At 41.0% G+C, this 60948-nt stretch overlaps 4 protein-coding genes across 4 annotated transcripts in view; 2 read left to right on the top strand and 2 right to left on the bottom strand.

Moving 5' to 3' along the window:
* Nucleotides 1-6338: 6338 nt before the first annotated feature.
* Nucleotides 6339-8426, bottom strand: mcl1b (MCL1 apoptosis regulator, BCL2 family member b). Its single transcript, XM_040030628.1, has 3 exons — nt 7823-8426; nt 7346-7596; nt 6339-7222 (listed from the first exon to the last, which is right to left on the bottom strand). The coding sequence occupies exons 1-3, from the start codon at nt 8271-8273 to the stop codon at nt 7106-7108; spliced, it is 819 nt and encodes a 272-aa protein (XP_039886562.1). The 5' UTR covers nt 8274-8426; the 3' UTR covers nt 6339-7105.
* Nucleotides 8427-9408: 982 nt separating this feature from the next.
* Nucleotides 9409-17206, bottom strand: ensab (endosulfine alpha b). Its single transcript, XM_040030630.1, has 3 exons — nt 17033-17206; nt 14342-14464; nt 9409-13032 (listed from the first exon to the last, which is right to left on the bottom strand). Exons 1-3 carry the CDS (start codon nt 17087-17089, stop codon nt 12862-12864), a joined length of 351 nt encoding a protein of 116 aa, XP_039886564.1. The 5' UTR covers nt 17090-17206; the 3' UTR covers nt 9409-12861.
* Nucleotides 17207-17364: 158 nt separating this feature from the next.
* On the top strand, nt 17365-28457 carry hormad1 (HORMA domain containing 1). Its single transcript, XM_040031046.1, has 16 exons — nt 17365-17880; nt 17982-18016; nt 22275-22419; nt 22529-22592; nt 23290-23326; nt 23474-23494; nt 23692-23718; nt 24032-24099; nt 24576-24727; nt 25494-25651; nt 25817-25867; nt 26317-26378; nt 26429-26444; nt 26617-26667; nt 27406-27489; nt 28343-28457. Exons 2-16 carry the CDS (start codon nt 17984-17986, stop codon nt 28430-28432), a joined length of 1059 nt encoding a protein of 352 aa, XP_039886980.1. The 5' UTR covers nt 17365-17880; nt 17982-17983; the 3' UTR covers nt 28433-28457.
* Nucleotides 28458-51359: 22902 nt separating this feature from the next.
* The window catches only part of onecutl (one cut domain, family member, like), a 10300-nt gene continuing 711 nt past the window's right edge, over nt 51360-60948 (top strand). The window contains exons 1-3 of the mRNA XM_040030627.1: nt 51360-52301; nt 52745-54122; nt 60391-60948. The exon at nt 60391-60948 is cut by the window's right edge and continues 711 nt beyond it. Coding sequence (XP_039886561.1) covers nt 53078-54122; nt 60391-60701 — 1356 coding nt within the window. The 5' untranslated portion in view covers nt 51360-52301; nt 52745-53077 and the 3' untranslated portion in view covers nt 60702-60948. The remainder of the gene's footprint in view (nt 52302-52744; nt 54123-60390) is intronic.

Genomic DNA, 60948 nt, shown 5'->3' with positions numbered 1-60948 from the left:
TTTTTTCCACTCACAGGCAAAGCGTGTTTGCTAGCGCTCTCCTTAGAAAATAAGTTTTTACCGTTTCTTCCCGGAGTAAACGCCACTGTTTTATTCAGAAAAAAACCAAACACCGGTTTTACGTGGCCTATCAACACAAATTAACAACTGGTATACAGTTTGAAGTTCGCACTTTCATCCCAAGTTGAAATGGAGACTCTTGGTCCGTCGACCCCAGAGGGTTAATTAGAAAGCCTAAGTTGGCTAGCTATGTATCGGGCTAATGTTTAGAGCTTTCACTTGAGTAAATTAACTCATATCACTGCTGAGTAATGTTAGCTAAGTGCACAGCATATTCCATAACAGCGCTGCCATACTGCATCACACTCAGTGTATTCCAATCATTTCTCCAGCGAGATTGATAGCAAAATAATAATCATAATTTTAAAAAAAATAAAAAATAAAAAATAAATAAATATAGCATGTGTAACGTACGCCTACTGGAAAATTATTTACTAGGACTCACCTATCATGCGACTGGAGAGCGCAAACTCCGCCATTATCGTTTTCTGACGACACTCATCACAACAGCAACCTACAGGTATGTTAGCGCACTCATCCCTGACTGGCCGAGGGAGGGGCGGGGTCACACGTTGAAACAGACACAAGGCAGCCAGGCGGGGAAAATTTGCTTTTACATTTTGCGACTCATTTTATATCTATCTGATAGGAAAACTATTAAATCAGATAGTTGTTTGTGGTGAATGAAATACAGCTACACTTTCAAGCACCACATCTGAAATTCAAGCACTTTTCATACCTTGAAAAGACAACATTAACAACAACATTTTCAAGGATTTCAAGCACCCGTACGAACCCTGAAAGAAACCTGTATGAGCCGATAAAGTTAGATGTTCAGTGCTGTTCCCAAAGCAAGTTGTAAGATGTTTAATTTAAATGCTACTTAATATTACTAACAACGAAAACTGACACTAAGAGCTGTTACAATTTGAAAAGTCGATGCATATCTTATTGCTAGCAAATAGTGAAGTTGGGTAATACCAAATGCTTTTGTTACATTCTGGAAAATCAGACAACTAATCAGGTTAATTGACAATAGGTTAGCAATGTGATTGGGTATTGGATAGTCAATCGTCAGAAGCACTTTGCTGAAGAAATTATAAGAAAGCTTGATTACAGTATTAGAGTTGAGGCTGTGCTGAAGAATGAAGATGGTCAGATGTTGACTTTCAAGTTTGTTAGAGTTGTACAAATTCTGTTTTAGGCTTACATACTGCATTTTCATGTAAATTTCAGTCAATCACACCCCATTTCCCTAGCAAAATATAAAGAGGGCTGGCACAAAACATGTGCCCAGTATTGTGTATAAACAAGATCTAGGATCACTGGTGCCTTCTCTGGGCCTGAACTCATTTAAGATGGCATTAATGAAGTGGAAAACTATCTCAGTTTTGTTAACAGCATCTTAACGAGCAGAGAGACAAGGGACAATGTGTTCTGTTTAGAAGCTAGCATCAAATAATAGCATCCATAATGATGGGGCACTAGTACACATTGCACAAGCAACTTAAACATCTTAATGCTGAGTAGCACATACAGGATTTAAGAGGAATGCATACTGCAATCTTCCTTACATCTTGTTCAAGGAAGGCCTTACTTATTTCAGCAAGATGTTCTACATCTACATGTTACAACAGCTTTGCTCCATAAGGTAATACCGTGTGGTTGCTAAACCGGCCTGCCTGTAGTCCAAACTTCTCACGCACTGGAAACATATGACCAAAGTAGGTGACACAAAATATTACTGTTGTGCAAGTGACATCCAATATAAAGCAAGAATGGGAAAAGAAATACAAGAAATGGTCAGTTCACAAATGACTTTTGTCAAAAGAAGAAGTGATGCAACACGATGGGAAATGCTCACCTCCATGATTGGACTTTTGTTTTTAAAAAGTGCATATATTAAACAAACCACAGTAATTCAGATTAAACATTTTATATGATTACCAACCCTTTCTCCGACTTTTGCTACACTACATGTCACATGTCTAATTTTTCTGAGTAGTGTATGAAGAAATGAAGGATGGATAAGACTTTTGCACATTACTGTAGAAGTGACTCCAAATGTTAAGCAGTCTTCCAGCTTCTCCACAGCAGCTATCGTGGACATTTTTTCACAATGTTATGATGCTTATTGCTTACAAATGAAACCAAGAAAAACTAATAAAAATAATAATTATTATTATTATAAGACTTTGTGTGAATAGCCTTACAATAAGCTATCTTAAAGCAAACACTCACTAAAAGAGAAGAGTGCATTTATTTCTATGGAGAATCCTAAACTTGCTTGGCAACTTAATTTGGAAACAAATGCATCATTTTCCTGTAGTTTGCATATCTTTGCGTACTAGACAGTGGTAGGCCTTAGCTATTTATAACATCACAAACTAGACGCCTATATCAAAATTACAGAGAACCTAGGCAGAGAACTAAAACTGATCCTGAAGTGATCTAGTCTGCCAAACAATATAAAATTTACTAATTTAAATAAATGCCATTAATAAGACTACTATAATAAGTGTTTTTTGTTTTTGTTTTTTAAAGAAAAAGGTATGAACACAGTTTAAACGTACAGGGTGTCAAAAGAAAACTGAGGACTGCAGTAGAAACTGACAAGAGTCCAGCCTGTATGTCATAACTGCCAACACGGATAAGCCGATAATACTGCACTATGGTCATCAGTCAAGTCAAAGAATAAAGTTTCAGGAGGAGAGATGACTCCACTCAGGAAGGAACATGACACGTCACCCAGTGGATCCAATTTGATCTGAGATAAGTATCACCTCACCAAGAAGAGATTGATGTTCAAAGGTTCAGGCTGAGCCATTGACGAATGCAAACCACACAACCTCTGGTCTGCAATTATTATTTAAAAACAAACAGACTTCTATTTAAAGACATTGTTTTCTTTATCTACATCCCGAAATAGCCGCTTCCAACAACAATGCTAAAAAGGCTTTGGAAATGCATGGGAGCAAGACACTCATATCTATGAACAGTTCCTACCACAGAACACACAAGTATGATTAGACAGGAGAAAAATAGAATTTTAAAGCTGAAAACCCAAAGACAAACAATATGGCAATCTGACACAGCAGTAGATGGCTCATTTATATTTGAAGGCTTAATTAACAAAAAGCAACAATGGATGGAGAAATGCCAAATGGGAAGTCAGAATGAGTGGGACTTACTTCTGAACTGGAGTGGCTTTATTCTGTTTCCAGACCAGGTACACCGAATCAGCTAATTACTTAAGCTGAGCTTTACAATGGTGCATTCAGGAATACCTAGGAAGACTGAGATATTAGCCACAGGCAGGGGCTTTCACAGATTCTGATACATCCTTCAAGTTCTTTTTGTTGTTGTTGCAACTGTTGTATAGTATCTCCTCTAACAATACCACATTAAAAAAAAAAAAAAAAAAAAAAAAAAAAAGACTGCAGCCACGTTTCTACTTTCTGACACTCGAGGTGGCTGGTATCCACTGGGTGTAAGGTGAACTGAAGTCAACCATCTTATCATAAAAAGAAGAAAAAAAAAAAAAAAAAAAAAAAAAGATAGTGTGATGTAGTGAAGTCCAGTATCATGGAACCATTGTGGTGCAAAACAATCGCTAATGAACAGTCATATGAATAAAGTTGTTCATAAATTTGTCTGTAAATCTATAGAACTGTAATTTGTCCTTAAAGTTTTGCAATGTCATCTAAGTAGCACTGAGTTGCAATGTGGACTATATGACACAAAGTGGTTTCAATATTTTCATGGCAGGTTTCTTGCACAATGAGCACATAACAGTTCATATGTACTCTTTGCTTCTGTAAAAAATAATAATAAATGAAACAGACTGTTGACATCCATTTATAAGTAACTGAGCATGAATGAAAGGCTTGTGTGAGTTATAACAAGGACAGGTTTGTAGCTGCTTTTATCAGAGAGAATGTGCATGCACATGTCTGCTTTTTGCATAAATGGCATTCAACAGGCGTTTCTCTTCTGGGCAAACCAGTTATAGGTACAGATTCCAAAGAAACGTGGGACACTAGTGTCAGCAGAGATAAAGGCTGTGAACGGGCCCCAGCCACCAAAAGTAACAGAGTGAATGTTTAGCTTTAATGTCTGCAAAATGTAGTGTAGAAACTAGGATTTGATCTAGCACTAAATACAGGCAATTTACATTTTTATTTACATCAGTGTCCCGAGATATTTAGACTTGTTTAGCTCAAAGGAACTCCTGCCATTAAAGGAGAGCCTTCAGCTGATACTTTGCACAGTTATTTAAACAGGTTCTCTTCAAGTCAAGCACAGACTTAGTCAAAGGTTTAATTAAAGTTTCCTCTCAAACCTTAAAGTAAACAGTGCAAGCCTCTAATTCTGCACCAGTGAAGCAGCTCTGAACTCTTGTTCTGTCTCTTTGTGGCTAGTAGGGCATGCAAGCACTTAACTTTTTAATCTAACAAATTCTGCTCCCCTTTTACGCAGTGTTAAAGCAAACTGCGAAAACTGGGCCTATCTTTGTATCTCAGGGTCAGAGTTCTCAGAATTCTACAGTGTGCAGTGTCGTTAAAGATTAACTTCTGCGTCAGCTGACTTCTCAGAAACACTGCTTATTTTAAAATCAAGGGGCGGGCTGTTGCTATGAGGAAGTAGAACAACTTAACCAATACCATCTTTGCCAGGTCCTCAGGCTCATGTTTCAAAATTGCAAAAGAAACACTTGAGCAACTGAAATGGGTTGGACTTGAAACCAAAACTGTTTTCTGAAGTTTACTTTTGAATATCTCTGACGGGAGTTAAGGCAGACTGCCTTATCAGAGGCACTATAAAACAAAAACCTAATGAGCTGCAGACCAAAATCACTAGTTTTAAATGTCAAAGGGGGGTATACTGACTGATATCCAGAAGAGTTCTGCAGTCTGAGTAAAGACAGATTAGGCCCAACCATTTTATCTCTCTGCGTGGGTAGTTTCTGTGATGGTATGTGCAGACAAAGGTTTCTAAACCACTCCTCAAACTATCCCACGAAAGGAATTCAAGCTGATGTGTTGGAGTGAGCTTTTTCAGTTTACAGCTTCACTATTGTATCTGAACGTAACTAATGCAGCTGGAAAATTAAAAAGTTTAAGAAAAAACAGAAAAAGGTATATTGTGAGACTGTCACAGAATTCATCTTACAGCTTCCCTTTGCTGCAACTGACCACCTATCCCAGTGTATAAACCACAATGACTTTGAAATTTGCAAGCACAACACCCATTTCAGCAACAGTTTCATTTTCAGTTCAATACAAAATCTTTGTTTTTACATTTTTCTAAATTACTGGCATTTTCAGAATTGATTTGCCAATATGTAGTGACAGTGTGCTTCCCTCTTTTTGTGCACACCACTTTTGCTCTTTTATATCAGATCTTCCACTTCTTACCGATGGAAAACAGCTTTAGTCCTTCAGAAGGAGACACTCACACACACACTTCCTAGTTACCAGTCTCAAGGTTGTTTAAAGATTGTGTGCTTCACACTGCAGAGCTTTCTTTTCTGCATACCCAGTCCATTCGGGTATTGCGCAAACTTCTCTATGAAATTACCTCAGCCTTAATTCCCTATTGTCTACCAGTCTGTTCTTCACAGTTAACTACAGGGGTAACCTGGGTGGTAGATAACATTAGCCACAGGAGAAGACTAGGGTAGGCCTGCTGTGGATCATCACCATGGCGAGACACTCTCCATTTCTTCCTGAGACCTGAGTGAGTGTTTGTTCTGTAACCCGAGACAACAGGAGGATCTGAACAAACATGGGTGAAGCCACGCATCAGGATTGCTTTCAACAAAACAGCAGCAGAACACCGTAGAAGTCAAGTGTACTTTAGAAACCTCCTGGATGGCAAAGACCTTAAAGATGTGTGCAGTTAAAAGACAAACTGGAATAAACTGCATCAACGCATGAAAAATATACCCAGACATTAAAAATGCAAAGACCCAATCAAATGTGCCATATGTGATAAGTCACTAGTCTCTAGGTAGCTAAAAACACAGGAAGTAGACAATGTTATGTAATTTCAGGATGTTATGAACTCCTTTACCCTAGTTTCACAATCTGCTTGTTGAATTCAGTTATTGTGCACCAGCTCTTTGCAGATAATTTGCTACAGATGCACCTAGAAGTGCGGATGCAGCTGAGCACTTAGTGTGAGGAAGGTGCTGCTGCAGCCTCAAATTTCTAGGAAATGCAGCCATTGTGCTGCATTTGGGTTGTGGTGTGACTGTATAAAGGCTAACAAATGTGTAGGTGTCAACTTTACTGCACAGGCCTAAATAAGCAGCATTAGAGCTAACGAGCATAGATTTAACCAACTTCCTGCTTTTGTGAATTTCCTTTTTAAGCAAAGAGTGTGAAAAGGCCAAACTATGTAAATTAAATATCTTTAATTGATCTGTACAGGGTTGTAGCTTACAGCTGGATCATAGACTGCTTTCTGTTCAAGCACATAGCCTCAGCCTCCCCCCACCCCAACTGTTCTTAGTCCTTGTTCAGCTTTTCAACAGATTCAAAATTTCCAGAATCCTTTTACAGTCAAAAGTCCATGTTGTTGGTCTTGTCTCCTAGTGCAGTTCCAGCATTTTCATAATCAGGAAGTACTGCCACACTTATGCAAATCCACCTCCTCCAGCACTCTCTTGACTTCAGATATCCTCAAAAGATTGTAGAAGATCTTAATGGATTTTGGAAACTGGAATCATGCAGGTTTCGCTTCCTAGTTTTGATCTGGGTCATTCTTACAAACCACTGCCACCAAAGCATTATACAACAAAATATAGTGAGTAAACAATCATTAAAAAAAGACTAGCAAAAAAGGAAAAAAAATGTCTTTTTCCTTTTTATTATGACATCTTTTAGCAAAAATAGACCTCTGAATTAAATAATGTATTTCTGAAACATTTTTTCCTTTTGTCCATTCCACCTCCCGAAAGCGGTTTGAAAAGGTGTCCAATGGGGAAGGAAAAAAAAAAAAAAAAAAAAAAAAAAAGGAGGTTGCTCAGTGTCCAACAAATTCACCTGATCAACAGGGCCAGTGTTGCCCCAATACCAGCAAATCCAGCAAAGGCCATGAGTGTGTGCCTGACTATCGACTCAGGGTCTGCTACTCGAAAGAACTCCACAAAGCCATCCTGGAAAGGAGAAAGAAAGATTGGGTAAGAAAGAGGCAGATTATGTTCACTGGGCACAAGATACTTTCTGGGACAATAAAAGGAAGTTATGCAGTTATTTTTCCAAATCATGTCACTACTCACCCATGCATTGTTTTTGACAATCCAGTCTCGCTGTTCAGACAGCAGGTATGCAGAAATCTCTTGGCTCACTAGCGCCACGCAGTTGTCCCTGCCCTTTTCCTTCAGGTGCTGAGAGACCACTGCCCCGAAGGCCATAAAGCTGACAATACGACCCCAGTTGGTCGTGTGGTCTCCAAAGAGGCTCTTCGCTACAGCACCGACAAATGACATATCCTCGTCTCTTTCATCCAATGACAATTTATTAATCATTCCTGCGAAAAGAAAATTAGACTAGATCAGAAAATCGAAGTCACTTATTTTAAGTCGAAGTTTAGTGAAATGTGTAAATTCTATTTTAGTATATTAGCAGTTTGGTCTCGGTTTAAAAATTGCAAGCTTGTGGTGACTTGAAGCAGTTAAAAGGCAGCCTGTGAGTGAAGCAGACAAACGCTCTGAAAGGTCTTTGTGCAAAATCCGCACAGACTGGTTTCAACTTACCGTTGTAAGCGTATCTGTGCTTTTCTAATACGTCCGCAACAACTCTTTTCATCGTCTTTAGTGCTTTGGTTTCTTTTCGTTGAGGCTGAGAAAGTCCAGTAAAGTCACCCAAAAAACTGTGAATAAGGAGTTTCGTTTCTCTCTCCAGCTGCTCGTCGGATTCACTGTCCGAATGAAACTCCGGGGTGCTCGGCAACGAACCGTCTTCCTCCCGGTCCCGGATAGCTTTTGTTTTATACCCGTTTGTTGAGGTTACCTCGAGGTTGTCCGGCCGTTTGGGGGTACCATTGGACACAATCCCGTTGCTAGAGTCTTTAGAGGAGCCTGTGGCGTTCTGCGGAGAGGAATTTCCCGATCCGTAGTGCATTGGTCCCTCCAGGACTCCATTTTGAGGAATAAGATATTCCATTAAGGTGCACTGGTTCCTTTTCAACATCATATAGTTGGCCATCTTGTTAACTTCAAACGAACACCAAACTGTTACACGAAAAATACTTCGACAAGAAAATCGGCGTTAGGCTATATTTGACAAAAAGCTAGCTTCTTGCCTAACGCTTCATCTCTGGCATTTTCTCTCGAGCGGAAGTAACGCACTGAAAACCGTTGAGTCCGCCTTTTTATAGTACTCACTGACTCACTGACGCACGACTGACGTAGGCGTAGAAAAATTTCCAGTTTAAACCGTTGTCATTGGCATTGTCATAAACACTCCCAAAATTAATTCTAAAAATTCATAATAACAATACAACTGAAAACACGCACAGAGGTTATAATTAAAACTCTGTTGTTATGTCCTCATTATTAATTATTTTCCTACGCTTGGCAACATAACAACAAAAATAATAATAATGATAAAGCAAAGTAAAATATTTTAAACTCAAAGCAAAACACAATTTAATTTAACTAATAATAATAAAGTAGTTTAAGACTTTATGGTTAAAATATAATGTTAAAATTATAGTGTATTGGATTATCTTCTGACAGATGTGTTGCACTGTAGAGGGACATTCACCTAGGTAGGAAGTGACACCATTACACTCCTTTGATATCACTCCAACACTAATCTTCCAATAAAGGAGTATAGGAAACCATCATCTTAAATCTCCGAGCTCCATAACGTGCCATTGATTTACAACAACCCTATCCTCACATAAGCAGAAGTGCATTTGATCTATGACAGAATGCCAATGTTGACACATTTCCTTAAGTTAAAGAACTGTCTTTGCTTTGCCAATGTCAAAATATATCCTAATTAGTAGCTTTCATCACCGTTCATGTTATATGCTGGTATAACAGAAATACCTAGAATTTTCCATCCTGGCTCGTCTCTCACACCTGCATGATTATGCCTCCCCCTAGTGGTAAATGAAAGCTTGCGCCTCCTATGCGTTTGTGTGTCTGAGAATGCTTCTTCCCTCTTCTGTTTTTTTTTTAAACCCAGAACATTCCGGGTTTTGCGCCTCATCCCGAGATTTCTTCTGTTGACCATGCAAGAAATCTTAGGATTCAATCAGCAGCTAATTCATCTGTTTAACATGTAACAAGGATGAACAACTGAACTCATAAAACAAAACCCCACAAAAGCACCTTATTAATGTAAAAGTTTATTTCAAATACTGACAAAAATCCTCTCACCTACTTCCACACAACTTAAACATTCCAAGTACCCTTGTACTTCTGAAGTCTTAAAATCATTCCTGTATTCTCCAGTCATCCTGTTTATCATGTAAACCCTTTTTTTTTCTTGGAAGCAAGGGTGCATCTGATTTCCCTGCAGTCTTGGGCCAGGATGAAATATACTAATTATGCATTAAGAGAACACAAGAAAAAAAATATTACTTGCAAAACAAGAAAACAGATAAGGTAAAAGCAGCACAAAAGTACTTCAGAGCACACAGCCTGTTAATTATTTTATACATTCTGGCACATATTTATCATAGCTGAACAAGAGACACCCTGTGTGTTGGGTATGAAACATACCCAGCTATTTCCTCTTGTTGCACTGCTCCTTGCAAAGCCAAACAAGTAGCATTCAAGAACATCTCTCCACTGTTGTTTCATAACATCACAGCATATTAACCTTTTCTTTATTTAACCTGGGCTTACTTCTTGAAGCAGAAAGAATGTAGGCTTTTTAAACACAACATAATAGTCTGTTCTTATCAAAGTGACAAAGCAGTTCAGAATTTTAAGATCTGGCTAGACCACACATTTGTTCCAAACCAACGATGCATTTATACATACATTTTTTGGAATCTGCACTTAAGTTGAAGTTTAACATAGTTAACATGTAACCAGTTTTTGCCACAGGAGCTTTATGACTCTTAAAGTGAGATGCTTAAAGAGTCAGACTGGCAGAATCAAGAGGACAGATGTTCTTTACAGGGTATGCTCTCTTAGATTTGTCATTGACTGAATCAGCAGCATTTACACATATTTCCATTTGATACAGATTCACATAGCCTCTGCGATACAATAAGATACAGCAGAAGTAGTGTTAAACAGAAAGGAGAGAGGAACCATTGAATCAGAAATAGCTTGGGCTATGAAAGAGTGGAACGCAAGTGGGAAACAACAAAAATAATTTCCTGTTTAAGTCTATTTACAACAGCTGGAACAGAGAAAAGCAGTGCATTCATACACCACCACAACAACAAGCATATATGCACAAGTCAGTCCTCTTTCACCCACTGCAACTTTGACACATTTTAAAGTCTCATTGAAAAATAAGTGAGGTCGAGAACGTGATGGTGCATGCACCCTGTTACCTAGCCTACGTGGTGGAGTGTGCGTTTGTGAAGGTTCCCTGAAGCAGTAATTTACACTGATTCTCAGTGAGTGCCGGCATCCAGTTCAGGTTCTTGACTGTGCGAAGGACGCACATTCAAAGTCTAGAGATTTAGCGATCGTTCCATTGACCTGTTTCAGAAGCTGAATCACGATAACAGGTGGGATTACCCCCTCACCATGTGTTATAAAATCTCTCTCTGCTTCGCAAGTGTTGGCGCTCCTGCAGATATGCCCTGTTCCACTTTAAGCCCGTGATGATGCGTTATAGAGCTGCACTTATCAGGTTGCCTGTCGTTTACCCTCTAACACCCCTGAGATCAAACATCCATATGAGTAGTGTGAGCTTTGGAGAGAATAAACTTCTACGACGTGCTGGTAGTAATGTAGGGCAATACACCAGCTGAGATTTTAGTGAAGTAGTTGAACTTTTTTTAAACTAAGGTTAGTGTTTCATTATGTGAACTGCAGTGAAAGGAGGTCAGCTGTTAAGGGAACCACTATGACATACTGTTCATTCTTAAGTATTAAAACATTCTCTTACATGAAATTAGAAATCACTGTCAGAATTCGTTTTTTTTTTCATAGTCAACCCTTAAATACTAAAAAAAATTTACTTTACATATGGCCCTGAAAGACACAAGTATGACTGCAACGACTCTGGGTACTTTTTGTCATCTCAATGAGACTTTTGTGGCTGGATACAAAACCTTTAGAAGTGTTTGCATCAGTGCTTCAAAAATAGCCAGAAAGATATGTGGAAGCCACATCACTCCTTACATCTCTAGCCAGATCAGTGTGGGCTCAAAGCTGCCTCATCACATTGCAATGTAAGCAGGATGATTGGATAGTAACAGTCACATTGAAAAGACAAGTGTATCCACAGCCTCTGGGCTTGCAATGTGGAATTCGGCTCAGTTGTTAAAGCAAAGAATATCCAAGCCAGAAATCCTAGGGTGTAATCCCAACTGAGTTGATTTAGCACTACCATTTCTCTCAGGCATGCTAGCCGGTTCAGTCCTTAAAGCGCTAAGCTTATCACGAGTTACGTGCTTGTTTGAGTATTATTTACAGAAGCATATACACTATGCAGGGTGCTTCCCCCCCAACAAATCTTTTAGGCTCATAGTTAGCACATATCTTGATGCATCTCAACAGCAACCACACAAAGGCTGAGCTCATAGGCTGGCAGGGTTCCCAGCCTTTAAAAATAATACCAGGATATACTCAACTGGCTCCCACCCTGGGCAGCAAACAGGAGCGTGTGTACATGGATTGTCAGAATAGCATAAAGCAAAGCAAGTAAAGAAGTGTGACTGTGGACATTTCAGGACTTTAGGTGGTTGTTTTGATCACTTACTAAGCAGCTGCTCCACTCCTGTTACAAAAGCATGTTAATTTTCTTTTTTTTTTTGTTACATATTACAAACATGCAGCCATGTTTTTTTAAATGAGAGAAACAGGAGCAAAAGGTGTAGGAAATAAAAGCAACAGAAGCACACAGACAGAGAAAAAAGTGTTTCAAATCCCTGCCTGGATGAGCTGCAGCAGTTGTCGTCAGATTATATTTGACTGAAGTGACTGAAGGGGTGAGATGCAAGGAAACTTCCACTCATTTCCCAATAGGGTGTTAGTGAATGCCAAGTATCCCTTAAGCTGCCCCTCACAGATTTGGTAAGCAAGCAATTATTCACATATATCTTCCAAACCCTCCCGCTGAAGCTAGCTACCAGCATAGAAAGGGAAGATGAAGCTCAAAGAACACATTGTGATCATGGTTCCTAACTCCCGTACACACATTATTTTGGTGTCATTCAGGATGCAAAAATGAAAAAAAAAAAATACTATACAGAATACAAAGTGCATTAACTCATCCCATCCAACCCCTGCCCGATGACACACACACCTACTGTAATGCATCTTGGAACACTGAAAACCAAGATATAAGGGAGGCGGTAGCACAGAGTGCACAGAGGGGGCAGAGCTGTGCGTTGTGGGAAGGCAGAGAAGGCTGTGACCTTGTGGGCCGCCTAAACCTCCGTCCCTCCCATCCCGCCCCACCCACATATAAGCAAATGGAGTTTTAACTTATACAACTCTGCCCGATTTGTTAAAGCCAGTGGTGCCTGGGGATGTAAAAGGAAGAGAGGGGAGTGGATGGACATATTGGGGACACAGGTGAAGTGGAGGAGGGATGCTTGCTGGGAATCCCGGGGGGGAAGGGGGGGAGGGTGCTTCTTGAATGACGAAGGCTAGCCAGCTAGCTTGCTGGTCACCAAGGAGGACTTCCTCTGGGGTAGATCTTGTGGCGTGGGAATGTGGTCACCAGTTACCAGATTCTTGTCAGGCCCTGCCACAGGAAGCTGTTTGTTCTTCATCTTGGCCTTGGCCATGTTGTAGTCACCCGAATCAAAGTACTTTTGCTGCGTGAAAAGAGAGAGCAGAGGTGCTACAAAGTTTAACGACATGCTAAATACTGAGAACAGTGCTTACATATTTGTACAAAGGGTTATTGCTGATTGCACTAGTGCTATAGAAAACTTTCCAAATGTATTCCTGTGTAACAGATGGAGGAAAATTCATACTCATCTTTAGCAGCCTGAGTTTAACTAACATATGCTGAACACCACAATCATACCCATAAACCAGAACAGCTTTAAAAACAGGTTTTGTGTGTGCCTAATAAAATTTGAAACGATGCTAACTGAATGTAGCTTTAAGACCCAGCCGCATCATCTTCTACCTCCTTCCAAATTGCCTTTTATAAAATGAGGATACAGTCACCATATAAGCTGTAATCATTATAAAGCATGCTTTGCATTTCCTTCTTTAATATTGTTACTTACTATAAATTTAACAGTGTTCAGTTTAACAGCTAAAGAGAACTAGAACCAGCACAATAACAAATATGTCGATAGTGCTCACACATCAGAGAAGATACCACAGGGGTAATGCTATTCTCTTTAATCAAATCACATGCTTATGTTTCAACATTTAAAAAATTTAAGTATGAGATTACCTACCTCCTCAGTCTCTGATAGTGTTTATTATCTTATGATAAAACGCTTTTCCCTCTGAATGTCTTGGCTACTCCTACTCCTACCCAGTGATTTAGCATGTTTCCCAGAATGACTTTCAACAACCTCTAGAGGTGGAAGCATATAGAGCATGTGTAGGTGGAGAGAGACATACAATTTTAAATCCGGGAAAAGTGAGATTGGAGTTAAAGTTTCCTTTGGGTGCTCTGTTCTGCAGTTCAAAATACAAATTAAAGTTACTCTGTCACACAAGCTGTACTGCACGTGCTATCAATCTAGCAGCTTTGTATTCCAGTCTATTGAGGATGGAGAAATTATTTTTCTCTTCGTTTCAATTAATTTACCCTTGTAGCACTGATGAATGCTCAATGGTGGTTCTAGGTAGAGCCTTGATTCTTTGGTTTCTAAGGTGAGCATAAACTTTATCAGTTAGGTTTTTAGATCGCTGATATCGTTATTAAAAATTAAAGATATGTTCACTGCAATTACATTCAAATTGTTCGTTGTTCAATAATAGTAACAGCAGCTTGACAATACCAAAACAACAGCTATCCTTTTTCAATTTTATGTGGGGTGCAGGTGTTTAATGACTTGTTTTCTGAGAAGCTCTCATTAACGCACAGTCCTGTTTTTCCACTGCTGTTGCGGCTGCTTCTGTCTCTGATCGCATCATAGGCAAACTATAGTAACTCACTCCTTTTTGTAGTCTCTTCATCAGGAAGTCTGACCCACCGGGTCTCTGGCCCAGACCAGGATATTTGGCCTTCAGCTTTGCCTCTTCTGCTTTAACTGGGTTTGCATTTTTCTCTTGAGAGTCCTGTAGAGACAAAAAAAAAGGTTTAACCCTCTTGTTTTGCAGAAAAACAGGGATCCTTTAAAATGTTGGTGGATGCAGCTTCAGAAAAGTTCACAACTAGAACAGCTGGTCATGTGATAGCCACTCACTTCTGGCCACCCTGCAATTCTACAACTACAAGTTTACTGTGGAGCACAGGACCAGTACATTAAAAACACCTAAAAGTACTGCTGTGAAAGGGATTCAAAAGCATGACAGTGACTAGCGGAAACTTTATATACTCCATGATAGCATGAGTCACAGCATGACTGTCCTCCTCTTACAGTCTCTCATAACACCATAATGCCTGAGAGGAAACTTGGTACGACCAGGGACCTTAAGAACGAATGCTGAATGATTTTAGAAGCTTATGATAGTAACAAACAACTAAAGCTCTATTGGAAAGTTGTGTTGCTAAAGATCTTGTGACCAAAATATTGTTTATGCATATATTAAAAATAAAACTAGAATGTATAAAGCTGAAATCTCAAAATTACTATAAAACTAAACGCTGTAACAGTCCATTATTTATAGTAACTGAATTCTGCAACTTTCCATTTTTTAAACAAGACACAAAATCTATGCTATTAATTGCTAAATCCTATTGTGATCTTGTGCTCAACTGTGTTTCTGGTAATAGTAACTACTATGTTATGTAGTCATACATTTAGAGAAAATCTGAAAATTTGGGTCAAGAAATAACAACATGACCGGGCGGTCCAAACAATGCTAGGCTTAGATTGCTGAAGCCTACAGTGGGAATTCTGAAACAATGGAAGGGCTTGTGCTGATGCCTCTGCCGAATACTAGTAAAACTAGTCAGACATTGTCATTCAAGTACCCGACAGGTAGATACTGAAGCTACTAATCTGGGGCACCACCCTGTGCACACAGCAGGAGTCAAGCGCTTGACTCCATGTTAAAACTATTTCAGAAAACAGGCTAGTGCAAGACTATAATGGACAAACTCCAAAGGGCATTTAGACATTCCTTATAAACACACCTCAAGTGAGCTGCACAGCATAGACCTACTTCCACTATAGAGACAAGATAGGGCACTCAGCCTATAAAGCTTGCTGGGGCAGGGATAAAATGTGACCCAGGACACAGAAGCCGATGAACAGATTCCCTTGGGGGGGTGGGGGTGGAGGAGGTGTTGCACAGAGTGTGCTGATTCACTTGGGTCCATGAAGAGAAATTTATGAGGTACTATATTTGGTTTTGATGCAGGGAAACTGCAGATTCCAACACAGTCTTTGTGTACACAGTGGAACTGGCATATGTATAACTAAATATTCCCCTCAGGAAGGACTGTCTTTTTTTGTTCACTTAAAGCAACAGACAGGGTTAAAAGTCCTGTTTATAAGGTTTGCTTAAACTACTGGAAAAGCTTAAATGCACAGGCTGTGTCGCCATACGAAGAGACGAAATATTAAAACAATATTTCCTTTTGTGGCATCAGCTTAATTCACACAGAATCTCAGTAACAAAAACTCATGATTCAAATTGAGTTATGACAATATCAACAGTCATAAAGCAACATCTGTCACTGCAATACAAACAATTTCTATTCCCTTCAACTTTATGATTAGTAGGGCATGAACAGTAATGCACAGTTATAAACAGAAATCAACAAGTTTGCTAAGCAAAGTCTGAATTTTTAACTTCCTACCTTGTAAAGGCTGGGCAACGTTTAGTTTCCACTTTTCATTATTTTTCTCGTATTGAGTAACGCAATTTAGATATGTGAATAATAAAAACAAAGTTAAAAGTACTTAAAATGAGAAAACTAGACTTTACATTATAACCTTTGCTTTATAGTGTTAGGACTGAACATCTTTCTTGTAAAGATAATAGATACTGACATTAATGTTAGCATCCACCACGGGTGTTTTTCTTGTTATTTCTGCCCCACTGTTGGTACAGTGTAAATAAACTTAACGAGTGTCAACACTAATCTAACACATACTGACATAAGAATGTTTGGCAAACCCTCGATCCTAATAATGGACTACATGGCATCGCTGCTGTGCTTATGGCATAGTATGGAAATGCGGAAGCACTGCAGCTGGTTGTCACAGTCAGTGCAAGACCACCAGGAATCCAGAAACTGCTAGCCATTCAGGAAAGACAGTTTTCTATTCGACTTTAGCGCAGTTATCTTTACTTACTCAGTGTGCACTGAGTGAAATTACCCAGTCATACCTTTATCTGGAGACCGCAGGCCACACATTTAGTGTGTAAACCCCCCCTCGGGTACAGACCAATGAGGCCTGAGCTGCTGTGGACTCGCCAGCCAATGACACCAAGCAAGGGACAAAACAAAGTGACACACAAGCAAGGTGCTTCTATGCTATGGCAGCTACAACTAAACCACTTCCATTATACAGAGCATCTCGTATCGGCTGTACGCCTCTTCCAGGTCTTCCCCGGTGCATTGGTGCAGCGCTAAGCATACTGCAAACACTTATGCTAACTGATGCTAGCCACTGCTTAGTTAGCATGCTCTGAGGTTAGCTAACAACATCAAGATAGCAGGCAGAAACCCACCTGTTTTTCGTCCTCGTAGTCCACCTGAGTATCCGAGTCCAGGTTTTCTGACGACATTTTGTGAGTGTGGAGGACACGCAGGTGTCTCGTCGGTTGCTGGACCAACTCAAAGAGATGATTATTCAAGGTACCGTTTTGTGTACCTGTACTGGATCTAATCCTGCTTTTCTGAACACGACTGCTCTCCAACAAAAATGGCGTAACGACATATGACATCACCGTTAGGGCCGGCGTTTCCTTGTAACTAACAAATACAGTAACCAATAGAAGTGGAGTAATAGCCCACACGAAGCCAATAAGATTACGTTGAATGTGTCCCGGCTGTGATTGACAACCGGTTGGCCAATGAAATTACAAAGTGAAGACGGAGGCGATGCGGGGGCCGCGCTGCATCAACACAAATCACCACAAAAAACATATTTGGGGTAAAACGTTAGTTTTCAGTTAACGTTTGACATATCAAATCAAAATTATAACAATAAAAAAACAAAACAAAAAGCGGTAGACAAAAGGCTCTGAAGCCCTCTTTGTTTTTAGTTTTTATCTCCCTACTCTGTGATTGGCTCCCTGGTGGTGAACCTGTTGCTGCCATTGATTTCTACAGGTTGCTGCCCGTTAAACATTTAGCGGGAACCTTTATAATAGCTAACACCAAAAGGTTAGCTTTTATTTCCTAGTTCCCCAGAACGACTGTACCGTGTGTTTCTGGTTATTGTTCCCATGTAATTACAAGAGCATAATCTATAGAATAACTTCACGGTAGGTCAAAGTAGTGTGCTAGAGACAAGTTAAGTAGAGGGCTACATCAGCTAGAAACTAGAAGGTCAGCTAGCTAGTTGCGATTTACAGTAAGTACAGTTTTCTGAGTAGACTCCTATCTGTCCTCAAATTTTCTCTCTTTGCTTTGCTTTTTTTTTTTTTTTAATTTTGTTGTTATTTTTCACCAAAGGTATGGCGTGTGCACAGCAAGTGAGAACATCACAGGTAAAATACATTACTCATATGATTTTATTGTGATGTAATCCTGCAAACACTAAGTTGCTTAGCTAGCAGGCAGTTTCCTTTTTTTCTTTTTTTTTTCCAACGGCAGTTTTTAGTTTTGTAAAAAGTAGTTATTGTATTAACAATGGATCACTATTAGTGCAAGAGCCAAGGCGTCAACATTATTGAAATAATGTGGAATCACCTTTAGTGGGAATGGAACAAAAGGAAGCCAACATCCAAAGCAGAGCTTTGAATGTCCTTCAAGAAGTGATTCATTCATGTATGGTTTTACTGCAGTGGCAGTGTGTTTTGGATTATTGTTATGCTGAAAGATAAGATAACTCGTTATTGTCATTGCACAGTCATACATAGTACAGTAGTACAATGAAATTGGAAAACTGTCCTACGTCGGCACTACATATAGCACAACACAACACGGTATGACACATCACAACGCAACACAAACACAACACAGTATATTAACTTAGTAATAAAAAAGAAGAAGAAGAAGTGTATGTGTATTGCACACTGTTATTATTGCAACTTGTTATAAATATAAATATTATTATTGTTATTGTTTTTACCGTTGTTACCTCCCCCCCAAAAAAGTCCAGGGAGGTAGCCAATCAGGTCAGCTATTTGCATTGATTAGGGCTATTGCCCTCTTGTAAAAGCTGTCCTTGAGTCTGTGTGCTGTGGTGCAGCTGGAGAACCATACAACGATGCAATATGTCAGCACACTTTCAATGGAGCAGCAGTAGAAGACAGTCATCAGCTCCTTCTTCAGGTCCATTTTTCTGAGGATTCTCAGAAAAATGAAGCTGTTGTCAATCAGATGCTTTCCAGCTGCTACTGCATGGTGGATCAAATCTAATGTTACTTTTTTTGCATTCATAATTACACTTTTGACAAGCTATCCAGCATCACTGACCCCAATCCATAACAGAGCCTCCACTGTGTTTTACGGATGGCTGTAGACACTCAGTGCTGTACCTCTCTCCTGACCTCTGTACATATTAATGTTGATTTGCAACAAAATTTTCATATTTGGATTTAGGGCTGGGCGATATATCGAATTTTTTTTTAAAAATATCGATATTGAGGAATTTATACGAGATATAAGATGTGACCATATCCTTTATATCGATATATACGTTATAATTATAGTTGTGGAGCCACAAGTTTGCCTCTCTTTCGTCCACTTTTGTCTTTACGCAACGTTACTCCGCCTCGCCTCTCCTTCACTGAACACAACTCCCCCTCCTCCCTCATAGCTTCACCTGCAGGCAGCGACAAGATGAACACGGCAAATCTCCGTTAACGAGTTACTGCGCATTGCTCCGTGCGTGGGGCTGGACGGCGTCAACGTGCTAACGAGCTAACCACGCTAACGCCATGCAGCCCACTGGGCTGCACAGCCTAAAATCCTTTCATTTTCTCAAAAGTTGACAGCGCGCCTTATGTATGAATTCTGGTTGTGCTTGATGACCGCGAACCGATTTTATGTGGAACACGGCGCTCAGCAATCTGTCAAAAAATGTTTTAGTACGACTTTGGTGAGCTACGGAGCTGCACCGCTTGATGGACTGTCGGAGCGGCTACCGAGGAGCCTCGCGTAGTAATACGCACTGTGCTTCAATGTAATATTACCGTATTGTGTGTGTGTATAAGGACCATAAATGGCACCTGAAGCGGATTTCAAACTCCAGGCTGTCAGTCATGCAGTAGAAGTTGAGAACAGAGCAGCTGTGAAATCTGCCTATGTTATTATGCTCAACGTCTTTTAGTTTACATTTTGACTGCACAATTGTGAGCTTTTTGTTATGGACAAAAACAACATAATTTTCTTTTATTTATGGAGCATTATTTTTAATAAATGCTCATAATTTATTTTTGAGTAGTTTTTTTCATGTACATCTATGCTTTATGTTAATAAAAGTGCCTGTGTGACATCTGGGACACAGCTTTGACTAACTCTCTTTTTGTTCTTACTTTATGGCTTTAAAAAAATATCGAGATATATATCTTATATCGCCATCCAGCTAAAAAATATCGAGATATGAATTTTGGGTCATATCGCCCAGCCCTATTTGGATTAATTATTTCATTTGAACTGTTATCACTAATCTTCAGTCCAATTCTTTTGTAATGTGGCATACCTCAGCCTTTTCTTGCTATTTCAGTCCGTAAGAATGGCTTCTTAAAAGCCACTATTCTAGTGAGACTATTTCTGATGAGACTTAAGACTTTTAAAGGACATGGTACAAATACTGAAAGCCAATAAAACTGCTGTAGATAGTTTTTTAGTTTTTTAAGATTTTAGTGAAGACTGCTGACGAACTGACCGGAGTCTTCACTAAAATCTTCAACCTTTCCTTGTCATCAAACACCGTCCCGCCCTGCCTCAAAACCTCCACCATCATCCCCATCGCCAAGAAGACAGCTGTGGCCAGCCCAAATGACTACAGGCCTGTTGCACTTACGCCTGTAGTGATGAAGTGCTTTGAGAGACTGGTCTGTCAGCACATCAGGGCCGGTCTGCCTCCCACTCTGGACCCCCACCAATTTGCCTACAGGACAAATCGATCCACCGAGGACGCTATCACCATAGCGCTCCACACTGCGCTGAGTCACCTGGAGCACCGAGGAAGCTATGTGAGAATGCTCTTCCTGGACTTTAGCTCAGCATTCAATCATATCATCCCGGAGATCCTGGTCCAGAAACTGTCTCACCTGGGACTCTCCACCCCCATCTGCCTCTGGATCAAGGACTTCCTGACAAATAGACCACAGTCTGTCAGACTCGGCCCCCACCGGTCCAGCACCATCACACTCAGCACCGGGTCTCCACAAGGATGTGTTTTGAGTCCCCTCCTGTTTACGCTCTACACATCCGACTGCTTCCCTACCCATCTCTCAAACACCATCATAAAGTTCGCGGATGACACCACAGTGGTTGGACTCATCTCAAGGGGGGATGAGTCGGACTACAGAGATGAGGTCAACAGACTGACTGAGTGGTGTTCAGTTAACAACCTCCAACTGAACACCACGAAAACTAAAGAACTTATCTTGGACTTCAGGAAGGGCAGAGCAGACCCGGCCCCACTCTACATCCACGGGAACTGTGTGGAGAGGGTACACTCCATGAGGTTTCTGGGCGTGCACATCTCTGATGACCTCTCCTGGACTGCAAATACTACGGCGGTGGTTAAAAAGGCCCAGCAGCATCTCCACTTTCTGAGAGTGCTCAGGAGGAACAACCTGGAGGAGAGGCTGCTGGTGACATTTTACAGAGCCACCATAGAGAGCATCCTAACATACGGCATAACATCATGGTATGCAGGGTGCTCAGCTGCGAACAGGAAAGTACTGCAGAGGGTCATCAACACAGCCCAGAAGATCACTGGCTGCTCTCTGCCCAGCCTGGAGGTCATTGCAAACTCTCGGTACCTCAGCAGAGCTGGCAATATCATCAAGGACTACTCTCACCCCAGCAATCAACTGTTTGAACTATTACCGTCAGGCTGACGGTACAGGTCACATAAAACCAGGACAAACAGATTCAGGGATAGCTTCTTTCCCAGAGCTATCACCGTAGTAAATAAGCACAAAAACAATTGAACCTATTCCATACCGTCACTGTCATTATATTATGCTGCTATTCATACTGTCATTATATTAATGCTGCTATCCTGTATATATTGTACATACTATTGTTTGAGTACTTACGATTGTTTTTTTTGTACTTTTTATATTTTATATTATATTTATTATTGAAACTTGCACCAAGGGAGTGGCACTCCAATTTCGTTGTACTCTGTACAATGACAATAAAGGCTATTCTATTCTATTTTTAAGGCTTACCACCTTTGTCCATCACTTTTCCAGTTTTCTAAGATTTCATTGTAAGAACACACGGCACACTATGCTGAGATATGAGATATACTAACAGTAGAGTCACTTGGTTTGTGATAAAAGTATTGTTTGTCATGCATGTTTCATAAGTAATTATTTAAGTTGCATCATGGGTGAAATAACATCAGTGCTTTTTTTCCAAATATCAACAGACTTACACAGAAACAAATTGTGGCACTAATATTGAGGTCCACAAAGATTAGAAAAATTCTGTTTGTGTATGTATTAAACAAGGTGCTATAGCTGAAACGCAGCTGTTGGAGGGCAGGATTTCTAATAATTGTGTTACCTGTCATGACTAAGCAGTGCTGAGTCTGATTAATTTGTTTCACTCATACAGAGCACTCAGCTGTTTCCTAATCAGATTGCCTCGGAGCAGCAGTCATTGGTTGTTATGAAGAAGCTTCTGGCCATTGCAGTATCTGGCATCACATACCTCAGGGGCATTTTCCCGGGGAAAGCCTACGGGAGAAAATATGTGGAAGGTTAGATTACATATGAACCTAATTTGACTGTACATCCTATTAGCTTTCAAGTTCACTTACCTGGAAAAAGTTCCATAGAACATTCACGCGTTCTATTTTTTCTTTTTAGATCAGCAAGTGATGATCCTCAGAGAGGAGCACAGCTGTCCTGGTGCCACTCAGATTCTTCAGTGGTAAATTACAGCAGCTTGACATTTGCTAGCAAGAGCTGTTTATTAGGGTCACTAAAGCCAAATAGACACCATCTTGTGGAGTCATATCAACTGCTCCATTTTGATGTACCAGTTTTGATTTTGTCTTCCAGTGTTATCCCTTTGACAAAATCTGTTCGTAGACAAACCCCTACAGAGGTACTTTATGATAGTTCTCGTTTTAGTAGGTGTCACCAGAACTATGTTTTACCATAGGTAGACAAACAGACAAGGTAAAAATAAGACCATCATATCTTTTGTGGTTGGTCAAAAATTGAACTTGATTGAACTTGGTGATGTTGAAATGATATTCTTGATCTGTTTTCATCAAGAAGATATTTACATGCAGTGAACAAATATAATCTAATTAGTGCAATAGACAATTATGCTTCATAAATAAAACGTTCTAGCTCTTAGGGTCATGGAAAATGAGATGAGAAGTATATTGTTATGTTACACTCAACAGTTTCAACAGTGTAACAGTGTAAATAAGGGACAGGTTGTTGAAGAAATTAGTTTTTTTTAAATTTCTTTTAAATTTACATTACAATTAAATTAATGCCAGTTTGTTCATCAAGAAATAATTTCAGTGGCTCCTTGTTCTTGTTTTATTTTTTGTGCTTTACAATTTTAATTATTATTTTTTCTATGGATCATAATTGTTTTTAATTTCCACCAGGATGCAAGGATGTTTTGATGCCATCGAAAAAAAATACGTAAGTCACATTTGACCTTTATCAGTCAGAAGATTTGTAATGTACACCTAAGTTAGGGGAGATTTTAAAAAATAAATTGTAATTTCCACTTTTTTTTGTATCAGAGCAACTAATGCAGTCAAAATGTTGTTTTTTCTTCCTCACCAGCTTCGGACAGTCATTATATCTGTGAGTATTTTGCTAATACTTGAATGTGTGTTCTTGAATAATGACTCTTTGTATTAAAACCAGTTAGGGTCAGCCTGGAAAAGTAGGTGTATCTAACACATGAGCAACTAAATGTCGGAAGAGCTGTAATGTTTTAGATAATTTAGTCTTATATTCTATGCGGTACTGATGTTTGTCCATTTGGCCTTATTTTTTAGATTTATACCGACCCAGAGAACCCACAGGTAAATATCAGGTTATCTTTTTGCAATATTCACTGTTTAACAATTTGAAGGCTGCTCCAGTCTACAGCCTGCATGCCTAAGTATCTATGGGCAAGATACTGAACCCAAGGTTGCTGTCCCATGTGTTCATTGGGGTATGAATGTGTGTGACCGTTAGATGGAAAGAAACTGGTTGTAGAAAAAAGTTCTTGTATTATTGGGTGAATGAGGCACTTTGAGTAGAGTAGAAAAGTGATATATAAGAAGTGGTCCATTTTCCTTTTACTGTCTCCATAGTGATTACCTATAACATCTGGCATGTCGTCTTTTTCAGAAAGTGACCGAGTTTTACCACTTTAGGATCCAGTACTCTGCAGCAGGGGCACACATGGATTTTGAAAGGTGAGGTGTGTTTATGCTTACAGATTACACTCACGTATGAGAAAGTAACTTGAGTTTCTGTTTTAATTGTTACCTAGTCAATCTTTGAATTTGCCTGTCTTTCTTCGGGCCAGAAGTTGCTTGAAAGTTGGAGAAAAGAAGTGAGGAGCTTAAAGAGTTTTATGTATGAGTAAAACTTAAACCCAAGGTGATATGTCTGTTATTGTGTCAATAAATCGAAGCCTTGAAAGAATGATTACTATATCATTGTATCATTGTATCAGCACTGGGCTACAACTGAATTAAAGGGTGGAGCTCTTAACATCTCTCCAGCTGCATCATCTTTGAAATGTGACTTCAGAGTGACTGGCTTATGTTAGACCACCCCAGGAAACTATATATACTTTACCTGCCAGTGTAATGATTGTCTGGCAGAGCAGCTGAAGTAGCGGGCCCTTTTATGCTCATTTTTCTTCTTGCTTGACTTTCTTGATCAGCAATAACAACATCAAAGTCTCATCAATGTCATGTGGAAACACCAGGAAAGCCATCATCCTGCTGGTGAGGAAGCTCTACACTGTGATGCAGTACCTGGGCCCTCTGCCAGAAAATGTCTACCTCAACATGAAGCTGGCTTACTATGACGATGGTAACACTCACATCAAAATTAATGATTTCTGCAGCATTAATTATATAGAACCCACATTTTTTAAGGCTTTGAACATTTTTATTATTATTTTTTTATTAATTCATTATACCAATCACAATAAAGACTCTTAAATCCAGTGTTTTAAGTGGTGCTGCTTGATGTCTCATACGTGCCCCAGCTTTGATCTTTTTTGGCAGTTATTCAACAATGGTGATGTGCTTTTCTGTTTTTTGAAAAGTAGACAAAAAGAGATGAAGGTCTGGGTTTAGATGATTCATACGCAGGAAAAACAGCAAATTTTTCAGTGTGGTGTTACGATTTGCATATTTTCCTCAAATGGTGTCCAAGTGAATATTAACATATTAACAACAGTTCATTAACTTTTTTGGTTTTTTTACTGCCACTAAGTTTCTACACATACTCACACATTATATTAAATATATCTATTCAGCTAATGTAAGTATCTGATCACACAATAACAGTGAGAAACCCAGCCCATGCGCCAGACAGCAGTTGAGAGTACCCAGCCCTCTTGGAGTCACTGGATGGGGTGCTGGAGAGTGCTCCATCCAGAAACTTCATTGTTTCGCAGAGAGACTGTAACACTCATATGGGCAATAACAATGTGACTTGGAGGAACTGCCTGCCCTGACTTTGAATGTGGCATGGTCATTGGTTCAAAACAGGCTGGTCTGCGTATTTGAAAAAGCTGCTGATTTTCCCTTTCACTGTTGCTTCACTCTGTGTTTGCTTTTTTATTTTCCAGTTACTCCTCAGGCATACCAACCACCCGGCTTTAGGGAGGCTGACTGTGACACTATGGAGTTTGAACAGGAACCTGTCAAACTGACCATGGGGGAGGTGGTCAGCCCCTACCATACCTTAAAGTTTGACATGGCAACAGAAAGACACAGGCTAGAGCAGGTTAATTGAGAGAACTGTAAGATAAAGGGATAGAAAGTGATAAAAGACATTAAAAGGCATATAAAGGTTTTTGTCTTTCTTTTTCGTGAGGTTTATGTTAAATGTGCAGCTTTTTCACATTAGCCCTTCTGAGAGCTCAATAAGGCATATTCTTTAATTATTCAGGTGGAGGAAAAGTGGGTCTTGAAGATAGATGAAGAAGATGCCATCACCCAGGTCAGTGGACAAATACTTGGTTTTTTTAGCCCATTAAGTGATTTATGTTGTTTACAGTATTATTTATCCTGCGTAATAGCACATTATCATTTTAGACACAATAGTCTTTACAATGGCCAAAAAAGCATTGCTAAATGTGTTTTATTTACATAACCCTGGTAAATCAACATGATGTGTATAACTCGTTGTCATTTTTATAGCAGATTTTACAAATTTTCCTGCTTTTTTTCCTCGAAAATGTGCTCTACATATTCATTTTATGTTAGAATGAAGTATGTTCTTGAGATCATTGTCCAATGCACTGAAGTAGTAGCTTCACTACTAACATACAAAGTGGGAAGTACCTAAATGATGCAAAAACCAGTGAGTCAGTGTCAGCATTTTGTCATTGTGGTAAGTTTTGACATTTTCCAGTCATGATGTTCAGTAAAGCTGTTGTAACCCTATAGAGTGAAGACCCTAAATGTGTGGAGGAGGCTCAAAAGGAGAACCGCAATCCTGGAGAACACTGGTAAAAATCTGTAAACATAAAACAGTCTAAAACAAAGCAATAACTGAAAGTCTCCCATCTTATTTTGTTAAACTTATTTTCAGGATGTCTCAGTTAATAAACTGAAAAATCTTAAACTGAAAGATGTAGAATAAATATTATTGCTAGACTCTGTTAGTAGTCTTGACTAAATATGATAATAATAACTCAAGCTGAACTAAAACAATCTTAAGGTATTTGTGTTTTATGAATTCTAGAGGTGCAGGTGAGCTGTCATGAGGAGATCAATACTTGTGAGGAAGTCACAGAGGTATGTGTGACTCACTGATGATGCTCAACACATTGTGAACAGGTGACATTTAAAAATATATGACGACTTGACCATTAAAATGCACTATATCTGTTACATATGCCTGTGGTTTGTAGCTTTGTTGTTGTTTGTTGCATCGACTCAAAATATAAAAGCCAAACCAAAGAAAAACTTCTTTTGAGAAGTTATAGGAGAAATTATAATATTTTGTATCTGAGCATTCTGAATATTGATATTCTAGCGTTTTTTGGGAGCTGAAACTGAAAAAGTGTTTCAAGAACTGTTTTGTAAAATTGACTGGTTAACTGATGTGGAGGTTTATGGCGAGGTGAGGCTTATCCCCTAATGTTTCCATGACAGATAGAAAAAATAAAAATAAAGATCTGGATTTGATTCCAAATGTTGATCTTGTAGCTGTTCATCGAAACTCTTACTATGAGGTCCAAAGAGATACAAGTTAAGGAAACCATTTATGAGACTCAATAAAAGAAATGAAACAGTTAATGCATTATTTTTGTGAATCCTTGAGTTAAAGCTGAAAGTCTGCACTATTTACAAAAAAACAGTGTTATTATCCAGAAATGTGGGGGGTTAACTTTGCCTTCCAGAGCTCTAAATGCTAATACTAAAAAGTTAAGGACCTCTAATCTGTTCAAAACGCAAAAATGCTGACGGCAGCCGAGTGCCTCAAGTGTACTTAATGATCACTGGCTTTAAGGATCATCTCTCCTCTGTCAGATGGACACTCTGGTGAAGAAGACTTCTTATATGGAGGTGGGGACGAAAAGGACCAGGAGTGGAAGGATCATCAAGCCAACTATGGTCAGTCTAACATTTAAAACCTATTAGCTACAGGTCCTCGCCTCACTCTATTACAGCTTGACAACCCCCTCCACACTAAAACACTTTGTAACTGTGCAGAAATTGAAATTGTACTTATGAAGCTCTCTAGAGTTTGTAACATTTTGAACAGTGGAAGACTAGTTGCCTTTTTTAAGGCAGCAATTACTATATTATCATGTAAACCTGATGTCTTAATCAGGCACATCTTCTTTGGAAATATATAATAGATATGGGCCCAATAAGGTCATCTCTGCTCATTTAGGATGTAATGGTCTTCAAGCACAAAAAGTAAGCACAAAATCAGGCATGAAAATGATCATGTAGCTGCTTAAGTAGCATTGCTAACATCTTCTGTAATTCTGTAATAATGAAAACTCTTTTTATTATACAGACTTTTGTAGATTTTGCAAGGTTGGAAAAGTAAAGTGTGTTTCTCTACGTTTGTCAGCAGGAGACAAACCTAAGCATGCATGGGCAACAAACAGACTCTAGTTAAATAAATGAAAATAATTTGGTAGTTTATCCAAAACTACTACCTGTTGTCAAAAGAAATGTAAATGTGGGTGGAAACATGTCCTCACATGACCTATCACTCGGTTCGTAAAAACACGATTTGATTTGTTTGATAATACTGCAGTATTCGTGCATAACCAAGATGTGTTCTGCAGATTTAGGATTAATTTCGAAGTGGAAAATGCGTAGGAACCGTTTGTTTCACAGATGAGTCAACACTGGTCGCTTTGGTTTCTCAGAGTGGGATGGTGCCTGTCAGTAGACACATAAAGCCGTGCTTTACTAAATGTCAAATGCATGTTTCTTCTGCTGTTTTCAGGCTTCTCAGTTTCCCACCAGTCAGGAAACGCCGTCCACCGACTTGCCTACGAAGAAACGTAAGTTTAGCGAGCCTAAAGAACGCTACTGACATCACAGCCTACTGTTAATCCAGCAGTGATGTTTTTTCTTTTTTGAATTTCGATTTTGATCACAAGTTCCACAGTTTGATTTTTAGAACGTGTTACTGACTTTTTTTGGCGATGTTTCAGAAACATTTTGAGGTTGTGCCATTACTGTCCGATGGTTAGGTTTGTTGTTTGAATGACATAGTGATCTGAAATACATTGTTAAATGATGTTCATCAGTAATGTTGGAATACTTATGCCCAAAACAGTGTTTGTTACTTTTTAATGGTTGTTTGTTTTATTGTAACCACTATATATGGCCTATGTATAAATCAGTTTGCAAACTTTAATTAAATAGAAAGAGGGCATCAAAGTGTAACCTGTGTTTTCAACTTGTTAGTGGAAAGGAGGACAAGGTACTACAAATTTAGCTGTAAATTATAAAAATGAGTTTTTACACGTAGATATTTTTTGCTGTATTTCTAAGTTTGTGCATTTATTTGCTCCATAGTGTAAGGGTTTATACATTTTCCACTGGAGTGACAGAGCTCCAGTTTAATGAAATATGCAGCACTACCTGCTGTGTCAATATCTTATGAATAAAATAGGGCATTTTAATTTTTTCAGATGATACATTTTTCATTATTAGGTGTCATAAAAACGCTGTGGTCATTTCTTGATTTGGGAAAAGATGATGTACTCAACCACTAAAGCTTAAGCACTGAACACTTTCAACCCATCTCTGAAAGAATGTTTAAAAAAACCCTGCCTGCCTCTTGGAAAAACAAAACCTCAGTCTTTGAATAGACCCTGAAATGCCACCATTTGCATGCGAGGTGCCTTAAATGAAGCTGTTAAGTGAAAGTGGATTATATCTGTACACAGTGACCTTTGGGCCCAGATAAGGGCCCATCAGCAGCCTCCCGCCCTGCAAGCTGTGTGTTTTTAATCTATTGTTTTTCCCAGAGAGAGGGACATTTGCTGATAGACTGCCTTAACCCACTGCAGATCAATACTGCAGGAAGCCTTTGTGATGCATATCCAAGCAGCCTGCCCCCTCTCCCCACGTCTGCAGCAGGCCAGAGTGGAGAAAGAGAGACTCCATCAAATCAGCCCTCACTTCCTAACTCAGGCATTGTCTTGGTCGTCACATTTATTTCATAGTCTTTGTGTTTTATGGGCATTTCTGAAAACAGAGAAGCATAAAGCAGAATGGACTGGGAAATCCATGGTGGACAATACCCACTCACCGATGCGTTGGTGCTCTTTATGAGCTGTGAAATGAATCGGGGTTACCTAACCTCTCAGCCTGACTTTAGTGCCCTTTTCAGCATTTTTATTATTTTAACAGCAGGAGATTCTCTTGCTGTTGATAAGTGATGAAATGCCTTGACAACAAAGGCTTCTTTACAGGTGTTTTCATGTATTGTTGATAAACAGTATCTCAGTTATAGTAGAGATATTGTTACAAAGAAAAAATGCCTCAAGGCCTGGAAAATAAAATGGCCTGACAAATAAAAATATTGAGAAATTATCTTGTGTGGCACTCAAAGGGGTTAACCTCTGGTGATTCAAGACTTTAATGCTTAGAGACGCAGACACTGTTCACATTTTTGTTAAAATGTAAGAATGATATAAGGCCATGCTTTAAGGGTTGGTCAGTGTTCCTGTTAGGCACGTTCCAAATATCTAATGATAAAGGGTGGAAAAGAAATCTAAATTGCATTTTTACTTAGATATCAGATGAAACCATCAATCCTTCATTTGATCCTGGGACTCTACATCATTTCTGTACACACACGTCCCACAGAAATGAATTCTGAAATTAAATTCAGAGACACACGTCCAGTGGCCAGTGTTAACAGATCAATCACCTGGTCAAACAGCAGGAGGGGCCCACCGGACGGCTCTGCAAACCAATCACAAATGTGGGTTCGGATTGTCTAAGTCGATAGCTCTGGTCCATGGCTGCTTATGTACGGTCAAGGCAAGACACACTGACAGGCTGATGGACAGACAGCCGCAGTCCATCCCAGAGCTCCATATAGATTAAAGCCAGCTTCTGTGGGCCTATAGTGGCGTTGCAGTGATTGTGCCTGCAGGGCCTATAGGCCCCAAGGGGAGGCTGGGCTTTACAGCAATGGGGGAGGAGCACAGGATGGAGTGGACATCCAGCCCAGGGACCGTGACCCTTTTGACCTTGCCAGAAGGGCAGCAAATGTTTCCGAGCTGATTAGCGCTTCCCCAGCAGAGTGCCCTGCTCACAGTTAACCCCTTGGAATCAGATAGTTGGCAGAGATATTGGATGAAATCCAGAAAACATGTCATTCACGTATCTTCTGGAAAACCACATAAAACAGTGAACCATATCTCAATGTATTCTTGATCACTATAATTAATGTTACTATTAATACTATTACTATTGCTTCGCAGTATTTTTTCTTTGCCTTATTTTACTGCCTTTCACCGATTCTCCTAGAAAATTTTGAACTTTGAATTTCCGAATTTGAAAGAGAGTTGCAAACAGGACTTTCCAGACAGTTTTATTGGTTAATATGATTAAAAATGTATCTTAATATATATTATTGAAATAATTCCTTCTGCATAATAAGTAGAAACTCACGTGCATTCTGCTAAAGCAAAGCAATTTTATAAAATGTAAGATAAAAAGACATTAAAACAAATTAAAGAAACTGAAACAATTAAAAATGCAGATCACTTTGATTTTAAAGTGTTACAAATAGATATAAATAAGCAAATACTCAAAACAACTTTACAAGATGTAAAAAAAAAACAACAGCCTTAATTTAAAAATGTATTAGTGTTGCACATGTTTACATGAATCTCATGTTCATTCTCCCACAGTCTGAAGTAATTCAGTAAAAGGACGAGATGTCCTTTTCCTGTTTTCCTTATGTGTGGCAGAAGGGCAGCGTTGCTGGGTAAACACTGCCCTTCTGCCATAAATAAGATAAACATTACAGGTACAGTGCGGTGGAAAGGATCATCCAATAATAATTTAATCTGATAAATGATAGCATGTAACAACACTGAAAAAGTTTACATACATATAACCAGGTAACCATATAGACCAACAGTCTCACCATAAAAAGAGTGGACAAATTTAAAAGCAGGAATGATGTATGCTGAATGTCCACAAGGGGGTGATAAGTAGCCATGGACTCTGCTGTACGAATGAGGCCTACATAGATAACTCTGTGCCCTGTGTCTTGGCAGAAAAGCATCTTCTCTCTCATGCACGCCTTAATCAGCTCATGCAGTTTTGCTGCCACACTGTAGACAATTTAAAAAGCATGCGATCCTACTGAACAGCCAGCACAAGGCTATTCAACTTGTCTTTTGAGAGATACTGCAGTGGAGTCAACAGTATTGATCCAAATAAGGAATAATAAAAGGAGGGGAGGATGAGAGCAGGTGGTAGTGGGCCAGCAGATTCAGGGATTTAGTTGCACACCGTGTTTGTATGGTCAGCGCTGCTGAGCAGCGAGGGGACCAGTACCTACTCGAAACAGATGCTCAAAGCAATGGGATGTGCCCCCATTGTGATCAGAGTGGACAGCTGAATTGTTTATCACCAAAGGGTCCTTTTCTTCAGTGGAAGACCCGTGCACAATGGAGCCCCCACCGTACTGACATACTGAGGATTTCTGCAGGGTGAAGCATAGAGGTGGGGGGTGAGTAGTTTGTGTGCATTGAGTAATAGGGGGTTTGTAGGGTGAGCCTCTGCCCGTACCCCCTTTTTTCTTTCACTGTGCTCAGATGGACCTCTCTGTGGCCCCCCATCTACTCCATAAAGCCCCCCTAAAGCTACCGCAGGGCAGGGGTTTAAATGTCACGCTTGGCCATCAGAGCGCCCAGCCCCCGGCTCGTGTCTCCTGGGGGAAGCACGCCAAGAGACAGGGTGAGGGAGAGAGGAAAGCTTAGGAGAGGGAGACACTTGCCCTTGCCCCATTGTCCATTATGATAGGCGTGAGCTGGTAACTGACTCCAAATCAAGTGTATCCTCTCACCACGTGCCCTAGCCGTGTCCTGCTTCTGCTCAAACACAAAGGCCCTCTGTGTTTTTATTTTTTCAGCCATCCATAGGTGAATGGCTGCTTTGGTCATGGTATGTCTGAACGAGCAGCTTAAAGGAGGCTGCAGAGTCTAAATTCAGCTGGCCAACGGACTGAATGATAAACACAGTTTGTCACCCCGAGATGCTCGAGATCCATCCACATTGGACTCTGGTGAGCTCTAACATAGCAAAAATCAATGCTAACTTTTTGCGTTCAGTCACACAAGAGGGACTTCAAAACGTTAAAGTGAGTGGAGGGGGTAGACGGAGAGTGGATGAGGTGTGGGGTGACAAAGTGTCAAGCTGAAATACAAGTACAGGACGAAATATACGAGCTGCTGGCCAACTTTATCCCGGCCCAAGGTCCTGGCCCATACCTTATACACACACAAGATTGAGTGTTTTATGTATCTATTTGTTCTAAATAGTGGCACACTTGACCTTGAGGCAAGATGTGTGTGGTTGCAGCTTGGCCCGGGAATCATCCCTCCTGTCAGAGACGGGAGGGAGTGACCTTGAACTGCCGAGGCACAGGCGTAGCTGAGTGCACAAACTCATTTAACTCCTGGGTTTGTTATCGACATGCTGTAATCGTTAACATTATGGATGATGAATAACTACTGACTGCCTTATACCTACGCAATATGTTGCCGTGCCATGCAGACTTGGACCAGCTAGGGGCCCACAGTGGCATTCGTGATGGTCAGGTGACTAAAGGCCCACATCACTTAGAGGTGTTTTTCTACCCACTTACAGTGACAGCTCATCAGGAGAGCCAGCAAAGCACACCAAGGTGCTTAAGGACATAGATCACTTCTGCGCTTTACGCTTTTCTCTCATATATATGTATATATATATATATAATTATTTATTTATTTATTTATTTTTTAGCACACATACCCCGATGTGTACTCAGGAACACTTAACCTCTAGCATCAGCTGTTCAGGCATCTGCAGTGGATTTTTTTTTCTCTGAGTCTGTATTGATCGTTCTAAATGGTTGAATTTACTGTAGTTTCTGAAAAAACTCAGAAAACAGACAAAGAAATTATTATGGTCAACATTGCCACAGCTGGGGGCATGAATTTTACATTTTTAAGCAAGTTAATAAATGAGCACAGAATAAAAACACTATAGAACATTGAGTTCATTTTTTTTTTAGAGCTGGACTGATAGCAGTGTGGTCTCTGATCACCAGATGTTCACAGGAACTAAAGTAAAAAACTAAAAGTTCCTTTGGGCATTCTTATTTGCATCTCCCCCGCATCTGATGAATTTATCTTAATTTTGAATTAGATTAAAAGATCAGCCAGACACAATTCTGAAGTAAGTCTGTCAACATTTTAACCTGTTAACAAGCTATAAGGACAAAAAAAGCAGATGTCAATTTTAGGCGAGGATGCTCTACATTAAAACAGAATCTAAAATATTCTTTCAATAAAAATTCTAGAAGCAATCAATCAACAATAGTCTCTCGTAGTCAGAAAACTTTTTTCATTACTAGTTAAACAGATAAGGAAACTTCATGTACTTTATGGTAACACTGACTTGTAAATTCTTTGTTAATGTCGCATAAATTTTGTTTGTTAGCACACTGTGTCACATTTGCAACATAAAGATAGTATTGTATATGGTTATATTTTGTATCCTTACCTGAGCTCACCTTTTTCAGAAAAATAGACCCGTTCACTTAAAATCAGCAAGTGGAGCAAAACAAAAAATACATAAATAAAACAAAAACCCCAACAAAACAGCTGATATTTCAATGAGAATAGAATCTTTTGTGTGTCACACATTATTCAGAACAACATATGTATTTGTCAAGCATTTTAACAGGTAAACGTTGCTCTTTCTTGCATCACATACATATTGTGTAGTGCTCAAATGTCATGTGTTTGAGTAAGAATAATCTCATTTCAAGCCTTAATTATGATTGCAGGTTTGTTCTGGTACATTTCACAATAACTTTTATCAAAATTAAATACAAAATGTACTACATGATGCAATACCTTGTGCAAAAAACATAAAATAAAATTGTGCTAAAAATTTCTGAAATTGTACTTGTCAAACTCACTGTACAGTGAAATACCAAATGCAAAACCAGGTCACTGCTGTCAGGCAGCTTTTCACAAGTTGCTCAGAAGTTTTCTGTGGCACTGAATGCACATTTCATATACAATAACTCAGTTTTAACACTAAGCCCTCAGTTTGACCACACACAATCTGCCAGAGGATACAAGAAAAAGTTTGGGATTTTTTCTTCTCTCTCTCTGTGGCCTTAGGAGTTTGACTTTTGCCCTGCCAGTGTTTTCCTGCTCTCCAGGCTTTGAGAGCTTTTCATCTCACCAAGGTGCAAGGGCAGCCACTTCTCTCCACTCCCAGCCTCTTCCCTCCCGTCCAACATGGACGTACACATGCGGATTTCCAATTCAGCTATAGTGTGAGATTAGCAGCTCCACCACCCCAAGGCTGGCTTAAGACAGGAGGGCAGACATCCAGCAGTGTTGGTGGGATGCATGCGGGGGAGCAGATCCCACAAGACTTGTTTGAGGCCACTGTGGATTCGATGGATGAATCCTCAAAACACTCATGTGGTTGTTTAGGCTGAGCTGTGTTCTGAAGTGTCAATTTGTTGTCAACTTGATGACCTCACATATAGCTAACTCTCCACTGCGTGGGGAAAAGACATTTAAAGATGTGTTATGTTGAAGAAAGCTATTTGATCTGTGGGCTTTTTTTGTTTTCTTTACTACAAAAACCAATAAAGCTGCGCGATTTTTGTTTTTAATTATTGAGGTAATGAATTGATCCATATAACATGATCATGCCTTATTGTTGTATAGGCACAATGGTGCTGTAGGCGCTCTCTCTTTTTTTTTTTTTAACAAAATTTAACATATTTTCTGATATGTTTCTAATTGTGCCAGATGAACTGTAGCAAATCAGATCAGGAAACAAAACATGCGTAAAAGAATGGTAAAAGTTTTCAATAAATGCACACAAAGGTAGTAATTTTAATATACATTTTTTTTTGTTTATTGAACTTACCCTGCACCCTTTAGAACAAAAATAGACCTTATTTATTTGACAGTATTACCATGACCTGCAATTGCACATTATTCTGAAATGCTTTTGGCAAAATTCAGCAGACTTACATGGAGATCTATATTAGTCAAAAAGTGATAGGACACCCAGGCCATTTGGCCACAAACCTCCTGCAAAACCCATCAGATGGAGCAGGCATCCGGTAGCAATAGCACCCATTACAACTGACCCGTAACATGTGGCCCAACTACAACTAAATTGTGGCTGAATTATTGATACAGTGGCGTCGGCCGCTTTGCAAGTGGGGGCATGAAAGGAAGCCAACATGGGAATGGTCTGCTAATTTTATATGGGAGCCTCAGGGCACATTCCTACCACTGAAGACCAAACATATTGACATATGTGTGTAGGGGGAGAGACTGTATATAAGTGCAACTTGGTTCGAAAGGAGAAAAAATGGACAATATGACCCTCCATATAGGCTCAACCTCATCCACATGTATTAAGTCTTCAATTTTTTTTGTAAATATGGCTATAAAATGTGAAACTTTGAGAGGTGAAGTGGTGCATGAAAGGAGAACTTGACTGGTGGAGTAAAAATATATGCAATGTCCTTTACACTTTTGCTCTCCTGCTTTTCAGATTTCTTCCTAAACTCATTACATCTAAACTGCCTGTTTCACATTCATTTGTCAGTGTAATATCAATACTGTACTGAGAAATGGTGAGTTGAATGATGAGTGATGTATGGGATCATGTCATTTAGAAGGGTGGGCCAAGGGGGGGTGTGGGCTGTTTGTAGCTAAGCCAAGGTGGTTGACCATCAGTGAGCTGGCCGGCTAATTTCTCCAGAAGTGCCAAAAGCCTTTGTGTTCTCAGTGCACTTTTATTTCCACCTTTCTTGGAATTGTGATGACCGTGCCTCGGGGCGACAGAGACACCTTGAGGAGTGCCCACCTTTAAATTTACTGCTCCATGACTTCAACCATGACCCCTCGCTTGAGGGATCCCTCAGGCGAGATTTAAACGAGCTCCCCCAGGTCTGCAGAGGCTCCTCTATTCATCGTCACGTTTTTAAAGACATGAATTGGACCTCTCTGATGGTTGATAGTAAAACTTAATTTAAATGAAAAAAGATTTCAGTAAATTGAAATAAAAAACATATGCGTGTAAATGCAGCATGACACGTATGTGAAAATAGTCTGCCAGAGAGAAGTAAAAGGTAGAATTTGAAGTGACTGTGACAGAAGGACAGGAGGAAGGTTGCGGTTTTCTACAACTTTCTGTCTTTCTTGTTTGCTTGCTTATTTGTTTTGGTAGGAATTTTCAGTTTCCTTAATACAAATACAGCTCCACAGTATTTACATTTCATCAGACTCCAGGCATTTTTCTCTTGATTTGATTTTTTTTTCAACTCATCTTTCCTATTAAATATGATCGCTTACATTTTTACAATTCTGCCTCTCTCGCTCTCTCTATGCTGTTTTTTTTTTTTTTTTTTTTTTGCTATTATGGAGGGCGAATGGTGAGAAAACCATACAATATACAGGCTATTGATCCACGCCCATCACTGCAGAAAAAAAGTCGGTACAGGGGGTGGGGGAACGTAGGGGGACTGGACACGGCGATCGATAACCTACTCTATCAGCCGTTTCCATGGCAACCGGTCGAGCAAGGACAGAGGGTTGCCATGCATTTTGCACCTGTCTGTTTCCTATACCTATCGTGATAATGAAAATGTCAGAAAAACGAATGCAAAGGTGACGAGGGGCTCCTGTCTGGTGTCAACTTTCACAATTAAAAAAATTACATAAAGGTTAAAAGCTTGCAGGAAATCAGTGGTGAAAAATGGCAGTGAGGATAGTGGTTCTGTAGAGATTTAGGTGACCCTCCTTATGGGGGTTGAAGGACGCTCGAAGGCAAAGTAGGTTGCGGCATGTTGAGTACAAATCCAGGTTCCTTGTTCTGTGTTATTTTCAGAAGAAGATGTACAAATGACAGTTTGAAAATAGCAATTGTTTCCTGACACTGGAGACTTGGCCTCTTTTGTTGTTGACCCCAATTTGGAGGTCGAGCAGGCATGATCAATGTGGTGGTCATTAGCTCACCATGAGCAACTGTAGACGCAACAGCAGAGAATTATGGCGTGGTAGATACTGAAAAGGACTGAGAAGTGAAGACAGGCAGGAGGGTGGGAGTGGTGCTGTGGCCAAGGTTAGCCCGAGCTTTCTTCAGATCAAAACCCAGCAGGCTGAGCCAGACAGACTGTCAGGAGAACTTGACACCAAGGCGATCACTGAGTCTCTGTCTTTCTGACCATCGCAGGCACTGAACTTCTAACCCCGATTGAACCACAGGCTCCAGAGCCATGGCGCTGAGATGGGTTAGCCCTTAGAGAAGGGAATAGATATCATGATCTAGGGCCCGTGTCGATCATATACTGTATTGATCGCCAATTGCAACTACTGCTGAAAATGCAGGATTGAGAAGGAGAGAGCAAGAGACAGAGTGGGAGGGAAGGCAATCAGCTGTGGCTTCTTGCTACGCTCAGTGCTCCTGTTTCTGGCTGTTGCGGTTGCTGACATTGCTGCATAGGAGGAGATGGTGGTTCCTGAGAGTGTTGTATGAAATGCATACGGCTCGTGCATTTCTTTGAAGACTGCCCTGTTTTACAAGTGTATTCTGGTATTTTCATTGAGGGAGAAGTCATGAATGACAAATCACAAACTGCTGCGGATTTGCTTGAATGACAGCATAGAGAAACTCGAGCGTGAGCACAGCATGCTGGCGTGTAGAAGGCAGCACTGCTGTGGACAACACAGCGGTTGTCCTCTAGCACCAGAGGCATTCTGCGTTTTGTGAGCTGTGACAGCGAACTATTGACAGGCACGTGGCTCAACACTGTTGTTCAGGGACCACTGGCTACTGAGCTGACCTTTGACACCCCATCCATGCGCTAGCCTTCATTGTTAGGGGTAGAGGAAGTGGGAGTAAAGGGGAAATAGATGACCCTTGGGCTCCAAATGTTTGGATCCTCCTTCCCCCACAGCCTCACCCCTCCCATCCCAACACTATCCATCCCTCCCCCTTGCCTTACCCCTCTTCCCCCACACACTCCACCTTATGCCGATCAATGACAGTTTCATGTGGCTTCTCTGGGCTTGCAGTGACGTGTGTCCTATTGATTTATCGACATTACTCCAGGCAAGCAAACCCAGAAGCCCCCTCTCTCAGTAGGCAGCCAGGCTCCAACCCAGCAGAGGCGTACCTCCCTCTGCGCCGGGTGAGCCCGTGCCAAGTCATCCAACTGTACCAGTATCTGGAAGCAGCAGCGCATTAGTTGCAAACAACTGAACAGTATTCTAGTCTGACTGCATGTGTGCGTATGTCACTGAGAATGCTTTTAAGCATCACCCCTCCCTTTCCCAGTCTAGTTTCAGCCTGTCCCCCCTCTTCTCCTCTGCCCTCCATGAGACATGTAATAGGGACAATGAGTGAGACACCCTGGCACTCACAAATGCATTTACTGTCGCCTCCAATTTCCAGAGGCGACTATTCCACTTTTATGGTTAAAAGGTTCTTTTCTTTCGTCCGTGTCAATGTCATGCCTATGTGGTCATCATCCTTGTGGCTATTGCTCTCATCTCCCCTTTTTGCTGTCTTTTACTGAGGGGGGAGGCTCAGACCAGCCCACCCTTTTACACTCTTCCCCACCCCCCTGACTCTCCTGTGTCCAGTGAAAGGCCAGTGTATTCAGGGAGGGGAGGGTAAGAGGGCATCTGGACACTCCCTGTGGCCTGGCTAGCCGGTGATGTGGGGGGTTTTCAGAGGGGAGGTGATCCAACACCATTAGGCTAGGACTGTGGCGATGGCAGCTGGCCCCCAAAAAAAGGAAGAGGAGGGGGGTCAGGGGCAGCTAAGAGATCAGTGACCTGGCCACAGTGTCCAGCTGGGGGGGTCATTTCACAGTCCACCTCCAGCCACGTGCTGGATGACCATCTGGGGATCTGGCAAACCCCACAACAGAGGTAGAGTCATCTTCTTAGTTGCAGAGATGGACAACAACAAAAGTCAAGAAATCTGTCAGCCTAATCCGGAGTGAGGTGGGAGAGGGCACTGCAGCTGCCTGTTGTTGTTTAGTATTAAGTGTGCAGAACTACTTTTTAATGCAATAGGGTTGAATGTTTGCACTTCCAAGAACTTTAGTCTTTGCGAATAAATGCAAATAGATTATTTACTGCTTGAAGTGTTACTTGTTTTTCAATATATTTTTCTGATTTTCTTAACAAAGGAATTTCAGATATGAGTTATATCAGTATCATACATTTCCAGACACCACAAATAACTTGCATTGTCTAGCAAATAGTTTCCAAAAATTTTGTTTTTCATCCCAATAGAAACGAACAAAAAGCAGCAAAACTTCGCATCAAAATAGCTCCAACCATTCTACGTTTTGAAATTAATTATTCTTTCATTTGATGCGACATTCATGAGTTTACATTGTCACAATTAGTAAAGATAACTATAGTTCAGATATCTTTGAGAAACGGGGGGTGTCACACAGGACCCCAGATGGACCACCGGATTCTCTTTTAGCTAAGCTGCTCAGTTTGATGACTCTGATCAGAGAGCAGCAGATGAGCACCGGTTTCTTGTCATTTCTAACCGGACCCCTCCTTCTTTGTCTCCACCCCTTCTGTCTTCTGCTTCCAAGCTCTGTCCTCCCCCATCTTTTCATCGTCTTCTCCTTCTCCCAGAGCCCTCTGTCTTCGAACTGTTTAAGGTGATCGAATTTTCCCCATCCTCCCAACGTGGTCGGAGGGGATCAAAGGTTGCTGACCCCAGTCTGATTGTAAAGATTTCAGTGAGGAAACTCCATCATAAATAGAAGTCCTGCTAAACAGATCTGACCTTCTAGATGTTTTTATGAGCTTAAAAAAAATCACATTTTTTGATTTTAGCGGGGACCTTGTAATCCCTTTAACATTTATCATTGTTCTGCTAATGAAAGTGATCTTTGTGTTCATGTCTGATAGGCTTCTAATTAGATTCACATAGACCCATGTGGAAATGATCCAAAAGATGAGCCAAGGGAGTATTGGAGTGGTGGAGTTATTGCTCTCAGAAACACCAAAGTGCCACAATGTGCTGAAAGAAATTCATAAATGTGGTGGCGGAGTGGGGTGAGCTGCAACTGTGCACCAATGTAATCTTTGGTCAGCACTTCTTCACGGCCAATACCATGAAAGGAGAGAAATGCTCTTCTGAAATTTGATTAATTGCTGTCTCTCCGCCTCTCAATCCAAACATTGGTGGAAATGGAGGCCAGTTGACAGGACAGATACATCAGCCTCGGGACCTGCAAGCCCCTGGCAAGCAGAGGCATTTCTTATCCTGTAACAGGATATCCACGTACACTGAGGTGTGGAAAAGTGAGAACTGCATCGTCTTCATTTGGCCATAACAAGGGAGAGAGGGAGGAAGATTGTGAGGAGGGAAGGTATGGGGAGGAGGGGGGACAGCCAGCCAGCCAGCCAGCCAGGCAGCTCTCTAGGTTGGGCTGAGGCGTATCGATTGATTTCCCAATAGCCTCTGGTCCATGAGCAGCGAACTCTGGCCCCGGTTGCTAGGTGACCACACCATCCAAGATGGAGAGCGGGGTGATGAAGGGTGACAGCAGCTCTGAGGGTCAGTGGGGCCACTGGTCATTCTGCAGCCCCTCTGGGACACTCCGGACATGCAGATAATGCAATGAAATTGGACCTCAGCTTGCAGCGAAACTCGGGCAAAGCAGAAATATAGAAAAACAATATCAGAGCACAGTGTTGTTGTGCGGCATATTTGTTGTGCTCGGCTGTGATCGATGCTCGGTCAACATGTACTGAATCATTGCACGCACGTTGCCATATGCACGTTTATGACGTACATTAAAACAGAGTACAATTGGAAAGCAGCTGTTAGATCAGTTTTTTATGAGGTTTCAGGTTTCACGTCACAGCATCTTCTGCAAAAATAGATTCCCTGAAAAATATTTATGGCACCCGTGTGATTTCAAAACGGCCGTTGACCATATATGAAAATATTGATTTGGAAAACAAAGGGCTATTCAGATAGTCATTGTCTAAAACATATTGCCTAAATTTGAAAATGGAGGTTATTGTCTTCTTGCAGTCACAGTAAAAGTACACCACAGTTCTCATTACAGAGCCAAAGCAATTTACTGAAATGTACAATTTACAAGCAGAAGAGGTCGAGAAATTTATTGTCATGGTTCTGCCAATATAAATATGCAGCACAGAGTTCCTTTTGTCCGGAGTGAAATTTTTTATGCATTGTCGTTGTAGGCTTAAATGCAGTTTATAATATAAAGTGCTTTTCCTTTCTGCAGACTGATTATAGGCGTGCAAGTAGAATGTTTTACAGCTTTTTATTCCAACTGTGGTTTATGATGAGACATCTTACATGAACATGTGTTTTTACTTATATAGTCTTCTGTTTTAAATAATCAGTCAGCGAAAGCTTCAATTTAAAAGCATTATAAATCTTCCTCAAATACAGGCTACACACAAATGGCAAACAGTACAAAAGAAAAATACTGTAAACATGAACTGACCATAATCTATATCACATATTCCACAATGATACATGATACCGTAACGCTTTTCTACATATCGATTGTTCCACTGCGCGAGTGAAAAATGATATGGAGGTAAAAGAGAAGAAGAAGAAGCAGAAGTAGGAGGAGGAGGAAAAGAAGAAGCACGGGGGGGTGGAGGGGTGGGGGGATAAACTGGGAGACAAATGTAAAAGGATCTACCTCACACTGTAAGCTTTGCACTGAGACAGAAGTTACCAGAAGGCAAAAAAGCAGCACAGAAGGGGGTGGGAGGTTTGTGTGTGTACTTGTGTGTGTGTCGGGGTGAGGGTCATGGGGAGAAACCCATTCAGTCAGCCCTGAAAGGCCACCTTGCATTCTTGCAGTTGCCTGTGTTGTTCCTGTATGAAGGATTTCCCTTCATCCTGTGCCATGCCTCTAATGTCCTCCTCAGAAGGAGCCTGAGTTTTTTCATGTCTGTTGGAGTTCCATATCCCGAGGAGGGAGGACTTATGTGTCTTTGTGTGCGCGCTTGTGTATTTTCCTTCCTGCTATCTATTAATAATATTGGGGAGAGAGACAGGGAGATAGAAGTGGATGTTTGCTTTGGTATAAGGCGAGATGTTTCTCTGTTTGCAGCCCTAAGCTGTGTGAGTATTCAGCTCTTAAATATTCCCTTCCCTTGTGATTTCAAACTATCTTGTGCCCTAAAGGGATGCATGGACCTCCCTGGCCAAATATCCACATACCTTTAACAGCAACTGGCAACTGACTTTTTTTTAAATGGGAGAATTTAGGGCTTGGTGGCTGGAGACAGAGTTAAAGATGAGAACAAATGGAACAGAGCAAAAGTACAGTGCTGGATATAAAGGCAGCCATTTATTAGGAGAGATTGGTACCTTAAAGCTTCAAAACTCAAAAACTGTAATAAGTGAAAAGCATGAAAAGTTCAATACAAGCTAAATGTTTTAACTTATCTGCCTAAAACCTTTTTTTTTCTATTCCAATCTCGTCTTTGAGAAGCATTCAGTCCTACAGTTCAGTCCACCTGCCTACAGCTGTGAATGTTTTCCAAAGCATTTTTTTCCCCTTTCATCAGGAGAAAGTTACACACTCTCGTGTTTTGTCATGTAGATCACTGTAACTTTAATGTAACGATTGAATTGCTTTCAGTTTAGTCAACTTGATCAGAATGCTTGTACTGATTTTAAAATGACGATGCTTGTTTGTATGGCGTGTATTTGGGAGTTCATGCCAGGTTTCATGGTGAAAAATCAGAACAGCTGCTCTTTCAGAATTGATTGACATAACAGGTCTTTTGACTTTACCTCCAAATTGCTGATACGTGATCAGGGCTTTTTCTTATTAAAAGAACAACTTTGCTTGGTGCATGTATAACCAGCCTTTTAAAAAAAATTATGATATGCATGACCATTTTCTCATCCACCATCACTCTGTACGCTCCAAAAGCACATGTCTGAAGAGTTAATTTACAGTTGGAAGAATAGTGTTTGATAGCACCGAGTGTGGGGCTTGGGGTGCGGCTGAGTGCATGTTATGTGTGTTTATAGCAGTGCAGCTCAACTTTACTGTCTGAGTTAGTTTGTTTAAGGATCAGGCAAAAGGGCTATGACTCTAAAAGTCACTGCTTTGAGCTGACCCTCTTACCTGAATTTATCTGTCACAATCTCTAATGTGACTCTGAGACTAGCAAAAGGCCTCACTCTTAACAACCAAATGATTCTACAAAAAAAAGTCCTGCATCAAAGGTATTTGAGCATTTCTTTAACTTCTTTGTCAGCTGCACTCGAATCACTATCAGTGTACATCCCAACATCTGATTACTCACACATGAGAAGAGTTTTGACATAATTTTAGGTCAGGCTTTGCTGTTTATTAATGTGCCTTCTAAATAAAATGACTTGAATAAATTACCATTAAGGGCCTCTGCACCCAAGAGAGTCCTGCAGTTGTGTATCCGTGTGTGCGTGTTGATCCGCATGTGTGCGTGTGTGTTTAGCAGCACAGAGCGAGGGGGAGGTGGATGGAGATCGTATCAATCGCCAAGCCAGGCCATTGAATGTATTGATTAGTTACCTTTCTTATTAACATGCTGATTAAAGAGAGGAGAGAGAGAGAGAGAGGGAGAGGGAGTGAAAGAGAGGCAGACGAGGCTGCACACACACACGCACTCCTTCCCTCAGCTCGGATGGACGGAGAGGAAGCAGCAGCCGATGCCGGGGAAAAGAAAAGGATGCAGAGTGGATTTAACAGCCGAGCAGGGAAGGAAAATCAGGGAATAATTGGGAAGAGGAGGAGAGAGGGAAGCGAGGAGCGGATGCAAGAGAAGAGGAGGAGGGTGAGGAAGAGGAGGAGGTGGTGGCAGTGGTGAGGGGGTGGAAGCAAAAGGGAGGGGGGTGGTGGTGGGGGGGGGGAACCTGACTGGAAAAACCAGGAAAAAGAGAGAAACCCTGCTGCCTTTGATCCCCCACCAAGTTACACTGGCTGGATAGACTGACACACAGTTTTCAGCTGGTAGACACACACTTTTACACCCACACACACTCTCACAAGCTTATACACACACACCTGAAAGCTAGCGTAGACACACACTCACACACCCTTAGAGACTGACAGGCCTTGGCAAACGCATGCATTACCGCAGCCGAAAATAGCTGCGAGTTTTTATGTGATCAATATGTAGATGCTTTTTAAAAGGTATTTTTATCTGTTAGTGACCATGTTAAGCAGCATGCAACAAGGGATTTCTTAAGATGCACACCAAGGTTGCCTGAGAAAGGGCGTGTTTTATTCCGATAGGGACCAGAAGGTGTGAAGGGCAAGATGGAGGAAGAGAGGGAGGGTTGAAAAACAGAGGATGCAAACTTGTTTATGTGTATGTTTGTGTGGAGGCATTTGAGTTGGTGTGTCTGCTTGTTTCTCAGTAATTTTGCATGTAAGAGAAGAACGTGGGTTTCAGTGTTTCACCAGGGAGCCGACTCTCATTAGAAATGGACATGTGCATGTTGTCTCATTTAGAAAAATAGCTCAGGCTGTTTGCCGCATACAGTAATATGGTGACATTTTCAGTAATGTGTATTTTGTGTAGTGTTGCTGTGAATGTATACCTGCAGCTTGCAGTGCTAACAATCCAGGCCCAGAAATGCATGTGTGTATTATACATTAGGCCTTGTGTTGTTCTTGCGTCTGTTTTTCTTTAGCATGCGTGATCTTTGTGTGGAATCTTTTTAAAATTCACTCAAAGTATGTGTCTCTCGGCCCTGGCGTTAATCTGATCTCCAATCAGAAAACAAGTGGAAAATGACAACAAAACAAATCCACTGACTGAGACCAAACTCTTTTTTTTTAACATTATTTGGTTGCCTAATTACTAAAGTATATTATTTTATTTTTTATTGGAAGGGAAAAGGGTTGAAAATGACCTTCACAGTCCTTTCCCCCTACAAATGTTATTTTTTTCTTCTTTTTTCCTTTTTTTTGGGGGGGGGGGGGGGGGGGGGGGGGGGGAGTGTGAGTGGGTTTGATTAATTTTGCAAATGATATTCATGTACATTCATGTGACAGCTTATTGGCCTCCACTTAACACTCAAGCCCCAGAAAAATAAATTGGATTAATTATTACTAAACCCCTGCACTTTCAGCAACAACACCGATATGCAATTAAAGCTTAGACAAAAAAAATTGTAGATGTAAAACACAGTTACAATTTAACATATTTGTCTCAGTATAAGGTGATTAACATGAAAACATAATTTCTGACCGACCTGCACAGTTAAAGCACCAAATTTAAATCATTTTTTAAAACTTGGTGAAAACGTCTGAGTTCAGGGCTTCGTTTACTTCCACTGCTCCCCGACTAACACTGGAAAGCGCTAATTGTTTAACTTTTACGAACTTGTAATGAGCACTGACTCAGAAATAGACACATGCACAGAGAAAGAGGGGGGGAAGAAATAAACTCAGACAAGTTGCAACTTATCGACCTTTGCACCCCCTTGAGCTCCATTTTGCATAAACACTTCTTCTTTTCTCCCCTCGCGGACGGGGGCCAGCAGATAATTTCATTTACATAAAGAATGCAGAGCCAATTACAGAGGGACATATTTGCATTTTATATGAAAAATAGTCGTAGGGCAAATAGGAGGCTGTTTAAAATGCACGGATCGATATTAACTGATGTGCGCTCACACACACACACACAAACACACGCACACACCTACACTTTATCCCTTACAACTTCACAAAATAAAAGCTTTTATCTTCCCATAAATAAAAAAAAATTATAAAAAATCCGAGAGATGTTTTAAACACCTTGATATGCTGTTCGAAGGGAAAATATACCAAATGAAATCATTTAATTTCTCCTCATGTTTTCTTTGCTTTTTGCAAGTTTTGTAGATTTTTTTCTTTTCTGTAGTGCATTATTGGCTCGTGAGCACAGGAGGCGAACTCAGTGAATTAAACGAGTGAATTTGCATTAATCCAGATATGATCGATAATAACATTATTCACGCTGCGAAGTCAAGTTCCACATCACGGCGTACACGATCATTACTGCAACTAAACCTGCAAATAATAGACGAAAATAATGTGATTATCATTCATTCACTTGCTCAAACTTTCCAGCAGCAGCTCCAGTAGGCTATTTTACATTTTCGACCTGATGGAGGATGGGGCCAGGTGGACTCCACTCTGTGTCGAAAAAATAGATTTTTATTTATTTATTTAGGTTTTTTTTTTTTGTTAAACATATTTCTATAGCGTGAGGCATCTGTTTTGAGCTGTGGGCTAACTTAACCACGGCTGAATATGGTGTGAGAATAAATATCTATTATAAATAATATAGTATAATATTAGGCTTGACTTTATTCATTTTGCTGTAATATTTAGTGTGAAATCGAGTGTTCATATTCAGTTAACAGTGTGTGTGTTTGTGTGTGTGTGTTTTTTTTTATCAGGCCATACACTGATAAATTGTAGGCCTGCATCATGAACACACATTTGCCTGCAGCTTATTCTTGTTTGTTCCAACCCCCCTTAAAACAGCGTATGTGAAAAGGCCATAAAAGGATCACCCAGCATCATATTGATCACATTTTCTCATATTGGTGAACAGATCAAATGCTGAAATCATTTTTAACTTCATAATGAGCCACATGTATGTTGCGCAGAATCAGTCTTGCAGGTTAATGAGTGCTTCATTCATTCAGCTTGTCTGATAACCAGCTAAATGTGTTGAGTCAATATGGTGGTTACATCTGTGCTCATTTCTACCATTATTATCATCAGGTATATTTTGTTCATTTTCTTCCCATTCAGGTCTCATCTAGCCATACTTATTTAGTTATTGATTATTCACATTGTGATCTGTGTAACGCCAGGTCTCGTGGTAATAATTGATTCTATCGATCAGTTAGGGATGGGAAAGGGGAGAAAAGGCAACAACAGGGGCAAATAGGAAGAGAAAAACAGCGCACTGTCAAAGTGATAAAATATTATTATTCACTAGTGAAAGTTTTATTTGTAAATTCTAACAGGGTAAATTTCACTGAGCTCGTGTGATGTCAAAATTAAATATTTTTGTTTGTTTATTTTGCAGACGCAAATTGTTACATTTTATTTATTAATTTTTTCCCTTTGTCTTTTCTAGTTTTCAAGTTATAACTTAGTTATTATGTGTTTTAAAAAAATGCAAGCATTGTCAGGCACCTTAGTAAAAACCGGGTAAATAACAAACATTTTTAGAAAATAATATAAGGAAAGTTGTTGCTTTAATTACATTTGTTAACTCTTTACAAAGTCAGTCTAAAGATGTGCATGACAAGAGCATTAAAAATAAGTCTCAGTCGGCACAAAAACGTCAAAGTTTGATTAATAAGTTTTAAATGTCTGCTTTAAAACTTCCATCTGACACAAAAAAAATCAAATAACAGTGCTACCAAAATTTCTGAAGTCAATTTAATAGATAGTTTTTGTCTACATATGGAAAAACTATTATTATTATTATTATTATTCTTTTTTAATATTTCCGCTGGTAAATAATGCCAGGTATCTAATAATAAAAACCATCTTTGGCAGCATAAGGAATTTATTACTTTATTAACAACTGTAGTTGTGATTTTTTTAATCGTCTCGTGAAAGCCATATTTGCGTGTCTTGCAGAGGAACAGGTGATATTTGTTTTTTCACCTTTTCTAATGATTTCCATCACATAGAAAATCCCTCACTCCCACATATTTGTCTCACATGGTTTTAGTTTGGATCATATATAAACTAGTTGTAAATAAATGTGCGACGTTTATAGCAAACCCTTCATGGCACATTGTCATTGTCAAGCAAAATAGAAGTGACAGGTAACAGGGGGCGGTGAAATGAATGAGAAAGTTAGACTTGATGAATGTATATGTGTGAATGTGATGAACAAAACCAACATTACTGATGGAAACTTCAGGTATGAAAACTGAGCTTTTCACACCTGAAGCTTTTTTTTTGTAATATCCCTGATGAACTTTGTTTCCAGTACGCGTGTTTATGAAGTTGTTTTTTGTCACAAAAAAGATGAAAACTTGTCCACTGTATATTTTTCTTTCAAAATAAGACATGGGAAATATTAACTGTTCTGTAAGTTTTCTTACATATGACAATAAATAACTTGAAAATCAACTTGTGTTTTGTGTTCATTGTGTAGCGTATGCGTGCTGCGAGCTGAAGTGTTTACACACCCACGCAACACTCAAGATTGTAGATGCCACATACACCAGCCATTATCTCGCGCGCGTGTGTATGTGCGCTTGCGTGATTAAATGACGCATGGGTGTGTAGATGAGATGAAAACAAACGATCTAATATGAGAATGAAACCTTGAATCTTCCACCTCATCATCAACAAGAGATTTTTAAGGATGCATGAATATATGAAATATATATTAATGTCTATGTTTGCAACTGAACAGGCAAAATCTCATGACTTAAGTCACCAGAATGAGAAGGATGCTGCTTTTTGTCGTTTAATTCTTCAGAATAAATTCCTTTTCCCTGAAACAGGCTGCATAAAATCGTCATTTTGGGTGTTTATTTTTTCTTTTTCACGGCTGCAAAGAGAGCGTCAATATCTCATTCAAAACTGCAACCCTGCGCGTGCGCTTCATCCATTATCGTTTACCCATAAGTGATCACGTTTACTCGGTGATTAACCAGAAGATTTCAGAAGGGAGTGTAAGTTGCAGGATGAAAACAAAAACGTTGCTGTATTTTTCTCCTACAGATCAGTGTGGTGGATGTTTGCAGGCCGTCGTGTCCAGCATTCATAGCACGTCCATATCTGCAGACATTTTTTTCCCTAATAAAATATGAATTTATGAATCTTGACAAGCCAGATGCTGGAAATTCATCTGCTCGGGAGAAGCTGTCTCTCTCTCACACACCGTCCTTAATCAGTGCAACAGAAAATCAGCCGCTTCTGTTCCTTTGACTGATTCTGTTTATTTTCTGCTGCATGCATGGTCATTTTAAGGTCAGGACAATGTCCTTTGACCCCCTGACCTTCCTGCTATTGCATGTTTGTTTTATTGGCGATGGAGGACTGCAGTCATATGTGTCTTTAATGAAACTTCAGCTAAACGGTTGCAATCTAAACAGGCTCAGCATTGGATTTAGATTAAAAAGTCTTTCCCCACCCACCGTATCTAAAGCAGGCCTTCCTTTGATAAGAGCTGCAGTTAATACTCAAACAGAGCATCCTTCGGTATATTTATTGCCTGTATTGTAATGGGAAAGTTGGGCATCCACCGTTTCTTTTCCCAAGTCCTTCTGAGGGCATCAGCTAAATGGCTGAAATGTAAATGTTTTGGCTGCAGTGTTGCTGATCCTGCTGCCGCTCTCATTGTGAGGAAAGTGACTCTCAGAGCATCAGCTAAATGCCTAAAATGGAAATACGCTTATTATCTGTGATCAAAAGATTTTAAGCTTGAATAAATCAGATAAATCAGGTGGATGAAATGCATTTTTTTCATCAGAACTCATTAGGCATAAGACAGAAATATGAGGCTTTTTCAGCATTGTTATGACTGTATGTGGCTAAATTCAAAACCCAGTGTTGACAAATCCACACCCTGAACATCCTGCTGTGTGTCAGTTTCCCCTCTAGGCCCGCTGCGTAAAAGTTGGGGCGCTTTGCAGCTCGGGTGTCGGCCTGCTTTCTCGGGTTTTCCAGCCACAGCATGTGAACTTTCACCCCGACCTCCGAGAGGACCTTTTATTTTCGTTCTGTAGCCGTTGACCATTTTTACCTCCAGCTACTTGCCATCCATACGCGCATCCCTTCGTGCTTGCTGTGCGCGGGGCGGATCGATAGGGCAGCATCTGCTCCAGGAAGCCCGCGGTCCCACACCGCGCACCGCTTCGCTGTTTCCAAACGCCAGAACTGCTCATCTCTGAAAATTAAACTGACAGACAGATATGATTAGTATGCGCTCTGCCTCCCTGCTTCTGTCTGTCTCCCTGTTTCTCTCTGAGGCCGATTCGCGCGCAAACATGCACGCTCAGGTCTCGCCACACAGACCAGATGTAATTTGCGCATATTGTATGCGCATGCAGGCACTCTCATGTAAACACACAAGTTGCACAAGCCACACTATAAGTGCACAGAGCCATGTATGCAGGCGCGCATTAGCGCGCTCCCACACACAAAACGAGAATAAGCTAAAAAAACAAACAAACAAAAAACAAAACAAAAAACAAACAGAAAACCAGGTATTGTAAGATGCTAAATTTACACACGCACGCGCTCTCCGTATTCCGGGCCTGCATTATATGTGTCTACGTGGTGCTGCGACAGCAGCAGGTCGTGGGGCTTCTGGAAAAAAGGGTCGCATTGATCTTCTTTAGGGACTTTCCAGACTGAAGTGTTGGCAGTGTGAGTGAATGGAGGCGCGTGCTGAGTGCTGATTAAGAGCTGAGCAAAACACGAGCGCCACTTGACACCATTGTTTTCCTGAGAGGTGGGATTTACATTAAACCAACACAAGATATTAAGACCAAAAACACAAATCATTTTCTATTAATAGTTTATAAAGAAAATAATAAAAACAAATAAATTGTGGCATGGGTTGAATTTTATACACAACACACTGCTAAATGAGAGATGTTTATATTATTTATTTATTTCTATTTTTTTTTATATTTATTTCTATTTTTCCCCTCAGTTAGTGAAGTGACTCATATAACTACATATTCACTAAAAGGGCCTCCTGGTTCTGCACATATACTTGAAATTATATTAGGGGGGAAAGCACAACATTTGACAAAATCATGACATTAATAAATGAAAATAGCATTAATAATAATTTCAGAAACAAAAGGCTCGCGTGTTAGCTAGCGTGGTCTCTTTCCGTCTTCGTGATATATTATTTCATACTGACAAAAGGAGCAACAGCATTACTTGTTACATAAAAAGGACAGAATGACATTAGCTGCAGCCAGTGAAATCAATTGATCAGACGCGATAAACAGGCGAGCGCAGCAGAATGACCAGGCTGTGCGCACATAATTCATAAGTTGTGCTTGCAATCAGCTGAAGAAGGCTTAACCTGTGGGGTTATGAGAAAGAGAGCATCTCCACCTCAACGCTTCCCCCGCCTCGTCACACCCACACCCTCTCCCCTCCTCCCCCCGGAGAGAAAGGGTTAATTGGAGTAGGAATTTCATCGCACATCTGTCAGATTTTTAAGGCCGTGACGCACTGAAAGCAGAGAGTCAATGTGAGCAAGGGGGAGGAGGAGGAGGAGGAGAAGGAGAAAGAGTTGGTGGTGAGATCGATGAAGTGGCAGGCAGAGGGAAGAGGAGGAGGAGGAGGAAAATCTCACGAGATAATGAAAGAACAAGAAGAGAGCTGCTAGTGTAGAGCAACAAACGAGGCTAGAACGGGACATTTTTTGGAGTGAAAACCAAAGACTGGGAGAAAAACAGGGACGGAAAGACCGAGAGAGGCTCGTTTGTGACCGCAGATGGTTTGTGCTGTCGGGTTTTAGTGAATGTTGCACCCCGGGGCGCAGCGGACCAATTGTGTGAATCTGCAGGCTGCTCGCTGACAGAGTCGGAGAGATGCACAGGACGGACAAGAGTCGCGGACGCGCTCTGAGAAGTGGATAATAAAGGTAGGATTTTGCACGTTTTTGTAAAACCAATACGTGGTGGTGATATATTTTCTGAATCGCCACCATGTGTGATAGTTAGTTTACGTGTCCTACATGTGGAGCGAAAATGCAAAGGAACTGGTCATTTACAGCGCTTCGCATGCGCGCTGTGGGCTGCTTCTGTATCATAACTTTGCATAAGATTCAAAAAGAGCAAAAATATTACATTCCAAGAGAATATTAGGTTGGAGTGAAAAGTGATATCTGTGTTTTCTGGCGCTTTCCGAGGAGTGTGTGTGGCAGAAAAACAAAAGTGCTTTTTAATTAATTTTTTATAATTATTTGTTGCTCTTGTTGTTGTTTGGGCTACATTTTCTTTTCTCTCACTGGGCTGCTTTATTTTTTCTCTGTAACGACTGAAGTTTAAATAAAGCGAATAACAGCGCCTGTCTTGTCTCACGCAGGCACAAAAGCGAGGCTTTTGCCGAGGAACCCAGCTGAGCACCAAAGAGACAAGCAGAGCGCTGATGCACAAGCGAGAATAAAATCTCAGTTAGAGCTCCTAATGTTGTTGCAATCTCGTTTTCCGGGAGTTTGAGGAAGTACTTAACGTTATCAGATAATTAATTAGACACCCTATAAGCCCGGAAATCAATTAATTCACAAATCAATAAATCTATAGTCTGGTGTAACAAGAGACCTTACAGACTGTTGGCCCAGTTGTCCAACAACAATAACAAGAGGAGACCAGCCACACATCACGGCAAGAAATACAACTTTATTTGTTGAAATTAACGATGGATGGGAGTCTAGGGGAGATGTCCCTCCACAGCCACTCTGATCTGGCTCACAGCCAGGATGGCAGGGCTATGCTGCACTCCCGGGACCTTTCAGCTGCTTTCCCCAGGCCTTCCCTTGGGGGCTCCTCCATGTCTCTGGAACCTGAGCCCCGTCCACCAGGCTTCGATCACTCCATGTCAGCACTGGGCTACAGCGGCGACTCCCCATCCAGCTCTGGCAGCACATACACTACCCTGACCCCCCTGCAGCCCTTTGACGACAAGTTCCACCACCACCATCACCATCACCCCTGTCTCCCTGTCAGCAATGTTATTGGTAGCTTTACCCTTATGCGTGAGGATCGAGGCCTCAGCACCAACTTCTACAACCCTTATGGCAAGGAACTGGCCATGTCCCAAAGCCTGTCGCCTCCATCCACAGGATCAGGCCTGGGTTCCTCCATGCATGGCTACGGAAGTCTGGGCAACAGCCCTAATGGTAACGGCAGTCAGATGCTCCCTGGTGGTTATGATGTACATGGAGGGAGCCTTTTCTGCCGAACATCGGATTTTGGCCGAGAGATGTCACCGCCAGGCCTAGGAGGAGGTGATGTTTCAGTGGGGCATCAGCTAAATAAAATGGAGACTCACCAGCATGCCCCAGGCCATCACCCACACATCTATAGCCAGCACTACCAGCCTCACCATCACCCGAGCCAGCAGGCCACCAAGATGGGTGACCACCTGCACTCTTCATCGTCTGCTTCATCCTCACCCAGCGAGGGCATGCTGCTGGGCTCACAGGGCAGTGGAGGCAGCACTGGAGAGGAGATCAACACCAGGGATGTGGCCCAAAGGATCATCACTGAGCTGAAGAGGTACAGCATCCCCCAGGCCATCTTTGCTGAGAGGGTTTTGTGTAGGTCACAGGGCACACTGTCTGACCTCCTGAGGAACCCTAAGCCCTGGGGCAAGCTCAAGTCTGGCCGTGAGACCTTTAAAAGGATGTCCCGCTGGCTCCAGGAACCGGAGTTTCAAAGAATGGCCTCGCTCAGGCTGGAGGGTAAGATCTGGCTTTACTCTGTATTTTTTCTACACACACACACACACACACACACACACACACACACACACACACACACACACACACACACACACACACACACACACACACACACACACACACACACACACAGAGGCTCAAACAGAAACCACAACAACAGACACGCTCACTCTCCTTGTTTTCCCCAAACGCCTCCCTTCTCCGTGTCTTCCAAAAAAAATCTCCTCTCCAGCAATCAGTATGCAGCTCAGGTTGATACATGAGTAAAAGCAAAAGCATCATACTGATGTTTCCCTCCTTCCCACTGCTGTGAATGTACAACCGCTGTGTCTGTTGTCTCATCAGCCTGGGTAATAAGAACTTAGCAGCACATTAAGGTCAGTTTGATCAAGAACAGGCCATATGTGCCGTTCCTTTGTTTACTTTGCTCCCAAACAGTTCCTATTGATTTGTACAGTAGCTACAATAAAAAAAAAACCCCACAGACATTTGCCCTCCTCTTAAATGAACCATGAAGATCAGTGTGAGCAGCGATTGGCAATTTAATCGCTTTTGAGCCCACAAAATAATTTGCGCAGATATGCCATTCTGAAGCGATTGATTAATTTCAGCAGTGATTTATATCTGCTCAGCGCCTGACTCAAGTTGAGTTGGCAAGGTAACTGATGCAAATTAGACTTGAGCTTTTGCCAGACACCTTTTATCAACGTTGTCACTGAGGCAATTACTGCGGGGCTAAATACGAATGTTGTTCAGCGCTGAGGCAGCTCCTTCCAGGTTTCTCACATGTGGAAAAGAAGATGTTGTTGCTTAAGTGAGGTGCATGTAGTCATTAGTGCAGAATCACTCAGTCATATGGAAAATTTGACAACAGTTTTGAAAGTTAATAGAATTTAGTTACAAAGTAAAAAAAAAATGTTTTTTCCAATGTAGAACACCAGCTTTCTTCTTTTCCATGATTTGCTACATCTTTTCAGTTAAATAAATATCATAATAATAATATTTCATTGTAATTATTTCTTGTTTTTTATACAGATTTCATGGCAAATTTTAATTATTACTAGTATTATTTTTTAAAGGCACATTACAGTGTGCTGCTTGCCATTTAATATTCTTTGGGGATGTGGATTCAAGACGTGACAGCACGCCGTACAGTGCCGTGTTACAGTGTTGTCCCTCCACAGGGACCTAAGGCCCATCTGATACACGCAGCACAGAAAGAGATCCAAGTGAACGCGGTAATATGAGATGAGCATAGACGAGTGTGTATCTGCAAGTGGTCGGCTCACTGCGGGGGTCTGTGAGCTGTACGTGTGTGTGAGCCTCCCCACTTGATCACCGCTTCTTTCGTTTCTGTTGGCAGCTCGACTGATTAAGCCGAGCAACACAATAGGGTTCATAGGTAATGATTGTGCGCTCTTGCAATCCCTTCACAATTATTGATCTTTGATTGTTCAACTCTGAGAGCACATGTGTACATCCTCCATTCAGCAAAACGTTAGCGCAATCACAAGCGAACCTCTTTTCTAAAGATTAGTTATCTTGGGTTTTGCTCTGTAATTTGACCCAAACGCCGTTTGATTAATCCCATCCCGTGATGTGTGAATGCTTTGTACGCAAAACACCTATTATCTCCCCCACGAAAAGGCAAATCTTCATCATGATAAATCAGCCCTTTGTTCTTTGGAGCAGATTTAATCATCGTTCTTTCTTTATGTGCAGCATCCTTGTTTCTTCATTGTCACAAACACAAACATTATTTTTAACGAGTCAGACCGCCAAGTCCGAGCAGCCGATCAATCAGACTCATAAAAAATTGAAGTCCCTACACAGAGAAGCGTACTAATGTTTGACAATGCTCCTACTCTCTCTCTCTCTCTCTCTCTGCTCTCACACTCTCTGAAATTGCATATTTAGTTCTTGGCAAAGCCACAATTTGGACAGCTCGGCACTTTTCTACATAACCTACTTTCCGAAGGGGGTTGTTGTGTTTTTCCCCCCCTGGCCAACCCCCTTTTGTTTAATTACAAGCCTCTATTGATTTCCATGGGAAAGAGCAGCACGCTTTGCCCACACACACCTCGGCCGCATCGGCAAATCGAGACTGGAATTAGAATGCGCGGTGCCCTGTGCTCCCCAGTCTGAAGATAGCTCAAGTGCTCTCTGCTTCACGCCTCAAGTTTTAAGATGATCCTCCTTAATGCAGCACTTGCTTAAATACATAGAAGGCCCTTTAGTGTCAGCCAGAAGCACTATGTTATTTCCATAATGTCTCTTCTATAGAGGGCTGCAGAGCTCTCTCCAAAGCTTGACGCACCGTAATTGTGGAATTTAGTTGCTGCCATTTTGTATTTTCATATGTCTTTTTTGCAGAAACCTTTTGGTAAAAATGCTGTGATCCCTGGGATTTATCTGCAGTATCTTGTGTGTGTGTGCTGTATGGATTACTGCACTGTATATGAGATGCATCTCCAGCCCAACCTCAGGCTGTGGAGGAGGCAATCAGGATTTAGTCAGAGAAGAAGGCAGGATAAAGACCACACAGCCTTGCTGTGACACTTAAAGTCAAGGAGGGGGATCAGAGACTATAACTTTAAAGATGATGGCCGAAGCCCTTGACTAAAGGTCTAAATGAATAAGAAAGGTCAATGCGGTTTACGTGTCAGCTCCAGTGCCCGCACCACCCCCACAGTAATGAAAGCCACAAAGCCTTGTCCACCGCTCGCTGCGTACAGTTCACGTTTTGCTAGCGAGGCTCAAAGGTCAAACCCAATTCCATTTGCATATCAGGAATTGCAAACAGGCCGGCGTGACCTTAGCTGTGCAACATCAAACAAACAGGGTTGTTGTTTTTGTTGTGTTGTTTTTTTTTTTTTATCTGACTCTTGCAGCTCCCCCCACTCTGGCGCTGAAGGGGTTAACCAGCCTCTGTGGGTCGAGGAGTCTGAGCTGCACAGATTTAATCAATAATTTCTATCAGCCCCTGGCCCAAGAAATCAGCAGGGGGTGGGCTGGGGCTGGGTGGGGGTGGGGGGTGGAGGGGGTGTGGAGGGAGAGGACAGGGAGGGGAGTGGTGGTGGTTGTGAGGGGGGGGGGGCTGAGACGCCGGGGGGTAGGGAAAGGGCTTTCGATCACGTTTCAGCAACACGAGACAGGGGCATACATCATGATTAGGGGCTGTTCCCACGATCATAAGAAGCCTATAGGGGAATATTTATGTCTCCAAGAGTAGCCCCGGTGCTGGGGATTTATAGCATGGTAATTGTGAGCCTTTTACACATGATTACAGCATAAGGAAGCATTTACTTAATGGTCGGCGTTATGATCGTCAGTAAGGGAGAGAGCTGAGGATAGGATGGCGGCGAGGAGGAGGAGAGCGGCAGGACACGGCAGCTCCTCCAACGAGCCATAAATCCACGCTACAAGCGAGCTAGCCAGCACTATCATGTCATTCCTTTCATTACTACATGAGCTCAGAGTGCACCACTGTATATACATTCCATAGCTGCAGCTCACATCCCAACACCCCCAACCCTGAAATATTGACCGTGGTGATGGTATAACTCATATGAAGAATGCAGCACAAATACTATATATATATATATATATATATATATATATATAATTTCACTTGTGGTGATATTGACATGTTGCTGACATCTCGGCCTGTTCAGATTTTAATGAGACGTGGTTCGATAACTCTCAGAAATGCAAACGAGCTCTGGATGCCTAAAAGCTAACAGGCCCCTGTAATCTCAAGTTGACAAGAGTGCATCCCCAAGTCAAAACACTTCCTTCAGATAATGATTTTAGAGGAGAATGTTCACAGGGAATTCATGGGGAGATTTATTCATGTCCAGTTGAGTACTTAAGTTTCAGAAACTCAGCTGGATGTTAGAGCAATCAAAGCCAGACGGTGCGAAGTACACACACACACACACACACACACACACACACACACACACACACACACACACACACACACACACACACACACACACACACACACCCTTTAGACCTGCGTCTAATTCTGCTGTTGTGATTGCACTCTGTGAAAAAAAAGATGGCGGTGAGGTCACACTTTTTCCTAAAGCGCTCTGCTAATGAGAGAAATTTGCCACTGTGCGTTTGAAGAGTGAAAAGACAGTCATACAGTTAACATCAGCAGCACCCCTCAGTATGTGAGATGTTTCTCAATGGGAAACTGTGAGCCAATCAATTGGACGCGTCAGTGCTGTTGTGAGAGCAAAAGGCAGCATCTGTGTTTTATATAATGTATGTTTGCAGCGTGAGTTGGGTTGTGTTTCTCCGTGTGTTAGGGTTTGAAATATTGGATCTCAAGGTTATTGCGAGCTGAAATCTCCATATAATCACATATTTTTTTTTGTCAATAATAGAACTCCATACATATTTCTCTGTGTTTTCTTAATATAAGTAAAAAAAAAATCTGCCTGTGCAGCAGGATTATTTCAACCAGCTTCAACACGAATACAGCTTATTCCTCTCTTGCTTGAAAAATGGTGTGTGTTAAATCTCGAAAAGAAAGAAAGAGTTTTTCTTTTCTTGCAATAAAAATGACACGTTTGTTACACTGAGGACTGTTTTGGTTGGCTAAATGCTCAAAAAGCCCAAAGAGCATGTGTAACCCCGGCATCTTATCTTTCTGAGATCGAGAAAGCTTCTGACACAGCATGCCAAATAACATGCATATCTAATATCATACCTATTAGAAGAATTCATATTTTATACCCCCCCTGAAAAAACCCCCACTCTCTATATAGGCACTAATCCATCTGTCCTTGCTCATTTGTGTGTGTGTATTTGTGTCTTTGTGTTTTTTGTGCACGTACACCAGTGTGCTTACACTTAGAAATGCATTTGATACCATCAGCAAAATAGTCGCCCAGCAACCGCACAGTGCTGATTGAAACCTCTTAAAAGTGTGCATTTAGGTAATTGCACGACTCCCCCAAATATGTTTTAGCCCACTTAAGGCTTCTAAATGCCCTGGGCAATGCCGACTCTGCTTGTTTCACTCACCCCTGACGTAACCTGCCTTTAATAGAAAATAAATTAGTTCCCCCTAAAGTGATTATTACTCACTCACTGCCGCCACATGTAAATGACTTTTATGAGAAACTAATGATGTTGAAGTGTCCACTAAGGGAAAGGAAAGAGTGGAAGTGGAGGGAGATGGTTAGAGAAAAAGAGCGGGATGGAGGGTGGGAGGGAAGGGAGGAGAAGTTGGCTCGGTACACAAAGGCAGAGGTTGGTGTTGTGTTTCCTGTAAATACAGAATTACAGCGTGTTAGAGGTGAAAGGTTCAGCGATGGATATGCAGAGGAACATGCAGCCTGAATTCAAAATGCTCGTCTGATTCTCAAAATGGATCTGAGCTCAGCCCACACGCATCAGGCTATTTTTCTCTCTCACTAAACAAAACTGTTCTTTGCACTCTTTTTTTTCCCTTCAAAATAAATTTCAGACTTTTTCGCGAGAAAATATCGATTATATAATTGGGCGGGCTGCCGCAGCTACAGTGGTGTTTAACCCAGACCCCGGGATTTTATTTTGTGGTTGTTGTACGCAAGACTTAGATTAAAAAAAGAATCACCAGAAGACTTAACTGTTACTGTAGATTGGATTTGGATAACTTTGATGCTGGACAAATGCTGCTAAAGCTTTTTATCTTCTGAGGACTAAAGATGCAGAAATATACGGATGTTAAGTAAGGGAGAGTCTAAGAGGGACAAAACGTGACATTTGATGTGATAAAAGGTTATATTTCAAAATTTTTAAGGGGAGAAATTTGATATACATCTGTTTTTGTGTTTGAATTCAATTTTTGTTTGGAAGATATTGCCATTATCAGTGCAACACCAGATTTAGTTTGTCTCCAGGCCATATCTATGTAAAAAATTAGACCATTTTCCAAAATGTAATTAAAGGGAATAATGAAAAACATCATGGAAGACTTCAGGACTTTGGTCTGGATGTAGTTATATGTTTTTTTCTCCCTAGCAGCTTAGAGCAGCTCACTGGTAATAAGATGTGATAGGTTGAACATCTTGATTCCTTTACTGCACAATGAAACAAGTTGCTGATTCATCTCTTTTAACTAATCAAAGTTGCTTAGCTAATCTGTTTTCTTTCAACAAATCCACTTTCCCTCAGCTTAATCCATTTGTCCTAGTTAGCCAGCCAGTCTGTTAGCTAACCTGCTTCCCCTTTCCTTTTTTTAATTTATCTTTTATCCATCTGCCTGCAGCCTGCAAGCGTAAGGAACAGGAGCAGAACAAGCTGGAGCGCAACCAGGGCCCGAAGCGCACCAGGCTGGTGTTCACAGACCTGCAGCGGCGTACGCTTCTGGCCATCTTCAGGGAGAACCACCGCCCAACCAAAGAGCTCCAGGTCACCATTGCCCAGCAGCTGGGCCTGGAGCTCTCAACTGTCAGCAATTTCTTCATGAATGCCCGCCGACGCAACCTCAACAAGTGGGCAGACGAGGGCCGTCCTTCTTCCACCGGTTCCTCGGGCTCCAGCATTTCCTCCTCCGCAGTGTCCTGCAGCACGGCGTGATGCTAGACCGTCGCGGAGGTGCGGTGAGGAGGGCGCTGAGGGAGCAAGGGGGCACATAGACTGGTCTAGGCAGAGATCAGCCGTAATAAATGTCCTCCTCGTTATCAGAAGGAGAGATGGAGCCAGCTATTATAGATGAGTTTATGAAGATGAAGCATTTTTCCCAAACCAAAGTTAATTGCTCCCTTGAAAAGGAAGGGGCAATGCTTAGTGATATGATTGCAAGATGTGAGGTCTTGCCTGTATA

Source organism: Simochromis diagramma, unplaced genomic scaffold (assembly GCF_900408965.1).
Source record: "Simochromis diagramma unplaced genomic scaffold, fSimDia1.1 OVJJ01000361.1, whole genome shotgun sequence".
In the NCBI taxonomy this organism is placed as follows: Eukaryota; Metazoa; Chordata; class Actinopteri; order Cichliformes; family Cichlidae; genus Simochromis; species Simochromis diagramma.
The sequence above is the reverse complement of the archived record's forward strand: the minus strand, read 5'-3'. Positions and strand labels throughout refer to the sequence as shown.

What these genes read in the sequence shown, in the direction of transcription:
- ensab (XM_040030630.1), bottom strand. Translation starts at nt 17,089, where the DNA reads ATGTCGTCAGAAAACCTGGACTCGGATACTCAGGTGGACTACGAGGAC. An exon ending in ACTACGAGGACGAAAAACAG is followed by an intron (nt 14,465 to 17,032) that starts GTGGGTTTCTGC and finishes TTGTCTCTACAG; the next exon opens with GACTCTCAAGAGAAAAATGC. An exon ending in TGAAGAGACTACAAAAAGGA is followed by an intron (nt 13,033 to 14,341) that starts GTGAGTTACTAT and finishes CTTTTCACGCAG; the next exon opens with CAAAAGTACTTTGATTCGGG.
- hormad1 (XM_040031046.1), top strand. Translation starts at nt 17,984, where the DNA reads ATGGCGTGTGCACAGCAAGTGAGAACATCACAG. An exon ending in CCGACCCAGAGAACCCACAG is followed by an intron (nt 23,719 to 24,031) that starts GTAAATATCAGG and finishes CGTCTTTTTCAG; the next exon opens with AAAGTGACCGAGTTTTACCA. An exon ending in GGATCATCAAGCCAACTATG is followed by an intron (nt 27,490 to 28,342) that starts GTCAGTCTAACA and finishes TGCTGTTTTCAG; the next exon opens with GCTTCTCAGTTTCCCACCAG.
- mcl1b (XM_040030628.1), bottom strand. Translation starts at nt 8,273, where the DNA reads ATGGCCAACTATATGATGTTGAAAAGGAACCAGTGCACCTTAATGGAA. An exon ending in GCACAGATACGCTTACAACG is followed by an intron (nt 7,597 to 7,822) that starts GTAAGTTGAAAC and finishes TTCTTTTCGCAG; the next exon opens with GAATGATTAATAAATTGTCA. An exon ending in TTGTCAAAAACAATGCATGG is followed by an intron (nt 7,223 to 7,345) that starts GTGAGTAGTGAC and finishes TCTCCTTTCCAG; the next exon opens with GATGGCTTTGTGGAGTTCTT.